Here is a 72,089-nt window from a genome sequence, read left to right as displayed (position 1 = left end):
GTCAGCAGAGTACCAAGCCAGAAATAATCAGACACCCATTTTTCAAGCTAGCATATAATGTCACATAAACCCAAACCACAGCTAAATGCAGCACTAACCTTTGATGATCTTCATCAGATGACAACCATATGACATTATGTTATACAATACATGCATGTTTTGTTCAATCAAGTTCATATTTATATCAAAAAACAGCTTTTTACATTAGCATGTGATGTTCAGAACTAGCATACCCCCCGCAAACTTCCGGGAATTTAATAACAATTTACTAAATTACTCACGTAAACGTTCACAAAAAGCATAACAATTATTTTAAGAATTATAGATACAGAACTCCTCTATGCACTCTATATGTCCGATTTTAAAATAGCTTTTTGGTGAAAGCACATTTTGAAATATTCTAAGTACATAGCCCATCCATCACGGGCTAGCTATTTAGACACCCAGCAAGTTTAGCATTCACCAAAATCAGATTTACTATAACAAAAATGTTATTACCTTTGCTGTTCTTCATCAGAATGCACTCCCAGGACTTCTACTTCAATAACAAATGTTGGTTTGGTCCCAAATAATCCATCGTTATATCCAAACAGCGGCGTTTTGTTCGTGCGTTCCAGACACTATCCGAAAGGGTAAATAAGGGTGACAAGCACGGCGCATTTCGTGACAAAAAAATTCTAAATATTCCATTACCGTACTTCGAAGCATGTCAACCGCTGTTTAAAATAAATTTTTATGCAATTTATCTCGTAAAAAAGCGATAATATTCCAACCGGGAATCTGCAATTAGGTAAACAGAGGGAAAAAAAGAAAGACGGGGGCGACCAGTGCACGCGCCTAAGCCCACTGTCCCTTGATCGGCCACTTGACAAAGGCGATAATGTGTTTCAGCCTGGGGCTGGAATGATGACATTCAGCTTTTTCCCGGGCTCTGAGAGCCTATGGGAGCCGTGGGAAGTGTCACGTTACCGCAGAGATCCTTTGTTTTGGAAAGAGATGTCAAAGAAAGCCAATAAATGGTCAGACAGGCCACTTCCTGTAAAGGAATCTCTCAGGTTTTTGCCTGCCATATGAGTTCTGTTATACTCACAGAAACCATTCAAACAGTTTTAGAAACTTTAGGGTGTTTTCTATCCATATCTAATAAGTATATGCATATTCTAGTTACTGGGTAGGAGTAGTAACCAGATTAAATCGGGTACGTTTTTTATCCGGTGGTGTAAATACTGCCCCCTAGCCCTAAGAGGTTAAGTATTTTGGCTAGGACGTGGCAGAGGGATGTTTGTTTTGTATGGTGGTGGTTTTTGTGTGTGTTTGATTTATGTGTTCCTGGGTTTTGGGTGTATGTTCTAGGTTGTATTTCTGCATTTTATCTAGCCTGTTATGGCTAGGGGGCAGTATTTTCACGGCTGGATAAAAAACGTACCCGATTTAATCTGGTTACTACTCCTGCCCAGTAACTAGAATATGCATATAATTATTGGCTTTGGATAGAAAACACCCTAACGTTTCTAAAACTGTTTGAATGGTGTCTGTGAGTATAACAGAACTCATATGGCAGTCAAAAACCTGAGAACATTTCATGCAGGAAGTGGCCTGTCTGACAAGGTGTCGTTCTTCTTGTCTCTGTTTATTGAAGAGTGAGGATCTTAGCTGTCCCGTGACACTTCCTACGGCTGCCATAGGTTCTCAGAAGGCGGCAAAAAGCGGAATCGTGGCTTTGCAGGCTCTGGCTGAAACAAAGTAGCGCGTTTGGGTAGTGGCTGGTTACAGTACTGTGAGACTCAGGCTCGTGCCCGCGTCGACCGAAAGCTTTGTTTTCATTCCTCTGTTTAGCTAAATGGACATTCCCGGTCGGAATATTATCGCTTTTTTACGAGAAAAATGGCATAAAAATGGATTTTAAACAGCGGTTGACATGCTTCGAAGTACGGTAATGGAATATTTAGATTTTTTTGTCACAAGTTGCGCCATGCGCGCGACCCTTCTTTACCATTCGGATAGTGTCTGGGACGCACGAACAAAACGCCGCTATTCGGATATAACGATGGATTATTTTGGACCAAACCAACATTTGTTATTGAAGTAGCAGTCCTGGGAGTGCATTCTGACGAAGACAACAAAAGGTAATCAAACTTTTATAATAGTAAATCTGATATTGGTGAGTGCTAAACTTGCCGGGTGTCAAAATAGCTAGCCCGTGATGCCTGGGCTATGTACTTAGAATATTGCAAAATGTGCTTTCACCAAAAAGCTATTTTAAAATCGGACATATCGAGTGAATAGAGGAGTTCTGTATCTATAATTCTTAAAATAATTGTTATGCTTTTTGTGAACGTTTATCGTGAGTAATTTAGTAAATTGTTAGCAAATTCCCCGGAAGTTTGCGGGGGGTATGCTAGTTCTGAACGTCACATGCTAATGTAAAAAGCTGTTTTTTGATATAAATATGAACTTGATTGAACAAAACATGCATGTATTGTATAACATAATGTCCTAGGTGTGTCATCTGATGAAGATCATCAAAGGTTAGTGCTGCATTTAGCTGTCTTCTGGGTTTTTGTGACATTATATGCTAGCTTGAAAAATGGGTGTCTGATTATTTCTGGCTTGGTACTCTGCTGACATAATCTAATGTTTTGCTTTCGCTGTAAAGCCGTTTTGAAATCGGACAGTGTGGTTAGATAAAGGAGAGTCTTATCTTTAAAATGCTGTGAAATAGTCATATGTTTGAAAAATTGAAGTTTTTGTATTTTTGAGGAATTTGTAAATCTTCGCCACGCCTATCATTGGATATTGGAGCAGGTGTTCCGCTAGCGGAACGTCTAGATGTAAGAGGCTAGTTTAGGTTTTCTATGTTTAGGTTTAGGTGCTGGACTCTCAATTAGAGGCAGGTGTTTCTAGTTGCCTCTGAGAGTCCTATATAGGGGTGTGTGTTTGTTTAGTAGGTTGCGGGTAGTTGTATTTTGCATTGCTGTCTTTCAGCCTGTGAGACTGTCATTCGTCGTTCTTGTTTTCTTGTTTTTGTGTGTACGCTTCATTCTGTATAATTAAAAGATGAGCATCCATAGTCCTGCTGTGTATTGGTCCTCCCTTCAACACGGCAAAACTTGTGACACAGGGGTTCATCTGCCTATGTGTCACGTCTTTCGTAGATATTGGACCAAAGCGCAGCAGGTTGAGTGCTCATATTTACTTTTATTGAACACTAAAACAACAAAACGTACGAATGAACAGGATGCAGGCTAAACACAAAGCTATGCAACTACAACTACCCACAAATACCCCATACAAAACAACACCTATACATAGGACCTTCAATCAGAGGCAACGAGGAACAGCTGCCTCCAATTGAAGGTCAAATCAACGAACTTAACATAGACGTAAACAACCTAGAACTAACATAGAATACACTAACCTAGAACCTAAACCCCCGGTACACTCTAAACCAACACCCCTCTACTTAAACACATAGCCCAATAAACCCCGAAACACTCTAAACCAACACCCCTCTACATAAACACATAGCCCAATAAACCCCGAAACACTCTAAACCAACATCCCCTGCCATGTCCTGACCAAACTACAATAACAAATAACCCCTATTACTGGTCAGGACGTGACACTATATTTGTATCTACCATGATTTTCAAGGGTGAAAGGTGGTTGGCAAAGAGCCTCAATTGTGCCCTACTCTTTCTAAAACATTCCTTGATACAATAAGGTGTTGCACCCAGGGTCATAGCCCAAGGTAGTAAAATCTGGTGTTTTGTAGACCCAGCCTTCAACCAGAGATACATTGACAGTTTAAGTTTCCTACCCATGAAATTGGTTCAAATGCCAGAGGCCTTGGGGGTTTGAAAACTCGTTGAAGGTTGGTTTCCTAATTTCTTCACATCTGAGGAGAATCTACAACATATTGGATCTTATCCTGGTCCCGTAATGTACCAGAGTGATCAAATGTCTTCCAAAGATCGAGAGAGATTCATGACTTGGTATGAGACAGTACGTCATAACACCTTTGATTTCCATAAAGAGATGGAATTATACTGTGACAGAGGTACTTTTAGGACTAAAAACAATCACGTGATGTTGAAAGCCAAAGGTGTGACCCAAAACAATGAAAATACCCCGCGTGTAAACTTGGAGTCAATCACACGCTTGGTCGAGGGGTTCATAAACCACCTGGAATAGTGAATTGGAAATGTCGAGCTCCTACAAAGAGATTGTTGGGGATGAAATCTACGTAATTCCCCACTTACTAAAAGATTCCAGCTAGTCTATGATGAGTGATTACTTTTACCTGACGGGACCACCTTACCCTTTGGTTACTGACTTTATGGTACAAGCCCCCGTGTGTCTTAACCCTTAAGATATACTGGATGCTGTAGAAGGTTTTGATCACAGGTTACAACTACCATTTTCAGCCTAAATCACAGGAACATCCAATAGCTGTAAAACTTGTTTTGTACAAAGTATTTTAGACAATTCTGAACATGTATTATCTCAAAAATCTGACAATATTGTGTGGTGTTATTCATGTTATCAACCTTTGTATGATGAGTTGTTGAAGAAAATAAAAATCAAGTTTGTTGAAGGATTCCTGTCTGATGATGAACTTTAACCTCCTCATAAAAACAATCTGCTGGTTTTGGATGATGTGCTATTTGCCGGTAGTGAACATCCTGAAACAGATCGAGCATTTACCCAATATACTCATCATAGAAACCTGTCCGTGCTTTACTTGGTGCAAAATGTGTTTCACCAAGGTAAAAACAGCCGTACCATTAGTTTGAACGCCAATTACATGGTTTTGTTCAAAAACCCTAGAGACAAACTACAAATTAACACTCTAGCTCAGCAGATGTACCCGGGAAGGAAATCCTACTTCATGGAGTTATGAGGACGCTACCAAAGAACCATTTTCTTATTTAATTGCGGATTTTGAAATCAAATACTCCAGAACACCTGAGGCTCAGAACAGGATTGTTTCCGTGGGAGTGGCCGACATTTTACATTCCTAAAAAGTAAACAATATGTCTCTGCGTTTAAAAAGACACCTACCGCTCTTGAGATCCCTAGTTGGGGCTGCCCCTAAAGAATGTCAGGCCATCTTGGGTCATTGTTTTTCAGATCTCATATTATCACTATATGAGATTGCTTTGAATCTTCTCAAAAGCCGCATTCCACTCACCCCGACCCAATTAAAACAATTGAAGAGACATAAGACCGCGATCAAACTCTTTGCCAATAAAAGGTCAAGTCTTCAAAAGAAAAGACATGCCATAAAACAGTCTGGGGTTACCTTCTACCTTTACTCAGTATAGCCGTGTCCTTCATCACCAGCCTTATTGCTGCCAGACGTGGGGGTTATCTTCTACCTTTACTCAGTATAGCCGTGTCCTTCATCACCAGCCTTATTGCTGCCAGACGTGGGGGTTATCTACCTTTACTCAGTATAGCCGTGTCCTTCATCACCAGCCGTATTGCTGCCAGACGTGGGGGTTATCTTCTACCTTTACTCAGTATAGCCGTGTCCTTCATCACCAGCCTTATTGCTGCCAGACGTGGGGGTTATCTTCTACCTTTACTCAGTATAGCCGTGTCCTTCATCACCAGCCTTATTGCTGCCAGGCGTGGGGGTTATCTTCTACCTTTACTCAGTATAGCCGTGTCCATCACCAGCCTTATTGCTGCCAGGCGTGGGGGTTATCTTCTACCTTTACTCAGTATAGCCGTGTCCTTCATCACCAGCCTTATTGCTACCAGGCATGGGGGTTATCTTCCTTTACTCAGTATAGCCGTGTCCTTCATCACCAGCCTTATTGCTGCCAGACGTGGGGGTTATCTACCTTTACTCAGTATAGCCGTGTCCTTCATCACCAGCCTTATTGCTACCAGGCGTGGGGGTTATCTACCTTTACTCAGTATAGCCGTGTCCTTCATCACCAGCCTTATTGCTACCAGGCGTGGGGGTTATCTTCTACCTTTACTCAGTATAGCCGTGTCCTTCATCACCAGCCTTATTGCTACCAGGCGTGGGGGTTATCTTCTACCTTTACTCAGTATAGCCGTGTCCTTCATCACCAGCCTTATTGCTACCAGGCGTGGGGGTTATCTTCTACCTTTACTCAGTATAGCCGTGTCCTTCATCACCAGCCTTATTGCTGCCAGGCGTGGGGGTTATCTTCTACCTTTACTCAGTATAGCCGTGTCCTTCATCACCAGCCTTATTGCTGCCAGACGTGGGGGTTATCTACCTTTACTCAGTATAGCCGTGTCCATCACCAGCCTTATTGCTGCCAGGCGTGGGGGTTATCTTCTACCTTTACTCAGTATAGCCGTGTCCATCACCAGCCTTATTGCTACCAGGCGTGGGGGTTATCTACCTTTACTCAGTATAGCCGTGTCCATCACCAGCCTTATTGCTGCCAGGCGTGGGGGTTATCTTCTACCTTTACTCAGTATAGCCGTGTCCTTCATCACCAGCCTTATTGCTGCCAGGCGTGGGGGTTATCTTCTACCTTTACTCAGTATAGCCGTGTCCTTCATCACCAGCCTTATTGCTGCCAGACGTGGGGGTTATCTTCTACCTTTACTCAGTATAGCCGTGTCCATCACCAGCCTTATTGCTGCCAGACGTGGGGGTTATCTTCTACCTTTACTCAGTATAGCCGTGTCCTTCATCACCAGCCTTATTGCTGCCAGGCGTGGGGGTTATCTACCTTTACTCAGTATAGCCGTGTCCTTCATCACCAGCCTTATTGCTACCAGGCGTGGGGGTTATCTTCTACCTTTACTCAGTATAGCCGTGTCCTTCATCACCAGCCTTATTGCTGCCAGGCGTGGGGGTTATCTTCTACCTTTACTCAGTATAGCCGTGTCCTTCATCACCAGCCTTATTGCTGCCAGGCGTGGGGGTTATCTACCTTTACTCAGTATAGCCGTGTCCTTCATCACCAGCCTTATTGCTGCCAGGCGTGGGGGTTATCTACCTTTACTCAGTATAGCCGTGTCCTTCATCACCAGCCTTATTGCTACCAGGCGTGGGGGTTATCTACCTTTACTCAGTATAGCCGTGTCCATCACCAGCCTTATTGCTGCCAGGCGTGGGGGTTATCTTCCTTTACTCAGTATAGCCGTGTCCTTCATCACCAGCCTTATTGCTGCCAGACGTGGGGGTTATCTTCCTTTACTCAGTATAGCCGTGTCCTTCATCACCAGCCTTATTGCTGCCAGGCGTGGGGGTTATCTTCCTTTACTCAGTATAGCCGTGTCCTTCATCACCAGCCTTATTGCTGCCAGGCGTGGGGGTTATCTTCTACCTTTACTCAGTATAGCCGTGTCCTTCATCACCAGCCTTATTGCTGCCAGGCGTGGGGGTTATCTACCTTTACTCAGTATAGCCGTGTCCTTCATCACCAGCCTTATTGCTGCCAGGCGTGGGGGTTATCTACCTTTACTCAGTATAGCCGTGTCCATCACCAGCCTTATTGCTGCCAGGCGTGGGGGTTATCTTCTACCTTTACTCAGTATAGCCGTGTCCATCACCAGCCTTATTGCTGCCAGGCGTGGGGGTTATCTTCTACCTTTACTCAGTATAGCCGTGTCCTTCATCACCAGCCTTATTGCTGCCAGGCGTGGGGGTTATCTTCTACCTTTACTCAGTATAGCCGTGCCCTTCATCACCAGCCTTATTGCTGCCAGGCGTGGGGGTTATCTACCTTTACTCAGTATAGCCGTGTCCTTCATCACCAGCCTTATTGCTGCCAGGCGTGGGGGTTATCTTCTACCTTTACTCAGTATAGCCGTGTCCTTCATCACCAGCCTTATTGCTGCTAGACGTGGGGGTTATCTTCTACCTTTACTCAGTATAGCCGTGTCCTTCATCACCAGCCTTATTGCTGCTAGACGTGGGGGTTATCTTCTACCTTTACTCAGTATAGCCGTGTCCTTCATCACCAGCCTTATTGCTGCCAGGCGTGGGGGTTATCTTCTACCTTTACTCAGTATAGCCGTGTCCTTCATCACCAGCCTTATTGCTGCCAGGCGTGGGGGTTATCTTCTACCTTTACTCAGTATAGCCGTGTCCTTCATCACCAGCCTTATTGCTGCCAGGCGTGGGGGTTATCTACCTTTACTCAGTATAGCCGTGTCCATCACCAGCCTTATTGCTGCCAGGCGTGGGGGTTATCTTCTACCTTTACTCAGTATAGCCGTGTCCTTCATCACCAGCCTTATTGCTACCAGGCGTGGGGGTTATCTTCTACCTTTACTCAGTATAGCCGTGTCCATCACCAGCCTTATTGCTGCCAGACGTGGGGGTTATCTTCTACCTTTACTCAGTATAGCCGTGTCCATCACCAGCCTTATTGCTGCCAGGCGTGGGGGTTATCTTCTACCTTTACTCAGTATCGCCGTGTCCTTCATCACCAGCCTTATTGCTGCCAGGCGTGGGGGTTATCTTCTACCTTTACTCAGTATAGCCGTGTCCATCACCAGCCTTATTGCTGCCAGGCGTGGGGGTTATCTTCTACCTTTACTCAGTATAGCCGTGCCCTTCATCACCAGCCTTATTGCTGCCAGGCGTGGGGGTTATCTACCTTTACTCAGTATAGCCGTGTCCTTCATCACCAGCCTTATTGCTGCCAGGCGTGGGGGTTATCTTCCTTTACTCAGTATAGCCGTGTCCTTCATCACCAGCCTTATTGCTGCCAGACGTGGGGGTTATCTTCCTTTACTCAGTATAGCCGTGTCCTTCATCACCAGCCTTATTGCTGCCAGGCGTGGGGGTTATCTACCTTTACTCAGTATAGCCGTGTCCTTCATCACCAGCCTTATTGCTACCAGGCGTGGGGGTTATCTTCTACCTTTACTCAGTATAGCCGTGTCCATCACCAGCCTTATTGCTGCCAGGCGTGGGGGTTATCTTCTACCTTTACTCAGTATAGCCGTGTCCTTCATCACCAGCCTTATTGCTGCCAGGCGTGGGGGTTATCTTCTACCTTTACTCAGTATAGCCGTGTCCTTCATCACCAGCCTTATTGCTGCCAGGCGTGGGGGTTATCCTCTACCTTTACTCAGTATCGCCGTGTCCTTCATCACCAGCCTTATTGCTGCCAGGCGTGGGGGTTATCTTCTACCTTTACTCAGTATAGCCGTGTCCTTCATCACCAGCCTTATTGCTGCCAGGCGTGGGGGTTATCTACCTTTACTCAGTATAGCCGTGTCCATCACCAGCCTTATTGCTGCCAGGCGTGGGGGTTATCTTCTACCTTTACTCAGTATAGCCGTGTCCATCACCAGCCTTATTGCTGCCAGACGTGGGGGTTATCTTCTACCTTTACTCAGTATAGCCGTGTCCATCACCAGCCTTATTGCTGCCAGGCGTGGGGGTTATCTACCTTTACTCAGTATAGCCGTGTCCTTCATCACCAGCCTTATTGCTGCTAGACGTGGGGGTTGAACACAGAGTGTGATGGCCAATAAAATGTACTTAGTGCCTCATCAAAAGTTGGATAGACTTAAACAACAATTACAGGGTCCTGAAAATATCAGACAAACAGCGGAAAATGATTTGGATATGGCCATGAAGGATATTTTGAACAGAAAAGGATGAATCCCTATGTTAAGGTCCAAAAATACACAAACCTCTTTGCAAAGGTATTTGGCCTTGGTAAAACAAGGTGAGAGAGAGACCAACCATTTATCGCTTTCCCTATGGGAAACCTTAAAGGATGACGCGCATAGAGAGAGCCATGCCCCTGTAATGCCTGGACTGGTGATCTTACCAGTTGAAGATCAAATACATGTTGAAGATAATGTCTGCATGACTTGTTGACACATGTTCCAGCATGTAACAGGAAAAATGTTAGATACATTATGAACAAGATAAAAGATTCAAAGGCGGCCGCTACTTGGAATGACAAAGGAGAGTTTATCTTTCAGGGGGATGTTGTCAGGGGTTCACATATGATGGACTTGCTTAAAAGTATCTCTGCATCCCACCAGACTGCTGATGATAGAAGACCTCCTGGGTGGCTTCAGTTTCTTAAAGCCCTGTCAGTCCTCAACATTCCCCTCTCAGGTCTACCAAACTATAAGCATCACCAACAGATTCAAACTTTAAAACAAAACCCTTCAAAGAGCTACAGCACTCCTAAAGATGTTCTTGCAACCCCTCCCCCTTTTGAAAGGGTTAGTAATAACTCATTTATGGACGAGTCCTCACCCTTGACCTTTTCCTAATCCTGATCTCTCAGGGTGGTTAGACTTTTGAATGACTTCTGAATGACTTTTGATTCAATTCAATGAATTGTATTTAAAAAAAATGATACAATTTAACATTTGTGAAATTCTTTAAACATTTCACGTGAGCATACGCCTTGATTACAGGGTCTTAACCCTCAGCTCCATCTGTCTTCCTTTAACCCTCGTCTCCATCTGTAGTCCTTTAACCCTCGTCTCCATCTGTCATCCTTTAACCCTCGCCTCCATCTATCATCCTTTAACCCCCGTCCTTTAACCCTCGTCTCCATCTGTAGTCCTTTAACCCTCGTCTCCATCTGTCATCCTTTAACCCTCGCCTCCATCTATCATCCTTTAACCCCCGTCCTTTAACCCTTGTCTCCATCTGTCGTCCTTTAACCCTCGTCTCCATCTGTCATCCTTTAACCCTCGTCTCCATCTGTCATCCTTTAACCCTCGTCTCCATCTGTCGTCCTTTAACCCTCGTCTCCATCTGTCGTCCTTTAACCCTCGTCTCCATCTGTCGTCCTTTAACCTCGTCTCCATCTGTCGTCCTTTAACCCTCGTCTCCATCTGTCATCCTTTAACCCTCGTCTCCATCTGTCGTCCTTTAACCCTCGTCTCCATCTGTCGTCCTTTAAAACCCTCGTCTCCATCTGTCTTCCTTTAACCCTCGTCTCCATCTGTCGTCCTTTAACCCTCGTCTCCATCTGTCGTCCTTTAAAACCCTCGTCTCCATCTGTCTTCCTTTAACCCTCGTCTCCATCTGTCGTCCTTTAACCCCCGTCTCCATCTGTCGTCCTTTAACCCTCGTCTCCATCTGTGGTCCTTTAACCCCCGTCTCCATCTGTGGTCCTTTAACCCTCGTCTCCATCTGTGGTCCTTTAACCCCCGTCTCCATCTGTCGTCCTTTAACCCTCGTCTCCATCTGTCGTCCTTTAACCCTCGTCTCCATCTGTCGTCCTTTAACCTCGTCTCCATCTGTCGTCCTTTAACCCTCGTCTCCATCTGTCATCCTTTAACCCTCGTCTCCATCTGTCGTCCTTTAACCCTCGTCTCCATCTGTCGTCCTTTAAAACCCTCGTCTCCATCTGTCTTCCTTTAACCCTCGTCTCCATCTGTCGTCCTTTAACCCTCGTCTCCATCTGTGGTCCTTTAACCCCCGTCTCCATCTGTCGTCCTTTAAGCCTCGTCTCCATCTGTCGTCCTTTAACCCTCGTCTCCATCTGTCGTCCTTTAACCCCCGTCTCCATCTGTCGTCCTTTAACCCTCGTCTCCATCTGTCGTCCTTTAACCCTCGTCTCCATCTGTCGTCCTTTAACCTCGTCTCCATCTGTCGTCCTTTAACCCTCGTCTCCATCTGTCATCCTTTAACCCTCGTCTCCATCTGTCGTCCTTTAACCCTCGTCTCCATCTGTCGTCCTTTAAAACCCTCGTCTCCATCTGTCTTCCTTTAACCCTCGTCTCCATCTGTCGTCCTTTAACCCCCGTCTCCATCTGTCGTCCTTTAACCCTCGTCTCCATCTGTGGTCCTTTAACCCCCGTCTCCATCTGTCGTCCTTTAACCCTCGTCTCCATCTGTGGTCCTTTAACCCCCGTCTCCATCTGTCGTCCTTTAAGCCTCGTCTCCATCTGTCGTCCTTTAACCCTCGTCTCCATCTGTCGTCCTTTAACCCCCGTCTCCATCTGTCGTCCTTTAACCCTCGTCTCCATCTGTCGTCCTTTAACCCCCGTCTCCATCTGTCGTCCTTTAACCCTCGTCTCCATCTGTGGTCCTTTAACCCCCGTCTCCATCTGTCGTCCTTTAACCCTCGTCTCCATCTGTGGTCCTTTAACCCCCGTCTCCATCTGTCGTCCTTTAAGCCTCGTCTCCATCTGTCGTCCTTTAACCCTCGTCTCCATCTGTCGTCCTTTAACCCCCGTCTCCATCTGTCGTCCTTTAACCCTCGTCTCCATCTGTCGTCCTTTAACCCTCGTCTCCATCTGTCGTCCTTTAACCCTCGTCTCCATCTGTCGTCCTTTAACCCCCGTCTCCATCTGTGGTCCTTTAACCCTCGTCTCCATCTGTCGTCCTTTAACCCCCGTCTCCATCTGTCATCCTTTAAGCCTATCCTATGACACCTACAGTATTCACCTCTAACACAGACCTTGTTTTTTTCCTAGTGCTCTTTAGAAACCTGAATAGCAACTACATCCAAGCAATAATGTGTTCTGCTGGACAAAACCTTTTGTTATCTGTTTATTTCATTACATCATCAACATTCCTAGTGGTCTAGGGAAAGTAATAATACTTTTATTCAGTTCTAACTGCAAATTCTAATAGACAGTGGTCTGATGTTCGAGGCTCACAAACAAAGTGAGAGAGGACCCACTCAAGGCTGACTTCACTATCAATCTGAAGCATGACGTAAGCTTCATATCCAAACGCCTTATAGCTATGAGTTTGATGCTTCTAATGGAATTGTGTATAAAGAGTCATTTAAATTATTTGTTTTTAACGTTTTGAAATATCTGCTACTGTCATGACGGTATGGAGAAAAGCAGATGTTTTTATTTCATTTGTGTCTCTGACACTGCACTTTCTTCAACTTGTACTTCTCTGCTGTCCCCTGTCCTTTCCTGCTCTTGTTGACCAGTGAGCCTACAGTATACGCTAACCTCGCCTTAAGCGTAGTAGGTGCAAATAAAGTGAAGTATAATTTTAATATAACCTGGTGTCACAAATGAATTTCCTCCGACAATTGCCCAATAGAAGCAGCTTCCTCCTCATATCTCCCTCCTCCTAAAGCCCTACTGGCTGTCACATTGTTGTGTGAGGGACTCTCCGTCCCTGTGACTCCGCCTTTTCATTCTTTTCTGCCTTTTAATCTCAGAGCTTCTTCAGTCCTTCATTCAGGGGAGAAATAGAATAACACTCTCTCTCTCCCTCTCTCTCTCTCTCTGTGGACACATTCCCTGTCACATTTCTTAGCCTCATGGATTTAGCCTCAGATATGAAAGACAGGGAATGGTAACACTTTACAATAAGGTTACATTAGTTAACCTGAATAAATAAATCATTCATTTAATATCTACTAAGTATTTATTCATTGTGTGTGTTTACTAAGCCATAAATGCATTAATACATTATTTGAAAAAGCTGATAATTCATGTTAGTTAATAGTTATATAACTTTAATTTCCTGCATCTAAACCATTCAGAAACAAATGGTCTGTTAGGAAGAGAGTTACTCATTCATAATTAACAGCATGATAAGGTTTTATCATGTATCATGTATTATTTTTAGTGATGCAGGTTCATGTCATTGAGAGATTGTCTTTATCTAGTTTAAAAACAACTTACCATTGACTAACTGATGCCATGACAACTTGTTAAGCAATAGCAAATGAAGAAAACACTGAATAGTTTGTCATTTATCTTTAATTTGAAAAGCAGGATCATCAACATCACACAGTTTCATCACAAGTTTACCTAATGTTAGTTAACCTGAAAGGTTAGCCTACCTAAACAGTAGCTAGCTAACAGCAGATCATGACTTAGTATAAAAGTCTGCACTGAACTTCAAAGGCAGTTTTTTCAGTAGCTACATGTTTGCTGTTTGCTGTCTCTTGTAAATTCCTCTGTCATTATTTCTAACTGTTAGATATGGCTCGTTGGCTAATCATTAGATAGGTGGATAGCTTTTTTGTGAATACATGTTTTATTTGTCATGTTGGTGAGCTGCAGTGAGTGACAGATCTTGGTTTGAGTATTGAAGTGTAGACTGTTGACCCCTGGAGGTGGGAGGTAGAGTAGCTGTGTCATTTCCTAGCCTACAATCTTCTGCAACAGAGCGATGCAAACTTCCACTCACAGGGCATGTCGTACCAGAGCTTCTCACTTGCAGCGTTCATCTGCAGACAGTCCTCTCCTTCTCCAGCGTTATTGGGCTCACCAGTGTTCCAGTTAGTGTAGTCAAATCTGGACCCATCTGACCACATCCATAAGCCCTCCTTGACTGCATCAAAACCTCCAACCCAGGTGTCAGGTATGCCATTGGTATCCTTTGTCAGTGCTTGCATGAACTGGTACTCTAAAAGGTTATGCACGGATGCTAGGTTTCCACCAAGTGCCAAACAGTTTTGCTCCGAATCTGCCCATGACTGCTGAATGCTGACAAACTTGAAACAGCGTGATCCATATGTGTGCCAGTCTGAAGGACATGAACTTTCCTTTGTCCCCTCCTGCACTGCTGCTACCTGAGCCTCAACAGGAGCAGTCTGTTCCACCTCAGTCTTCAGTAAGGGTTCTAAACCAAGGAGCTGGGTCAGGTTTGTGTCGCCCAGTGCAATGGCAGCACTCAGAAGCAGAAGGATGGCCAACTTCTCCATGGTAATATTTTCCTGTCAGAGAAGGAATCACAGGTGGTAGTCTGTAGGTTCTGTTCAGCTTGAGAAAGAGGAACGCTTTTATACGTGTAGCTCATCAAGCCACAAGGACGAAGTACCAAAAAACATGTTTACTCTGAATCTAGATCCTATTGGGAAATGTAGCCTCATCCTTCTGCCAAATATAGAGTACATTACAGAAACCTTCTGACATCTTTAGTCAGGTGATGCACCTAGTTCCACTACTTACACACACAGCCCTATACCAGCCCACAAACTATAACCATGCATGTGGTGTGATCCTATTTGAAACCATTCAAAAGCCAAGAACACACAAACACAAATAAATAAATACTTGTGGCTCACCAAGCCACAAGGACAATGTACAAAAAACATGCTGACACTGATTCCAAAATTACCCCCCAAAAAAACATGTTGACACCGATTCCACATCCTAATGGGAAATGTTTCGTAATCCTTGTGGCAAATATACACTGAGTGTACAAAACATTAAGGTCACCTGCTCTTTCCATGGCCTAGACTGACCAGGTGAATCCAGGTGAAAGCTGTGATCCCTTATTAATGTCACTTGTTAAATCCACTTCAATCAGTGTAGATTAATGTGAGGAGACAGGTTCAATGATTTTGGAGCCTTGAGACAACTGAGAGATGGATTGTGTGTGTTGCCATTCAGAGGGGAAGACAATAGATTTAAGGGCCTTGAGACAACTGAGAGATGGATTGTGTGTGTTGCCATTCAGAGGGGAGACAATAGATTTAAGGCCTTTGAACGGGGTATGATAGTAGGTGCCAGATGTACCTGTTCCTGTCAAGAACTTGTGGCCATGCACGCCTCCAACTCAATCATCAAGTTTGCAGACGACACTACAGTGGTAGGCTTGATTACCAACAATGACGAGACAGCCTACAGGGAGGAGGTGAGGGCCCTCGGAGTGTGGTGTCAGGAAAATAACCTTACACTCAATGTCAACAAAACAAAGGAGATGATCGTGGACTTCAGGAAACAGCAGAGGGAACACCCCCCTATCCACATCGACGGGACAGTAGTGGAGAGGGTAGTAAGTTTTATGTTCCTCGGCGTACACATCACGGACAAACTGAATTGGTCCACCCAAACAGACAGCGTGGTGAAGAAGGCGCAGCAGCGCCTCTTCAACCTCAGGAGGCTGAAGAAATTTGGCTTGTCACCAAAAGCACTCACAAACTTTTACAGATGCACAATTGAGAGCGTCCTGTCTGGCTGTATCACCGCCTGGTACAGCAACTGCTCCGCCCACAACCGTAAGGCGCTCCAGAGGGTAGTGAGGTCTGCACAACGCATCACCGGGGACAAACTACCTGCCCTCCAGGACACCTACACCACCCGATGTCACAGGAAGGCCAAAAAGATCATCAAGGACAACAACCACCCGAGCCACTGCCTGTTCACCCCGCTATCATCCAGAAGGCGAGGTCAGTACAGGTGCATCAAAGCGGGGACCGAGACTGAAAAACAGCTTCTATCTCAAGGCCATCAGACTGTTAAACAGCCATCACTAACATTGAGTGTTTGCTGCCAACATAATGACTCAACTCCAGCCGATTTAAAAAAAAAATCCACTTTATATAATGTTTTCATACCCTACATTACTCATCTCATATGTATATACTGTACTCGATACCATCTACTACATCTTACCTATGCTGTTCTGTACCATCACTCATTCATATATTTTTATGTACATATTCTTCATCCCTTTACACTTGTGTGTATAAGGTAGTTGTGTATATAAGGTAGTTGTGTATATAAGGTAGTTGTTGTGAATTGTTAGGTTAGATTACTCGTTGGTTATTACTGCATTGTTGGAACTAGAAGCACAAGCATTTCGCTACACTCGCATTAACATCTGCTAACCATGTGTATGTGACAAATAAAATTTGATTTGATTTGAACTGCAATGCTGTTGGGTTTTCACACTCAACACTGTACAAAACATTAAGAACACCTTCCTAATATTGAGTTGCAGCTCCCCCCACCGAATACGAAGAATCAACATGATAATAAGGTTGTCCTGGCAATAACAATAACCTTTTAGCAGCAAAAACTACAATTAATGAATACAGATGTATAAATACAAATGAATGAAACTGAAAAAGCATTTAAACCCGGTCGGGCCCCCAAGAAAGAATTCAAATGTGAAAGATATACAAGCCTATGCACAATCCATACGTACGTGGACTTGATATACACTTAGAACTAAATGTAACAGTATAGCATCCGTCTGTCTCCTCGCCTCGAACCAAGGACCCTCTGCACACATCAATAACTGACACCCCCAAAGCATCGTTACCCATCGCTCCACAAAAGCCGCAACCCTTGCAGAACAAGGGGAACAACTACTTCAAGGTCTCAGAGCGAGTGACGCCACCTATTGAAACGCTATTAGCGCGCACCCCGCTAACTAGCTAGCCATTTCACACCGGTTACATAAATATGTAATTTAATTAAAGGTTGGCCTTTTTTGCTAATTCCAGGATTTATCAAACAAATTAGCAAACATGAATATAGAATGGACAAAAAAAACTTTCAGGTTTTCTTTTTCGATCAGCCAAATAACACCAGGGTTCTCCCAGGCCCTACCACCTAGTGGCTTTCTGGAATAGAAACACCTGTATATCGTCTTTTAAAGGCCAATAAAGTATTGAGTGAATTTCATTCTCTACCTCTTCGAGGTCACAATAGTTACAAAGTCTCTCCTCTACAATTATAATACCGGCCTGTTGACACACGGAGGGGCAATATCCCTGTTCTTACCTGTGTACATAGTGATCTTGTAACGGCTGTCTACGGAAGAAGTGGACCAAAATGCGGCGGAGTTAGGGTTCGTCATTTTTAATGTTACGAACACTATGCAATTCACAAAACCACAAAACAACAAAACTGACAGCCAACACAGTCCTGTCAGGTGCAACAACAGTGACAAGCACAATTACCCACGAAACACAACGGAAACGTAGGCAACTTATGTGTGACTCCCAATCAACCACAACCCTCTACAGCTGTGCTTGATTGGAAGTCACACGGCCAAAATTAAATGAAACAATAAAATACTCACTCCCTTCTGCCACGTCCTGACCCAACTACACCCTCTACTGGTCAGGACGTGACAGATCTCTAATACCGGCCTGTTGACACATGGAGGGGCAATATCCCTGTTCTTACCTGTGTACATAGTGATCTCTAATACCGGCCTGCTGACACATGGAGGGGCAATATCCCTGTTCTTACCTGAGTACATAGTGATCTCTGGCTGTAGGGTGGACATAACCTTTCTGTCACACAAGTTTCTCAATTTAGGTTTATGGTTTATCTCCTCCACCAATTTATTTTCATATAGCATCATCAGTTGTTTTTTAAATCTTTAATTTGGTTTTCATACAGATGTTCTTAGTCAGACAGTTGTGAAAGTTTTAGATGAGTTTAGTACACTTGGGATGGAGATGTAATTGCAGGGTACAGTGAAAATCTTATACACCGGGATCAACAGTGCAGGTAAACATGTAATAAATAAAAAGAGAAGTGAATGAGACATAATAATAATAATAGTAATAATAATATACACACATTTACAACTGTAGCAATTATAAATTACCATTGGGTGGTGGGGGCAGGGTAACAGTCTGTAATGTCCATTGGGTGGTGGGGGCAGGGTAACAGGGTAACAGTCTGTAATGTCCATTGGGTGGTGGGGGCAGGGTAACAGTCTAATTTCCATTGGGTGGTGGGGGCAGGGTAACAGTCTAATTTCCATTGGGTGGTGGGGGCAGGGTAACAGTCTAATTTCCATTGCGTGGTGGGGTTGGGTAACAGTCTGTAATGTCCATTGGGTGGTGGGGGCAGGGTAACAGTCTAATTTCCATTGGGTGGTGGGGGCAGGGTAACAGTCTAATTTCCATTGCGTGGTGGGGTTGGGTAACAGTCTGTAATGTCCATTGGGTGGTGGGGGCAGGGTAACAGTCTAATTTCCATTGGGTGGTGGGGGCAGGGTAACAGTCTAATTTCCATTGGGTGGTGGGGGCAGGGTAACAGTCTAATTTCCATTGGGTGGTGGGGGCAGGGTAACAGTCTAATTTCCATTGGGTGGTGGGGGCAGGGTAACAGTCTAATTTCCATTGGGTGGTGGGGGCAGGGTAACAGTCTAATTTCCATTGGGTGGTGGGGGCAGGGTGGCGGCTGAAGTGAGAAGTGAATGAAACAGTAATAAAACATAATAATACATATTTACCTTTTAACAATTATAAATGTCCATTGGGAGGTGGGTTGCAGGGTAAATGTTCGTGTGGGGGAGGTTGGGTGCAGGGTAAATGTTCCTGTATGGGAGGTTGGGTGCAGGGTAAATGTTCCTGTGTGGGAGGTTGGGTGCAGGGTAAATGTTCCTGTATGGGAGGTTGGGTGCAGGGTAAATGTTCCTGTGTGGAAGGTGGGTTGCAGGGTAAATGTTCCTGTGTGGGAGATTGGGTGCAGGGTAAATGTTCCTGTATGGGAGGTTGGGTGCAGGGTAAATGTTCCTGTATGGGAGGTTGGGTGCAGGGTAAATGTTCCTGTGTGGGGGAGGTGGGGTGCAGGGTAAATGTTCCTGTGTGGGAGGTGGGGTGCAGGGTAAATGTTCCTGTGGGGGAGGTGGGGTGCAGGGTAAATGTTCCTGTGGGGGAGGTGGGGTGCCGGGTAAATGTTCCTGTGTGTGGGAGGTGGGGTGCAGGGTAAATGTTCCTGTGTGGGGGTGGTGGGGTGCAGGGTAAATGTTCCTGTGTGGGAGGTGGGGTGCAGGGTAAATGTTCCTGTGGGGGAGGTGGGGTGCAGGGTAAATGTTCCTGTGGGGGAGGTGGGGTGCCGGGTAAATGTTCCTGTGTGTGGGAGGTGGGGTGCAGGGTAAATGTTCCTGTGTGGGGGTGGTGGGGTGCAGGGTAAATGTTCCTGTGTGGGGGAGGTGGGGTGCAGGGTAAATGTTCCTGTGTGGGAGGTCGGGTGCAGGGTAAATGTTCCTGTGTGGGGGAGGTGGGGTGCAGGGTAAATGTTCCTGTGTGGGAGGTGGGTTGCAGGGTAAATGTTCCTGTGTGGGAGGTGGGGTGCAGGGTAAATGTTCCTGTGTGGGAGGTGAGGGTGCTTTGTAAATGTTCCTGTGTGGGGGAGGTGGGGTGCAGGGTAAATGTTCCTGTGTGGGAGGTGGGGTGCAGGGTAAATGTTCCTGTGTGGGAGGTGGGGTGCAGGGTAAATGTTCCTGTGTGGGAGAGGTGGGGTGCAGGGTAAATGTTCCTGTGTGGGAGGTGGGGTGCAGGGTAAATGTTCCTGTGTGGGGGAGGTGGGGTGCAGGGTAAATGTTCCTGTGTGGGGGAGGTGGGGTGCAGGGTAAATGTTCCTGTGTGGGAGGTAGGGTGCAGGGTAAATGTTCCTGTGTGGGGGAGGTGGGGTGCAGGGTAAATGTTCCTGTGTGTGGGAGGTGGGGTGCAGGGTAAATGTTCCTGTGTGGGAGGTGGGGTGCAGGGTAAATGTTCCTGTGTGGGTGGTGGGGTGCAGGGTAAATGTTCCTGTGTGTGTGTGTGTGTGTGTGTGTGTGTGTGTGTGTGTGTGTAGAGGGGGGGGGGGGGGGGTCTTGCAGTCACTCTGAGTGTGGATTGCAGTCACTCCGCATCCTTATCCATAGTCTGCTTTCAAGGTAAGGAAACAAATATCTAAAATATTTCAAATCGCTGAACTATCACTGTAATGTCATGGTATAAATTGTAGCCTTACTGTTGTACTTTTGAATGTTCTAATAAAAAAAAAAGTCAAATAAAATAAAATATTTTGGAAGTTTGAAAGACGTGCCCCAACCCTCCCTGTGAGTTCCTCTGAATCTTTTCAACGGCCAATAAGGTTTGAGTATTAAGTTAATCAGTTAGACCAGGAAGTCTGATAAGACAGACTGAGTGGGAGCGAAGCTCACCTTGACTAAAGGTTCTTTGAAAACGTCTGTGTCATGCAACATGGACGCAGTGTTGCAGTGAGACTAGGTCAATGTGCTGATACACAAACAAGTCAAACAACATTGACATTGCATGCATAGGGTGGCAGGTAGCCTAGCGGTTAAGAGCGGTTCGAATCCCCGAGCCGACTAGGTGAAAAACCATGCCGGTGTGCCCTTAAGCAAGGCACTTAACCGTAATTTCTCCTGCAAGTCACTCTGAATAAGAGCGTCTGCTAAATGACTAAAATCATTTAATAAAATAAACATCCAATCCTGTCAGACACTGAGTGTACAAAACATTATGACAGACTGACCAGGTGAAAGCTTTGATCCCTTATTGCTGTCACTTTCTAAATCCACTTCAATCAGTGTAGATGAAGGAGAAGAGACGGGTTAAAGAAGGATTTTTAAGCCTTGAGACAATTGAGACATGGATTGTGTATGTGTGCCATTCAGACGGTGAATGGGCAAGACAAAAGATTTAAGTGATTTGAATGAGGTATGGTAGTCTACCAGGCACATCGGTTTGTGTCAAGAACTGCAATGCTACTGGGTTTTTCACACTCAACGGTTTCCTGTGTGTATCAAGAATGGTCCACCACCCAAAGGACATCCAGCCAACTTGACACAACTATGGGAAGCATTGTAGTCAACAAGGGCAAGCATTCCCATGGAACACTTTCAACAATTGTTCAACACCTCCATGCCCCAACGAACTGAAGCTGTTCTGAGGGCAAAAAGAGGTGCAACTCAATATTAGGAAGGTGTTCTTAATGTTTTGTACACTCAGTTTACATCACAAATATTTGTTTTATCCAACTGCTTGGTAATTATAACAGCATAACTGAGTGTACAACACATTAAGAACACCTGCTCTTTCCATGACATAGACTGACCTGGTGAATCCAGGTTAAAGCTATGATCCCTTATTGATGTTACTTTTTAAATCCACTTCAATCAGTGTAGATAAATGAGAGGAGACAGGTTAAAAAATGGTTTTTGGAGTCTTGAGACAATTGAGACATGGATTGTGTGTGTGTCATTCGGACTGTGAATGGGCAAGATAAAATACACTACAAAAGTATGTGGACACATGCTCATAGAACATCTCAATCCAAAATCATGGGCTTTGACATGGAGTTGGTTCCCTCATTTGCTGCTAGATGTTGGAACATTGCTGCGGAGACTTTCTTCCATTCAGCCACAAACATTATTGATGTTGGGCACTGATGTTGGGCAATTAGGCCTGGCTCGCAGTCAGTGTTCCAATTCATCCCAAATGTGTTCAATGGGGTTGAGGTGGGTTGAGGTTTGCAGGCCAGTCAAGTTCTTCCACGTCGATCTTGACAAACCATTTCTGTATTGACCTTGCTTTATGCACAGGGGCATTATCATGCTGAAACAGGAAAGGGCCTTCCCCAAACTGTTGCCACAAAGCACAGAATCGTCTAGAATGCCATTGAATACTGTAGCTTTAAGATTTCCCTTCATTGAAACTAAGGGGCCTAGCCCGAAACTGAAAAACAGCCCAAGATCCTTATTCCTCCTTCACCAAACTTTACATTTGGCACTATGCATTGGGGTAGCGTTCTCCTGGCATCCACCAAACCCAGATTCGTCCGTCGGACTGCCAGATTGTGAAACGTGATTAATCACTCCAGAATACATGTTTCACTGCTCCAGAGTCCAATGGCGGCAAGATTTACACCACTCCAGCCGACACTTTGATTTGCAGTGATTTTTGGCTTGTGTGTGGGTTCTCTACCATGGAAACCAATTTCATGAAGCTCCCGACTAACAGTTCTTCTGCTGACGTTGTTTCCAGAGACCGTTTGAAACTCAGCAGTGAGTGTTGCAACTGAGAATGCTTTTTTATGTGCTACGCGCTTCAGCACTCAGTGGTCCCGTTCTCTGAGCTTGTGTGGCCTACCACTTCGCGGCTGAGCCGTTGTTGCTCCTAGACGTTTCCACTTCACTATAACAGCACTTACAGTTGACCAGGGCAGCTCTAGCAGGGCAGACATTTGACAAACTGACTTGTTGGAAAGGTGGCATCCTATGACGGTGCCAAGTTGAAAATCACTGAGCTCTTCAGTACTGCCATTCTGCTGCCAATGTTTGTCTATGGAGATTGCATGGCTGTGTGCTCAATTTTATAGACCTGTCAGCAACGTGTGTCTGAAATTGCTGAATCCACTACTTTGAAGGGGTTTTCACATACTTTTGTATATATCGTGTATTTAAGTTCCTTTGAACGGGGTATGGTAGTAGGTGCCAGGCACACTGGTTTGTGTCAAGAACTGCAACGCTGCTGGGTTTTTGACGCTCAACCGTTACCCGTGTGTATCAATAATGGTCCACCACCCAAAGGACATCCAGCCAACTTGACAACTGTGGGAAGCATTGGAGTCAACATGGGCCAGCATCCCTGTGGAACGCTTTCGACACCTTGTAGAGTCCAATGCCCCAACGAATTGAGACTGTTCTGAGTGCAAAAGGGTGGGTGGGGGCAACTCAATATTAGGAAGGTGTTGTTAATTTTTCGTACACTCAGTAGAAACAGAATTAGTATAATACAGTCAGGAAGACAGAGAGGTGATCTAGTTACTCAGTAGAAACAGAATTAGTATAATTCAGTCAGGAAGACAGGGATGTGATCTAGTAACTCAGTAGAAACAGAATTAGTATAATACCGTCAGGAAGACAGGGATGTAAATGATCTAGCTACTGCCTGTCTTATTTATCGGTGGACCGTGTCTTCTTCTCTCAGTTGTGGTGTGCCGTGCGAACCCTGGAGAGCGCCCACGAGGGACTCGTGACCCCACAACCCCCCCAAAATACAGCCTCATCGGCACCCTCTCCAACTCGCCAGACTTTGTAGAGCACTTCCAGTGCCCCACTGGCTCCCTTGTGAACTGGGGTCACCGCTGCGTGTCGTGGTAGGGCCTGGCAGAACCACTGGCTCCCTTATGAACTGGGGTCACCGCTGCATGTCGTGGTAGGGCCTGGCAGACCCACAGGCTCCCTTATGAACTGGGGTCACCGCTGCGTGTCATGGTAGGGCCTGGCAGACCCACTGGCTCCCTTATGAACTGGGGTCACCGCTGCGTGTCGTGGTAGGGCCTGGCAGACCCACTGGCTCCCTTGTGAACTGGGGTCACCGCTGCGTGTCGTGGTAGGGCCTGGCAGACCCACTGGCTCCCTTATGAACTGGGGTCACCGCTGCATGTCGTGGTAGGGCCTGGCAGACCCACTGGAGGGCGCTGCCTGCCTGTGGAGGCTACATGGAGAACCAAGAGGAGGAGGAGGAGGAAGAGAACCTCCAACTAATCATCTGTTTTTTTCATCTAGTAATCTTTTCTTTGTACATGACGCTGGATTACTTGTGGTTTGTGGGTAGAGCAGGACAGATCCCAGGTGAGCAAGAGGGAAGCGTGCGGAGAGAAACGTTGCTGTCAGCTGATGTGTGTGTAATTCCAGTGTTAGGGGATGGTATATTTCCTCTTCGTCCAAACACCGTCACATCCCCCCACCCTACTCACCCGTGGGGTACAAAGGCACGTTTTATTTATTGTTTGCTGGACTTGGTAAGGGGCCGTCGCAGTCCTCACAGTGTACCCTGTTTACAATTCAAACCAGAGCCTCTAATGACTGAGAGCTCTCACTGAAAGCACTGTAACCTCACAGGAAGTGCTCATCTGCCTCTGTGACCTCGCAGGAAGTGCAAAAATTTTGGCTGTGACCTCACAAGAAGTGCAGAAACTTCACTGTGATTGAACATTGCAGGGTTTTTTTCTGGATCAAAACGGGGCTTAGGGTGGTGGGTGTGACAGGGGGCGTGGTAGGGGTGTGACAGGGGGCGTGGTAGGGGGTGTGACAGGGGGCGTGGTAGGGCGCGGCAATTGGCGCAGTCGGCACAGCTGAATTTTTAAAGGCTGCCATCTTTGTGTTTTTTTTATCGCCATTTTTAAGACAATTTCCATGCAAATTTGCATGGAGCAAAGATGCATTTTTGCAGTTTTAAAGTTAATTTCCTGCAATTCTATGCATTTTGCCATGGCAAGTGCTGTGTTATTTTGCTCAAACTTAAAAACAATATCAATATTGTTAAATTCATTCTTTTTGGAATTTCACAAATATTATATTATTAAAACATACATGCTTGTAGGTCCATTGTCTTTTTTACATACTTTATTATAAATAAAATTACAGTTTGGACTTAAGCGTCCCAAAAATAATTTTAGGCGGCCCCCCCCCAAGGGTTTCTGTGGCAGAAAAATCCCTGCGTTGTATAAGGCTTCATCTCAAATGTATATTTAGTTAAAATTCTATTTCCTAAATGACTTACAGAGCCACATAAGTCATCCACAAGAGAGCACCACTGCTTCTGGTCTGCATTCCCTATATAGTAAACACATAGTACTATGTGGCTCTGGTAAATAGTAGTGACCTATGGGGTGTCAAAGGGTATCATTTGAGATGGAGCCATATAGACTAATCTCTCCTTTTCTTTCTCCGTTGCTTCACAGGAAGTTGTCGTGGAAATTCTAACCAGAAAGGAAGATAGAGACAGTAGATTCCTCCAAACAACTATTTAAAATAAAATAAGATTTGCATGAAAGGGAGCTGGTTAATAATAATCGCACAACAGGTGCAACAGTCAAAAGCCCAACAAACAAGAGTTGGGTCTCAGCCTTTATAGGAAAATACAACCTCTTTTGTCTCTATGGGAGTTTAGCAGGTGTGTGAGATCATGGTGGGGGCAGAGCGTACAAACAAGTGATAATGCCAGTTTTCTTACTTCTTTCTGCTGATAGAATTGTCGCTGCTGCTCAAGCGAGCCTCTGTTCTCTTCATATCTCCACACAGCTGTACCCTTGAAAGATAGGGAAAGAACAGGATGGACCAAAAAACTGGTCACTCTCAGACGGCCCTTTTGTCTTTGGCCACGTGACTAAGTTACTGAGAAACAAGAGAGGGAAAACACTGGCTTCTTCTTACATGAGAGAAACAGACAGTGGAAAAGTTTAGATTTAAGGTTTATATAAATGATGTGCATAATAGAGTTTGTAATTTTACCACTATATTCCACAGTTTTGAGACTAATCTCAACCTAATACAAAATTACAAGTAAGCATGTGAGTAATAATTCATAATATAAGTCAATTATGCCATAATCTAAGCAAAACTTAAAGCATTGGGGGGGATTTTTCTTACACTTGTACATTATCTGTGTAAATGGCTTCTGTTGAGCCACTGAGTGTTTTACCTTCACATGGTGCAAAACAGGGAATCATTAAACAATGAAAACAGTTCTACAGAAGTACACTCTTCATCTGTACAAAGAGGACAATCGTCACGCCGATGCATCAATCTCCGTCTTCTTAAACAATGAAACAGTTCTACAGAAGTACACTCTTCATCTGTACAAAGAGGACAATCATCAAGCCGCTGCATCCATCTCTGTCTTCTTAAACAACGGGCAGCTATTATTAGCTGGACTCCCATCCTGAGCCATTGGCTTGAGCTGGAGCGGCTGTTATTTAAGTCCCACCGTGGGACTATGCTGGTGTTGTATACTTCAGTTGTATTGTTGTCACTTCTCCAAGGGCCCAGACAACAGCTAACAATGAAAAGACTGACCACGAAAGCAAAAGAAATGATGGATAGAGTCCGGTCCTGGTCTTTCTATGGCCACTGGGGTCACATATGACGATTCATCGGCTGGTACATCTTCGTCTGGGTTGTGGGGCACTTTCCTGCAGTGGCTTGCGTGAACCCACGTCAACCGATCTGCAACCATCAGGAGCACCTGGAATGGACCAGTCCAGCGCTGTTGGTGCCAAGTCTTTCTGCGGAGGTCTTTGTTGATCACTCAATCTCCTGGCTGCAATTTGTGGAGCTGTCCTCCTTTTGGTTCAGGCAAAGCCACTTTTATCCTGGGGAAAATAGATTTCAGAACATTGTTGAGTGCAGCACAGTAGCTTACCATTTGATCCTCGCAACCCGTCAGTGTCAACCTGTTCTGTGGGAACGGGGTGTTTAGGATTCTCATGGGTCTTCCTGTGAGTATTTCATGAGGTGCTAAACCAGGGGGTACGATGCACACGTCCATGCATGTACATCCGAGCCAGAGGCATTACTGTTACCTATGACAATCCGGTCTCAACCTTCCTCTGCCTACATTGTTAGTCATACAAACCACAACTCCTCCCCTTTTACACAATGGTCTTGGCCATTCTCATTCCCCCAGGCCATTGGCAGATCAGAAACATCCTGTAGAGAAAACAGGTTTTAAACATAGATGGGTATTGCAACAAAATAGCCTCCAACAAGTTCTCAACCAATTTATCAAATCAAATGTATTTATATAGCCCTTCTTACATCAGCTGATATCTCAAAGTGCTGTACAGAAACCCAGCCTAAAACCCGAAACCGCAAGCAATGCAGGTGTAGAAGCACGGTGGCTAGGAAAAACTCCCTAGAAAGGCCGAAACCTAGGAAGAAACCTAGAGAGGAACCAGGCTATGAGGGGTGGCCAGTCCTCTTCTGGCTGTGCCAGGTGGAGATTATAACAGAACATGGCCAAGATGTTCAAATGTTCATAAATGACCAGCATGGTCAAATAATAATAATCACAGTAGTTGTCGAGGGTGTAACAAGTCAGCACCACAAGAGTAAATGTCAGTTGGCTTTTCATAGCCGATCATTGAGAGTATCTCTACTGCTCCTGCTGTCTCTAGAGAGTTGAAAACAGCAGGTCTGGGACAGGTAGCACATCCGGTGAACAGGTCAGGGTTCCAGCAGGTCTGGGACAGCAGGTCTGGGACAGGTAGCATGTCTGGTGAACAGGTCAGGGTTCCATAGCCGCAGGCACAACAGTTGAAACTGGAGCAGCAGCACGGCCAGGTTGGACTGGGGACAGCAAGGAGTCATCGTGCCAGGTAGTCCTGAAGCATGGTCCTAGGGCTCAGGTCCTCCGAGAGAGAGAAAGAAAGAGAGAGAGAATTAGAGAGAGCGAATTAGAGAGAGCATACTTAAATTCACACAGGACACCGGATAAGACAGGAGAAAAACTCTATATATAACAGACTGACCCTAGCCCCCCGACACATAAACTACTGCAGCATAAATACTGGAGGCTGAGACAGGAGGTGTCAGAAGACACTGTGGCCCCATCCGACGATACCCCCGGACAGGGTCAAACAGAAAAGATATAACCCCACCCACTTTGCCAAAGCACAGCCCCCACACCACTAGAGGGATAACTTCAACCACCAACTTACCATCCTGAGACAAGGCCGAGTATAGCCCACAAAGATCTCCGCCACGGCACAACCCAAGGGGGGGCGCCAACCCAGACAGGAAGACCACGTCAGTGACTCAACCCACTCAAGTGACGCACCCCTCCTAGGGACGGCATGGAAGAACACCAATAAGCCAGTGACTCAGCCCCTGTAATAGGGTTAGAGGCAGAGAATTCCAGTGGAGAGAGGGGAACCGGCCAGGCAGAGACAGCAAGGGCGGTTCGTTGCTCCAGCCTTTCCGTTCACCTTCACACTCCTGGGCCAGACTACACTAAATCATAGGACCTACAGAAGAGATGAGTCTTCAGTAAAGACTTAAAGGTTGAGACCGAGTCTGCGTCTCTCACATGGGTAGGCAGACCATTCCATTAAAATGGAGCTCTATAGGAGAAAGCCCTGCCTCCAGCTGTTTGCTTAGAAACTCTAGGGACAATTAGGAGGCCTGCGTCTTGTGACCGTAGCGTACGTGTAGGTATGTACGGCAGGACCAAATCGGAAAGATAGGTAGGAGCAAGCCCATGTAATGCTTTGTAGGTTAGCAGTAAAACCTTGAAATTAGCCCTTGCCTAAACAGGAAGCCAGTGTAGGGAGGCTAGCACTGGAGTAATATGACAATTTTTTGGTTCTAGTCAGGATTCTAGCAGCCGTATTTAGCACTAACTGAAGTTTATTTAGTGCTTTATCCGGGTAGCCGGAAAGTAGAGCATTGCAGTAGTCCAACCAAGAAGTAACAAAAGCATGGATACATTTTTCTGCATAATTTTTGGACAGAAAGTTTCTGATTTTCGCAATGTTACGTAGATGGAAAAAAGCTGTCCTTGAAACAGTCTTGATATGTTCTTCAAAAGAGAGATCAGGGTCCAGAGTAACGCCGAGGTCCTTCACAGTTTTATTTGAGATGACTGTACAACCATCAAGATTAATTGTCAGATTCAACAGAAGATCTCTTTGTTTCTTGGGACCTAGAACAAGCATCTCTGTTTTGTCCGAGTTTAAAAGTAGAAAGTTTGCAGCCATCCACTTCCTTATGTCTGAAACGCAGGCTTCCAGCGAGGACAATTTTGGGGCTTCACCATGTTTCATCGAAATGTACAGCTGTGTGTCGTCCGCATAGTAGTGAAAGTTAACATTATGTTTTCGAATGACATCCCCAAGAGGTAAAATATACAGTGAAAACAATAGTGGTCCTTAAACAGAACCTTGAGGAACACCGAAATTTACAGTTGATTTGTCAGAGGACAAACCATTCACAGAGACAAACTGATATCTTTCCGACAGATAAGATCTAAACCAGGCCAGAACTTGTCCATGTAGACCAATTTGGGTTTCCAATCTCTCCAAAAGAATGTGGTGATCGATGGTATCAAAAGCAGCACTAAGATCTAGGAGCACGGGGACTGATGCAGAGCCTCGGTCTGACGTCATTAAAAGGTCATTTACCACCTTCACAAGTGCAGTCTCAGTGCTATGATGGGGTCTAAAACCAGACTGAAGCGTTTCATATACATTGTTTGTCTTCAGGAAGGCAGTGAGTTGCTGCGCAACAGCTTTTTCAAAAAGTTTTGAGAGGAATGGAAGATTCGATATAGGCTGATAGTTTTTTATATTTTCTAGGTCAAAGTTTGGCTTTTTCAAGAGAGGCTTTATTACTGCCTGTCTTGAACTAGTGGTTTGCTCATTACCAGATATACTACATCCATAACTAGTGGTTTCCTCATTACCAGATATACTACATCCATAACTAGTGGTTTCCTCATTACCAGATATACTACATCCATAACTAGTGGTTTCCTCATTACCAGATATACTACATCCATAACTAGTGGTTTCCTCATTACCAGATATACTACATCCATAACTAGTGGTTTCCTCATTAGCAGTTATACTACATCCATAACTAGTGGTTTCCTCATTACCAGATATACTACATCCATAACTAGTGGTTTCCTCATTAGAATGGAGGAGTTTCTACTACCAAATTGCATGTGCATCACTGCAATTTTAGCAAACACAGAAAGGGGCCTATATTGGAGGCCAAAAGTCGTCTGGCACACTGCTTAGGTCTTGACTGTCTTGTCAAATGTTGTACAACTTCATGGGTACTCTCTGGTCATCCCTTTTTACCTCAAATAAACAATGGATTTCTGCTGTTGTGTGCATTTAACCATCTGTCTGACTTTGTTGTTCACACAGGAGAGAGACGGGACTATCGTGGATCCTCTGGGGAGCCTCAACAACCTCATGATGCTGACGAGGCAGAGAAGAGTCTCTCCAGATCAGAACTCCTCAAGAAACACCTGCAGAGACCCACAGGGAAGAAATCTTACTTCTGCTCTGACTGTGGGAAAAGATTAAACTCCTCAGTAAAACTTAAAATACATCAAAGAATTCACACTGAAGAGAAACCTTTTGGCTGTACTCAATGTGGAAAGAGTTATGCCCTGTCAGGTAGCCTGATATCACATCAGAGAACACACACAGGAGAGAAACCTTTTAGCTGTAATCAATGTGGAAGGAGTTATGCCCTGTCAGGTAGCCTGATATCACATCAGAGAACACACACAAGAGAGACACCTTTTAGCTGTACTCAGTGTGGGAAGAGTTTTGTTCATTCTAGCTTTCTGAAGAGACACCAGATAACACACACAGGAGAGAAAGCTTTTAGCTGTAATCAATGTGGAAGGAGTTATAGAAAGTCAGCTACCCTGAAATCACATCAGAGAACACACACAGGAGAGAAACCTTTTAGCTGTACTCAATGTGGGAAGAGTTTTTTTCGTTCTAGCCATCTGAATAGACATCAGAAAACACACACAGGAGAGAAACCTTTTGGCTGTAATCAATGTGGAAAGAGTTTTACCCAGTCAAGAAGCCTGATATCACATCAGAGAACACACACAAGAGAGAAATGAGAGAAACCATATAGCTGTACTCAATGTTGGAAGAGTTTTATTTCATCTAGACAGCTGAAGATACACCATAGAACACACACAGGAGAGAATACTTTTAGCTGTGATCAATGTGGGAAGGGGTTTGTTAGTTCTAGTGGTCTGAAGGTACACCATAGAACACACAGGAGAGAAACCTCATAGCTGTGATCAATGTGGGAAGAGATACTCTGATAAACAATCTCTGATCAAACATCAGAAAATACATGGAGTTGTTTCATGATATCAATGAATATAATGTCACAATGTAGAATGTTTAAACATTGTAGAAGGAGTATTTTAATGATGTCACAATGTAGAATGTTTAAACATTGTAGTAGGAGTATTTTAATGATGTCACAATGTAGAACCCTAAACGTTTGTCCCCTGTTCTATTGATTTCAGCATGATATGGATATTAGCCTCAGGGGGAAAATCCAGGCTCTGAAATGGAAGAGTTACTATTTATGTGATTTAACAAAAAGTGACTAACACAAAAAGAGTTGTGTTACACTTACCACGTTGGTGACCCACTGGAATCAAAATGCAACACCTCAAAATGTAGCTAGCTGTTTTCTACAAGTTGTCCTCTAACCAGGGATGTACACATTATTCCCAGATTCCGTGTGGTTTTTTAGCTGTTTTAACAGGACGTGCAACTTCATCTCCCTCCTGTCACACAATTGATTTTAGCGATGAGTTATGACAAATAAGTGTTGTGTTCCTTTGTTTAGCGACCCCTAAATTTAAATGCATCACTCCAAAATGTGGCTGACTGTCTTCTGCAGGTTGTCCTCTAACCTGTGAGGTAAAATATATCTCCCATTTCCATGTGTTTTTTTGTTGTGTTAGTTTCAACATCACGTACAACCTGATTTCCCCCCTTAATCGATATCAATGATTTATTGCTACTTGTCAAAACAACAGCGTTTCTGGTGCTTGTGCAGTTTATAAGGTGCTTGTTTAAGTAATATGATTATTGTGGCAGATGTTTGTGTATATAGCACATGTTATGTTTAGGTTTTCAATTTATCACAAACTGTTTATGCATATTGGTTATTGATTTAGACACGTTAAAACTGTGTTTTGACATTGGGGATATCCCACCTAGCAACATGTCATTGAAAAGCTGTTGAAAATAACACTATGCAACCAAATATTTCATATTTACATTTCATGTAACATTTAGTAATGATATTTATTTATGCAACCAACTGACAATTTTTTGGTACAATTATATTGACATTGTTGCCCTGCTTTTAGAATATCAGGGTTCATTCTAACATGGGTAGGCAGTCAAAAAGTGTTGTGTTTTGCGTTTAGCCAGTGCGTTGCCATGGATCACAATTTATTTTGACGGCTTTTCCGTATTGGAGATGAGTTTTGTTTGGGCTCGTTCCAAGGAGACGAGAGTTCTAGAAGCTAGTGGGTTTTAGGAAGACGAGAGTTCTAGAAGCTAGTGGGTTTTAGGAAGACGAGAGTTCTAGAAGCTAGTGGGTTTTAGGAAGACGAGAGTTCTAGAAGCTAGTGGGGGAAAAATATAAGGTTCTAGAAATATGTTTCTTCGTGTTTTTAATTGTTGACAGCCAGTAGACACCATGTTTATATTGGTGAAGGTGAAGCATTGTTGTTGATTATAATGTGAAATGGAAGTTGTTTTCTGTTGATGGTGAGCAAACTTCTAAAGTGTTATTCTTTGGTTTTTCCTTTTTATGTTTTGAGGTTGGACTTTAGCACGTATAGCGCGTTAGCACGTCTAGCGCGTTAGCACGTCTAGCGCGTTAGCACGTCTAGCTCGTTAGCACGTAGGACGCACTGATTGGTGTCACCTCGTTAGTCAGTATGTGTTACACCTGTGCTGGCTTGTCCATCTCGTTAGTGGGAAGGTGTTTCACCTGAGCTGGTCCAGGTTCTATTTAAGAGTGTCTGGCCCAGTGCTCCAGTTGTCTTGATACATGTGGAGAGTCAACACCTTTAGTTGCTCCACCTTTTTGGTTTGCTTCCTGTCTTTAAGTTTGGTGTGGGTTTTTCTTTTGTTTTCCTCTTCTTGGGCAGATTTAGTGGGTCTCATGGTGGGTGTCTTTTATGTCCCAGTTGTTGTTACTAGTCAACTTCCAGTGGACACTGTGAGAGCAAAATTGCAAGATTATGTTATTATACTTTTATTGCATCAAATGGTTGTTTTATGCAACAGAATGGAGGGTTCTTAGAACTATTGTGTCTGTGTGTTCTACTGAGGATGGGCCTCTGGGAGAAAACACTGACAGGAGATTTACAATGTCTTTTGGGTGATAAAACCTAAAGAGACTGCATTCCAGAACATGAGTTAATGTTTCTGTTCTATATGGTACCAGGGAGAGATGACCTCAGGGCCAGACCCTGGTCTCTACACAAAGAGTACTGTTTCTACAGCAGATACTGTCTGCTGAGAATTATAAGTATCTTTCATACAAATCTTAACCTTGTGACCCGTTCTATACATCTGTTGTTGGTCATGTAGGTTGAAAGGGGTGCATCTTGGCTTTAAAAGACCTTTGTACTTTTGTCTCATGGCTCTCAACGAATCATCTGGGGGTGATTCATCTCTCAACGAATCATCTGGGGGTGATTCATCTCTCAACGAATCATCTGGGGGTGATTCATCTCTCAATGAATCATCTGGGGGTGATTCGTCTACCAGCCATCATTATCGTAGAACACTCAATCGATTCTCTTTGTATGTGTGTGTTGTATTGACCTGCTGCCTTATAAGTGAATAAAGATTTCATTTTAGAGTAACTCTGACTTGTGTGATAAGTTTGTCTCCTCATTTGATATTAAAGAAATTAACCACCACATTTGGCGATGGGGATGTGAATCTTCACTTGGTGACCACTCCTGATGACCTGGGTAAATGGTGCACCAGGGACCCCTCTAACTTGGGATCTCAGGGAAACCACACTACAGGAACAGAACAAATGGACCCACCTTTGATCTGAGCGGCAGCGAGCCGAGTGGATACCACATCTCAAAGGTAGTTTAAAAAAAAAAGAGAGGTGAGCGAAACACGCAAAGTGGAGTTTTTAGAAAATCCTCGTAAGCTCTGAGTGTGTATTCCTGTGTGGAGGTGTAAACAGGGCCCAGTCAGGAGGCTCTGAGTGTGTATTCCTGTGTGGAGGTGTAAACAGGGCCCAGTCAGGAGGCTCTGAGTGTGTATTCCTGTGTGAGGGGGCACCTTGGAGGCGTAAACAGGGCCGAGTCAGTGGAGGATGATCTGAGAGTCAGTCGACTCAGACACCTATCATTGGTCGGTTGCGGGCGACCTAGAGCTGTCCTGACACTGAATTGATCACAGTGGGGATTGGTCTGTAGGGGTGAGGGGCCAGGGTGACTGTGGGTTCTGTGTGAAACACGGTACCTGGTTAAACTCTATTGGAAGAAGGACCTCATTCTGAAAAGTGTCTGTGTGACTCTCAGAAGTGGTGAATTCCAATGATTTTAAACGTGCTGCCAGGTATGCCCTGGGTTCGGTCATTTAGCGTTAAATATCTAGAATCTGTGTGAACGAGATGACAACTAGAATCTGTGTGAACGAGATGACAACTAGAATCTGTGTGAACGAGATGACAACTAGAATCTGTGTGAACGAGATGACAACTAGAATCTGTGTGAACGAGATGACAACTAGAATCTGTGTGAACGAGATGACAACTAGAATCTGTGTGAACGAGATGACAACTACAATCTGTGTGAACTAGATGACAACTAGAATCTGTGTGAACGAGATGACAACTACAATCTGTGTGAACTAGATGACAACTAGAATCTGTGTTTACTAGTTAAGACCATTTATAATATAGTACAAGATAGTAAGGTGCACCTGTAATTGTTTTAAACATGTAATTATTTTAAACCTGGACCCCATTTCATATTTTCTGATATGAGAGTTGTGTGACTGTGATATGAGAGTTGTGTGACTGTGGTATGAGAGTTGTGTGACTGTGGTATGAGAGTTGTGTGACTGAGTCATAATCTGATGTTTGGATAGTAACAGAGATCTATAGTTCCTCCTAGAGATCTATAGTTCCTCATAGAGGTCTATAGTTCCTCCTAGAGATCTATAGTTCCTCCTAGAGGTCTATAGTTCCTCATAGAGGTCTATAGTTCCTCATAGAGGTCTATAGTTCCTCCTAGAGGTCTATAGTTCCTCCTAGAGATCTATAGTTCCTCCTAGAGATCTATAGTTCCTCCTAGAGATCTATAGTTCCACCTAGAGGTCTATAGTTCCTCCTAGAGGTCTATAGTTCCTCCTAGAGGTCTATAGTTCCTCCTAGAGGTCTATAGTTCCTCCTAGAGGTCTATAGTTCCTCCTAGAGGTCTATAGTTCCTCCTAGAGGTCTATAGTTCCTCCTAGAGATCTATAGTTCCCCCTAGAGATCTATAGTTCCTCATATAGAAATATGCTTAATCAGATGATTGACATGTGGATAATAAGCTTTATTATAACGTTATCTTGGGGTTCCGTTCCTTCACTGCCCATCATAGAAGATCACGGGGTGGTATTGAGAGGGGGATGATATTTTAGAAAGCAGAGGAAGGTCTATAGTTCCTGGGAGGCTTGATTTTGCCGTGGTCTCTGGGAGGTTAGAGAACCGTTGAGGATCCCATGGTCATTGTCTGGGAAACTAAAGTTTATTTTTGGTTCTGCTGGGAGGATGTTTGGAGAGCTGCTTCGTTGCTATGGAGAGTCCCTGAAAAAGCAAATGGAATGGTTGTCGTGACTACCTGAGAATTTCTTACGTTTTATATGGATTCTGTGATGAATTGTATGTGTGTATAATGATTACTAGAGATTTGATGAAGTAATACTGGGAATATAATTAGATACAATTTAAACAACCCATATGTAGACGAACGTAGGTTTTGAGTTGGTATCTTTAATGGATCATTTGATAAAGATGAGGTTTAAGCATTATTAAACTGTCTACAAAGTCTGAGCAGTTGTCTCAGAAACTGATGGGAGTGTGTCCACTTTAGGGTAAGTTACCCTAACGATGTAACTATAAAACGCTTATTGGATTTTCTCCGTCCGGGTACTACATTTCAAATACACGTAAATCTACATTTGAAATGGGGGGGGGGGGGGTTCTTCCTGGTATGAGAGGAGTTGGGGGGGGAGTTTAGTTAGTTAGTTAACGAAGCTAACATTAGCTAGTTCATTATCACAAAAGTGAGAACTGCTCTAGATTGGAAACTTACGTTAATGAGTGTAAAGCCATGTTGGCTTTATGGAAACGATATACAATATATGGGAAAGAATATAGTTGAGGAAATAATCCAAACCTAGTTGTGCCTAGTTAGGACATAACGTTAGCTAGCTAGCTAACGGTACTGTACTGTAGCTCATACAACGCCGACGGTCAAACCCGGCTTTCTAATATTTACGTTCATTAACTATAGTAACGTTATGGAAGATATTCACAGAAAACCATCATTGTCTTCGTTATTCATTATTAGTATGTTATATTATTATAATACATTATTTCGAGACATATTCAGAGCCAAACATCAACCCAACTTAACCTTTTTAACTGTTGTCGCATCCAAACGTGTCACCATCGTTTTCAGTTGTAATTGCGAAGTTCCCGGAAGAAGTCCAGCAACAACGGAGGTTCCTCGATGAACCCACCTTCTAACAAGTTCTTTGAAGAACCTTTTGGGTCTGTTTTTCATTGACCAAGAACCCTACGGTTCTTAGTGGATCTGAGAACAACTCCAGTTGAACCCTTCATTTTTAGAGTGTAGTCGGCTCTATTTACTCTCAGATTCAAACATGATGATTAGCATCAACGATCAAGTCAGCTGCTGCTGCTCCAATACAGTATGAGGTGAGACGGTGAACTGGGCAGTCAGCTGCTGCTGCTCCAATACAGTATGAGGTGAGACGGTGAACTGATGTTGAACTGGGCAGTCAGCTGCTGCTGCTCCAATACAGTACGAGGTGAGACGGTGAACTGATGTTGAACTGGGCAGTCAGCTGCTGCTGCTCCAATACAGTACGAGGTGAGACGGTGAGCTGGGCAGTCAGCTGCTGCTGCTCCAATACAGTATGAGGTGAGACGGTGAACTGATGTTGAACTGGGCAGTCAGCTGCTGCTGCTCCAATACAGTATGAGGTGAGACGGTGAACTGATGTTGAACTGGGCAGTCAGCTGCTGCTGCTCCAATACAGTATGAGGTGAGACGGTGAACTGATGTTGAACTGGGCAGTCAGCTGTTGCTGCTCCAATACAGTATGAGGTGAGACGGTGAACTGATGTTGAACTGGGCAGTCAGCTGCTGCTGCTCCAACACAGTATGAGGTGAGACGGTGAACTGATGTTGAATCATAATGATTAAGTTAATTAAAATGAATTAGTGAAACTATTAAAAAATAGTATTTGTCATATTAAATATATTACTCTATTGTTATCATATAGAAACATGATGGAATATTGTACATCATATTAAATATATTACGCTATTGTTATCATATAGAAACATCATGGAATATTATACATCATATTAAATATATTACTCTATTGTTATCATATAGAAACATCATGGAATATTATACATCATATTAAATATATTACTCTATTGTTATCATATAGAAACATCATGGAATATTATACATCATATTAAATATATTACTCTATTGTTATCATATAGAAACATCATGGAATATTGTACATCATATTAAATATATTACTCTATTGTTATCATATAGAAACATCATGGAATATTGTACATTATATGACCATCAACATACATTATTGTTTCATTCAATTTCACATAATAAAGATATTTAATATTTTCAAGTTCAGAAGTCAGAACCCATCACCTGCTATGTAAAAGAGACAGAAGAATGCACAATGGTCAATGCTATCTGGGATCCTTGGTACATCCCTACCCTAAACCCTAACCTTAACCCCTACCTTAACCATTTTAAATGTCAACTTCAACGGGCTAGGGACGTCCCAAGGATGTATCTCTACCTGAAAATACATGATCTAAGTGATTGATAGTTGGTATTCAGCAGTCATAAAGCCTTATTTACTTTAATGAACTACTAAAATAGTGATTTAGTCAGACAGCATAGACAGCAGCTCTACACATTATTGACTGACTGATCCATTCATCCTTCCATCCCTCCTCAGCCTTCCTCTCCTCTGAAGACCCAGTGAGGGTGGAGCTCAGTCAGAGAGCTGTTGAGGGACTGGTTAGGAAGAACACTTCTACAGCCAGAGAGGTGAGAGGTCACACTTGGTTTAGATGGTAAATATTTATGTCCCCTTAGTGGTTCATCACGTCAGCAAAAGAGAATATGTTCCATCATCTATGTTTATTTACATTAGTGCAAATTGTCCACTGATATTGGTGTAATTTCTCACCCCTTTCGGCTGTATGAAAGGTAATTTCCCCTCAGACACACACATTTGTTCTTTGATATTACGAAGGTCATTTGTGTATAATGTACTTTTCCCCAACATCTCTTTACATTGCTTATGCATATTCAGTGGCCTGACTGTATCCATACTATATCAAAAGCCCATCCTGGTAGATCTGAACCTAATGCAGCTTGGAGTGATCAGATGACAGAAGTCACATTTAGGTGCCAGGTGTAACTGAGGCCATAGATGCTCCATATCCATTACTTTGAGTGTTTTATATAATATGACTAAATGTGTTTCTGTGTTGCAGGTGCAGTCAAGAAATGGAACAGCAAGGCCACAGAACATGACATAAGCAGAGCTGTGGGAGACCACTTCAAGCCCCTGGTAGAGCCGGGGGTGGTGTTTACCTCTTCAGCAGTCTGTTGATTGGTCAGTCACTGGGTTCATTTGTTTTATTATATGGTCAAATCAAATCAAGCTTGATTCATACAGCACATTTCAGACATGGATGCAACAAAATGGCTTCACAGGAAAAATATTTTTAAAAACATTGAAAATAAACAGAAATATTTAGTACACAACAAACATAAGAGGATAAAAAACAGAAGACTAAACTGAAAAACTATTGATTAAAATGTTAATTGGATGCAATATCCAACCCAAAATATAAGCTTGGGACACTGAAAGTTGACTAGTAACAACAACTGGGACCTAAAAGACACCCACCATGAGACCCACTAAATCTGCCCAAGAAGAGGAAAACAAAAGAAAAACCCACACCAAACTTAAAGACAGGAAGTAAACCAAAAAGGTGGAGCAACTAAAGGTGTTGACTCTCCACATGTATCAAGACAACTGGAGCACTGGGCCAGACACTCTTAAATAGAACCTGGACCAGCTCAGGTGAAACACCTTCCCAATAACGAGATGGACAAGCCAGCACAGGTGTAACACATACTGACTAACGAGGTGACACCAATCAGTGCGTCCTACGTGCTAACGAGCTAGACGTGCTAACGAGCTAGACGGGCTAACGAGCTAGACGTGCTAACGAGCTAAAGTCCAACCTCAAAACATAAATGGAAAAACCAAAGCCTGTAACACCTTCCCCCTTAAGACAACAAATATATCCTATATTTATGTTGGACAAGTTTGCTCACCACCAACAGAAAACAACTTCCATTTCTCATGATAATCAACTACAATGATTCACCTTCACCAATATAAACATGATGTCTACTGGATGTCAACAATTAAAAACAAGAAAAAAACACGTATTTCTAAAAAATAATATACAATAGGATTATTTGTTTCTCCTTTTTCTTTCTATAGAATCCTAAATCCCACTAGCTTCTAGAACACTCATCTTCCTAAAACTCACTAGCTTCTAGAACTCTCCTCTTTCTAAATCCCACTAGCTTCTAGAACTCTCGTCTTCCTAAAACTCACTAGATTCTAGAACTCTCCTCTTCCTAAATCCCACTAGCTTCTAGAACTCACTTCTTCCTAAATCCCACTAGCTTCTAGAACTCTCGTCCCCTTGGAACCCAAACAAAACTCATCTCCAATACGGAAAAAACGTGCAGTCAAAATACATTGTGATCCATGGCAACGCACTGTCTAAACACAAAACTTTTTAACTGCCCACCCTTGAGACAATCAGCAACCAAGTTGTCCTCACCACAGACATGTCTGATTTCAAGAGGAAACTCCTGCAATATCCATAGTAACTTTCCACCTCACTGCAGAGCTTCTCTCTCTTTTCAGGGTTCACTAGATAGGCATGTTGTTGGATCGGGGCCCAGTCCCCAATGTCATGTTCTAGTACATTTGGGTTGGCACATCTGAGAATGAACCCTGATATTTTAAAAGCAGGGCAACAATGTCAATATAATTGTACCAAAAATTGTCAGTTGGTTGCATGAATAAATATCATCAATAAATCGATTACTAAATCTGATCATGAAATGTAAATATGAAATATTTGGTTGCATAGTCATATTTTCAATGTCTTTTCAATGACATGTTGCTAGATGGGATATCCCCAATGTCAAAACACAGTTTTAACGTGTCCTAATCAATAACCAATATGCAGAAACAGTTTGGGATATATTGAAAACCTAAACATAAAATGTGCTATATACACAAACATCTGCCACAATAAACACAACACATGGAAATGGGAGATATCTGTTACCTCACTGGTTAGAGGACAACCTGCAGAAGACAGTCAGCTACATTTTGGAGTGATGCATTTAAATGTAGGGGTCGCTAAACAAAGGAACACAACACTTATTTGTCATAACTCATCGATATCATGTTAAAATCATTTGTGTGACAGGAGGGAGATGAAGTTGCACGTCCTGTTAAAACGAACAGCTCAAAAAGCACACGGAATCTGGGAATAATGTGTACATCCCTGGTCAGAGGACAATTTGTAGAAAACAGCTAGCTACATTTTGAAGTGTTGCATTTTGATTCAAGTGCGTCACCAACATGGTAAGTGTAACACAGCTCTTTTTTTGTTAGTCACTTTTTGTTAAATCACATAAATAGTACTCTTCCATTTCTGAGCCTGGATTTTCCCCCTGAAACTAAAATCAATAGAACAGGGGGCAAATATTTAGGGTTCTACATTGTGACATCATTAAAATACTCCTACTACAATGTTTAAACATTCTACATTGTGACATTATTTCATTGATATCATGAAACAACTCCTTCATGTTTTTTCTGATGTTTAATCAGAGATCTGTTATCAGAGTATCTCTTCCCACATTGATCACAGCTAGGAGATTTCTCTCCTGTGTGTGTTCTCTGATGTGATACTAGGCTGGTTAGCCAAGAAAATCTTGTCCCACATTGACTACAGCTATATTGTTTCTCTCCTGTGTGTGTTCTCTGGTGTATAGTGAGATAGCTAGACGTAGAAAAACTCTTCCCACATCGAGTACAGCTATATAGTTTCTCTCCTGTGTGTGTTCTCTGGTGTATAGTGAGATAGCTAGACGTAGAAAAACTCTTCCCACATTGAGTACAGCTATATGGTTTTTCTCCTGTATGAGTTCTCTGGTGTTTAGTGAGATAGCTAGATGTAGAAAAACTATTCCCACATTGGTTACAGCTATATGGTTTCTCTCCTGTGTGTGTTCTCTGGTGTATAGTGAGATAGCTAGATGTAGAAAAACTATTCCCACATTGGTTACAGCTATAAGGTTTCTCTCCTGTGTGTGTTCTCTGGTGTAATATCAGGCCGTCTGACTGAGTAAAACTCTTCCCACATTGATTACAGCTATAAGGTTTCTCTCCTGTGTGTGTTTTCTGGTGCTTCTTCATATTCTGTGAAGTTAAGAATATTTTTCCACAATCTGAACAGTGGAAAGATTTCTCTCCTGTGTGTGTTTTCTGGTGTAGAGTCAGAGAGCCAGATGCAGCAAAACTCTTCCCACATTGATCACAGCTATATTATTTCTCTCCTGTGTGTGTTTTCTGGTGTAATATCAGGCTGTCTGGCCGAGTAAAACTCTTCCCACATTGATTACAGCTATAAGATTTCTCTCCTGTGTGTACTCGCTGGTGTTTAGTCAGATGGCAAGATGAAATATAAGTCTTCCCACATTGATCACAGCTATAAGGTTTCTCTCCTGTGTGTGTTCTCTGGTGTATTATCAGGCTGTCTGGCCGAGTAAAACTCTTCCCACATTGATTACAGCTATAAGGTTTCTCTGCTGTGTGTACTCGCTGGTGTCTACTCAGATGGCAAGATGAAATATAAGTCTTCCCACATTGATCACAGCTATAAGGTTTCTCTCCTGTGTGTGTTCTCTGGTGTGATAACAGGTTGCTTGACTGAGTAAAACTCTTCCCACATTGAGTACAGCTGTACGGTTTCTCTCAGGTGTACTTTTAGTGCTTTTAAACTTGAGTAACTCTTCCCACAATCAAAACAGTGGTGAGATTTCTCTCCTGCGTGTGTTCGCTGGTGTATTTTAAGTTCTGATGAAGATTTGCAATGTTTTCCACAGTCAGAGCAGCAGATAGATTTCTTCCCTGTGGGTCTCTGCTGGTGTTTCTTGAGGTGATAGAATCTGGACAGACTCTTCTCTGACTCGTTAGCATCATGATGTTGAGGCTCCCCAGAGGATCCATGATAGTCACGTCTCTCTCCTGTGTGAACAAGTCAGACAGATAGTTAAAGGCTCACAACAGCAGAAATCCACTGAAAAAGGTGATGCCAACAGCGTAGCCATGATAGTGTACAACAATTGACGTCTGTAATGAATGTTAAAATGACTTGACAATTGTCTTAAGACAGTCAAGTGAGCAACAATAGTCATATTTAGTCTTGTTTTCACATTAGTAGTAACTAGAAATAAGTAAAAGGTGTTGAACTCCTAAGCAGTGTGCCAGGCGACTTTTGTTCTCAAATATAGGCACCTTTCTGTGTTTGCTAAAATTGCGACAAGGGCGATGCGCACACAATTTGATTGCAGAAACACCTCCCTGCTAATGCAGAAACCGCTAGTTATGGATGTAGTATATCTGCCTGGAGCAAAAATGGTGAGCAAGTGGCCTAAGCTGTGCCATTAGAGATCTGGGTTCGAGTCCAAGCTCTGTTGCAGCCGGCCGCGACCGGGAGGCCCATGGGGCGACGCACAATTGGCCCAGCGTCGTCCGGGTTAGGGGAGGGTTTGGCCGGCAGGGATATCCTTGTTTCATCGCGCACTGGCGACTCCTGTGGCGGGCCGGGCGCAGTGCACGCTGACCAGGTTGCCAGGTGTACAGTGTTTCCTCCGACACATTGGTGCTGCTGGCTTCCGGGTTGGATAGGCATTGTGTCAAGAAGCATCGCGGCTAGGTTGGGTTGTGTTGTGTTTCGGAGGACGCATGGCTCTCGACCTTCGCCTCTCCAGAGTCCGTATGGGAGTTGCAGCAATGAGACAAGACTATGTACCAATTGGGGAGAAAAAAGGGGTGAAAAAAATATATATATTTAACAAATGGTGAGCAAAGATTAGTTTTCACAATGTATTCTGAATATTACAGCACTAGATCAGGAGTGTTACTCAAGGAAACTCACATTAAGCTCTGTGTCTATTCACTAATTCACCACCGTGGGGGAAACTCAGGGGAGTTCTCATAGGCTGACAGCAAAAATAGCCTCCATTTACAGGTTGATTATGATTATTATTATCATTTGACACTACTTTGGATTATAATTGTAAGGCTCGTTTGAATGTCCTGATTTAATATAATATTTGTGTTATTGTCAAATGTACTACTTTATATTTAAAAACGACTTCAACCAGTAAAATGCTCATTGGCTAGTTTTCCATCAGCATGACATCAGCCTGACAATGAGGTTTTGTCCACTAAGTGTATGCCAAAATGGTCTATAATCTCACCTAACAATAACATAGACCTACTGTAGGACCCATAACTTCACCTAACAACAACATAGACCTAGGACTATAAATCATTTAATATTTTAGGTGAAACAAGGAGACTAAAATGTCTTTGTCATGACAATTCATAACCTGATCACCAGATAATTTTGTGAATAATCCCACTAGGCTACTCTGTAATGTGTTGTCATTCTAAATGTCCTGAATAAAGGAAAATAGCTCTGTGTGTTGTACAATAGCCTATCCATCAAGGAACAGTTCTCTACACATTATGAGCTAAGTATCTCCGTTTCCAAACGGACTAACGAGACCCTACTGTAAATCAAGTAGACAATAACACATTATAAATATCGATTTGTTTGGGATGTTGGATCCAACGTGGAGCACGGCATAACTGTCTTTACCGGTGTAATGAATGAAGAACTACGTTTGACTGGCATGCAGAAAATGATTTCCTGGATCAGCTGATGATAGTTGAACATGTGACTGTAACTAAACAGCTACAGTATTAAGTATTATGTGTAATTATTGAAGAACCGCATTAATGACAGTATCCATTTGGGAGTTGTCAATAAAGTTAAGGTGACTCTCGGTTAGAACCATTGGATTTAGTAAACTGAAATGATTTAGGATTTCTGTGCCCATGAAAACTGTTTTCCCAGCGTAACATAAGGAGACACTAAATGTTACGTAGTTAGAGAGCATTTCGGAGGTCTGAATATACAAAACAACTGTCCGACAGCAAGATCCAGTATTTAAGTTAAAGTTCATCATATGACAAGCATAACGTTATGACTATAACTACTGTTCCCTGAAGGAGGGAAACTAGGTACAACATACTATTAAATCCACACGTTATGACTATAACTACTGTTCCCTGAAGGAGGGAAACTAGGTACAACATACTATTAAATCCACTGGCTTACTGGTGTTCTTCCATGCCGTCCATGGGAGGGGTGCGTCACTTGAGTGGGTTGAGTCACTGACGTTGTCTTCCTGTCTGGGTTGGCGCCCCCCCTTGGGCTGTGCCGTGGCGGAGATCTTTGTGGGCTGTACTCGGCCTTGTCCCGGGATGGTATGTTGGTGGTTGGAGATATCCCTCCAGTGGTGTGGAGGCTGCGCTTTGGCAAAGTGGGAGGGGTAATATCCTACCTGTTTGGCCCTGTCCGGGGGTTTCATCAGATGGGGCCACAGTGTCTCCTGACCCCTCCTGTCTCAGCCTCCAGTATTTATGCTGCAGTAGTTTATGTGTCGGGGGGCTAGGGTCAGTCTGTCACATCTGGAGTATTTCTCTTGTCTTTTCTGGTGTCCTGTGTGAATTTAAATATGCTCTCTCTAATTCTCAGAGGACCTGAGCCCTAGGACCATGCCTCAGGACTACCTGGCTTGATGACTCCTTGCTGTCCCCAGTTCACCTGGCCGTGCTGCTGCTCCAGTTCAAACTATTCTGCCTGCAGCTATGGAACCCTGACCTGTTCACCGGAGGTGCTACCTGTCAAAGACCTGTTGTTTTCAACACTCTAGAGAGCAGGAGCGGTAGAGATACTCTCAAAGATCGGCTATGAAAAAGCCAACTGACACTTACTCTTGTGTTACTGACTTGTTGCACCCTCGACAACTACTATGATTATTATTATTTGACCATGCTGGTCATTTATGAACATTTGAACATCTTGGCCATGTGCTGTTATAATCTCCACCCGGCACAGCCAGAAGAGGACTGGCCACCCCTCATAGCCTGGTTCCTCTCTAGGTTTCTTCCTAGGTTTTGGCCTTTCTCTGGAGTTTTTGCTAGCCACCGTGCTTCTACACCTGCATTGCTTGCTGTTTGAGGTTTTAGGCTGGGTTTCTGTACAGCACTTTGTGATATCAGCTGATGTAAGAAATACATTTGATTTGATTTGTGACTATAATTACTGTTCCCTGAAGGAGGGAAACTAGGTACAACATACTATTAAATCCACACCTCGCTGGAAGCCCCGCATTCCACAGGTGATGAGCGTGAGACTCGGATATATTCCTTAACCTGTTAGGGCTAGGGGGCAGTATTGACACGGCTGGATAAAAAACATACCCGATTTAATCTGGTTACCACTCCTACCCAGTAACTAGAATATGCATATACTTATTACATATGGATAGAAAACACCCTAAATTTTCTAAAACTGTTTGAATGGTGTCTGTGAGTATAACAGAACTCAAAACCTGAGAGATTCCTTTACAGGAAGTGGCCTGTCTGACCATTTCTTGAACTTCTTTTCCATCTCTATCATTTACTAAGGATCTCTGCTCTAACGTGACACTTCCCACGTCGTCCATAGGCGCTCAGAGCCCGGGAAAAAACAGAATGTCGTCATTCCAGCCCCAGGCTGAAACACATTATCGCCTTTCTCAAGTGGCCGATCAAGGGACACTGGGCTTATGCGCGTGACCCGACCGCCCCCGCCTTTGGGATTTTTTCCTCTGTTTGCCGAAAAGGAGATTCCCTGTCAGAATATTATCGCTTTTCTACGAGAAAAATGGCGTAAAAATTGATTTTAAACAGCGGTTGACATGCTTCGAAGTACGGTAATGGAATATTTAGAATTTTATTGTTACGAATTGCGCCATGCGCGCGACACTTCTTTACTATTTCGGATAGTGTCTGGAACGCACGAACAAAACGCCGCTATTCGGATATAACGATGGATTATTTTGGACCAAACCAACATTTGTTATTGAAGTAGCAGTCCTGGGTGTGCATTCTGACGAAGACAACAAAAGGTAATCAAACTTTTATAATAGTAAATATGATTATGGTGAGTGCTAAACTTGCCGGGTGTCTAAATAGCGAGCCCGTGATGCCTGGGCTATGTACTTAGAATATTGCAAAATGTGCTTTCACCAAAAAGCTATTTTAAAATCGGACATATCGAGTGCATAGAGGAGGTCTGTATCTATAATTATTAAAATAATTGTTATGCTTTTTGTGAACGTTTATCGTGAGTAATTTAGTAAAATGTTAGCGAATTCCCCGGAAGTTTGCGGGGGGTATGCTAGTTCTGAACGTCACATGCTAATGTAAAAAGCTGGTTTTTGATATAAATATGAACTTGATTGAACAAAACATGCATGTATTGTATAACATAATGTCCTAGGGTTGTCATCTGATGACGATCATCAAAGGTGAGTGCTGCATTTAGCTGTCTTCTGGGTTTTGGTGACATTATATGCTGGCTTGAAAAATGGGTGTCTGATTATTTCTGGCTTGGTACTCTGCTGACATAATCTAATGTTTTGCTTTCGTTGTAAAGCCTTTTTGAAATCGGACAGTGTGGTTAGATTAACGAGAGTCTTGTCTTTAAATAGCTGTAAAATAGTCATATGTTTGAGAAATTGAAGTAATAGGATTTTTAAGGTTTTGAAAATCGCGCCACAGGCTGCCAGTGGCTGTTACGTAGCGTCCCACCTAGCCCATAGAGGTTAAATGATTTAATCCTTAAATGTAATACCTCACTTCACCGACCCAGGAAGTGGAGGAGCCAAACAGGTGTTGTAACTCGTTCATAACTGGCACGCAGATCGGTAGAAATGGTAAGATAAATTGGCACTTCAAACGGAAATGGAAAAAGTTTGCCTATTTTACCGGAAACTTCAGGAGCATAACGTCAGAATTAACGAAGGCCAGCAGCAGGTGGGGAATTGGTTATTTTCTTCTGGTTATATTGACCTCTGGCTTCCTCAAGTAATTTGTTTGTGTTAATTATTTAATCAAATGCTTGAAGCATCAGTTCAATTCAAGTTCTGCACATACAGTTGATTTTATTAAACACATGGGGTGTGTCTATATGAACAAATACACGTCATAAAATTTCAACCAATCAATTGGTAGAAAGAATACAGTAGGTTGTATCTCTCTAGGTCATGCCAGTAGGTTACAGTAGGTTGTATCTCTCTAGGTCATGCCAGTAGGTTACAGTAGGTTGTAACGCTCTAGGTCATGCCAGTAGGTTACAGTAGGTTGTAACTCTCTAGGTCATGCCAGTAGGCTACAGTAGGTTGTATCTCTCTAGGTCATGCCAGTAGGTTACAGTAGGTTGTAACTCTCTAGGTCATGCCAGTAGGCTACAGTAGGTTGTATCTCTCTAGGTCATGCCAGTAGGTTACAGTAGGTTGAACCTCTCTAGGTCATGCCAGTAGGTTACAGTAGGTTGTATCTCTCTAGGTCATGCCAGTAGGTTACAGTAGGTTGTAACTCTCAAGGTCATGCCAGTAGGTTGAACCTCTCTAGGTCATGCCAGTAGGTTACAGTAGGTTGTATCTCTCTAGGTCATGCCAGTAGGTTACAGTAGGTTGTATCTCTCTAGGTCATGCCAGTAGACTACAGTAGGTTGTATCTCTCTAGGTCATGCCAGTAGGTTACAGTAGGTTGTATCTCTCTAGATCATGCCAGTAGGTTACAGTAGCTTGTAACTCTCTAGGTCATGCCAGTAGGTTACAGTAGGTTGTACCTCTCTAGGTCATGCCAGTAGGTTACAGTAGGTTGTAACTCTCTAGGTCATGCCAGTAGGTTACAGTAGGTTGTATCTCTCTAGGTCATGCCAGTAGACTACAGTAGGTTGTATCTCTCTAGGTCATGCCAGTAGGTTACAGTAGGTTGAACCTCTCTAGGTCATGCCAGTAGGTTACAGTAGGTTGTATCTCTCTAGGTCATGCCAGTAGGTTACAGTAGGTTGTATCTCTCTAGGTCATGCCAGTAGGTTACAGTAGGTTGTACCTCTCTAGGTCATGCCAGTAGGTTGTAACTCTCTAGGTCATGCCAGTAGGCTCCAGTAGGTTGGGTCTCTCTAGGTCATGCCAGTAGGCTACAGTATGTTGTAACTCTCTAGGTCATGCCAGTAGGTTACAGTAGGTTGTACCTCTCTAGGTCATGCCAGTAGGTTGTAACTCTCTAGGTCATGCCAGTAGGCTCCAGTAGGTTGGGTCTCTCTAGGTCATGCCAGTAGGCTACAGTATGTTGTAACTCTCTAGGTCATGCCAGTAGGTTACAGTAGGTTGTACCTCTCTAGGTCATGCCAGTAGGCTACAGTAGGTTGTATCCAAGTGGGCACAATTATCGACCCAATGTGGAAAGTGTTGAATTTGGTCAACAACAAAATGAATGGCTTATTTGCTACGTGAGGTTTACTTGATCTAACAGAAGTTTCGTAATGATTAAGTTGTTACGTGGACACGTGACATATCGACAACTTTGATAAAAACACTATTGGAGTTGTCTCCAGATTGCTATGCATATTCATGCTAGTAGCTTAGCATCTCTCTCCATTGAATACAGGTGGTTGACGTCAACAACCCTCATAGAATATAAACAATAGATTACAATAATAAGATGTATCCACCAATCCAAAGACAGGATAGGCGGGAGATAGACAACCCACAGTGCAGCTTTGTGGACAACGACTCCCCTTGTCAGGACGGAGTGACATCTTGTCAGTATATCCATAATGTTTGGTGTAGCCAACCCAACTCTCACATGGCTCTATTGGGGGTCACGGTGTGTAGTAAAACATCACTACATTAAAAACACTACATGCCGTGGCCCCCCAGTCTGCGGTCAGCAGATAGACCCTCCTCAAATATATATGTTAAGTCACTTTTTGGAAACGGAACGGAGAAAACAAGGGGTAGCTTGTCTCTACGCCGTCTGATTCTAGACATATCAGTCATCATCCCAGGGCCCTCCGTTGAAGAGGTATTGACGAGCCAACTCCGAATATCCAAAGTTAAAAACTAATTGAAGGTGGTACTTACTGGTGTTAATCAGATCTCCTATCTCCTCCTCTTCATCTTTCAATGTGACAGTAATCTCTCCTTCCTTCTTCACTCCAAAAACTGCATCTTCCTCCTCCTTCACTCTGAACACGTCTTCCTCTTCTTTCACTGTAATGTCTTTCTCTTCTTCTTTCACGGTAACAGCCTCACCCTCTACTTGGTTTTGTATTGAAACAGCCTCCTCTTCCTCCTCCTCTTTGACGAGAGCTTCTTTCTCCGTCCAGCAGACCTCATCTTCTTTAGCAGGAGGAGAGTAGCTTAGTGAACGCATGGTCGGAGATGTTAGCTAGCTAGGCTAATGCTAACTTAACCAGCCCGCTAGCTGACTAATAACAACAACACCGTAAATATGAAATTAAATCGGATAACTAACTAGACGACAGAAGTGGGTTTAAAACACAGTGGCTAATATACACTAAAGCATCTAAAGAGCTTTATTGTTCGGCTATTTTGTCTAGCAAGCTACCGTGGTGTCTGACTAACTGTTGTTGCTGTTGAAAGAAGCGTTCCGTCCACTACATTATACGTCACACCAACAGCATTACCTTAAATTCCCACACCGCCATCTGCTGACTGGAGTGGGTAACGCAGTTGAGTAAAATGATTATTTTATTGTCAGACAAAAAGTTAAAGTGTAGGAAGCATGAGTTTTTACTCGCCAGTGTAACAACACAGTGTGGTTAAAGACTTAGTAGCCTAGTTGTAGTCACGATATGGTTACCTATAAGTACAAACAGCTATGTTTTTGCATTATTACAAATTGATTAACTTATTTCGGGAAATCTTCTAAACTACCCACAATGCACTATTTCCCAACGTCATATGTATTATCAACTCTATGCTACCGAGTTTGTATGCCAGTGTAACGGTGTAATGAAGTTACATTTAAAAAAAAATGTATTTAACCTTTATTTAAACAGGCAAGCCAGCTAAGGACAAATTCTTATTTACAATGACGGCCAAACCCTAACCCATGTTTCCTGAAGCACCTCCCACAAATTGGATTGGAATGATGGGCACTTCTTACGTATCATACGGTCAAGCTGCCCCCACAACAGCTCAATAGGGTTGAGATCCGGTGACTGTGCTGACCACTCCATTATAGACAGAATACCAGCTGAATGCTTCTTCCCTAAATGGAGCTGTGCTTTGGGTCATTGTCCTGGTGTAGGAGGAAGTTGGCTCCAATTAAGCGCCGTCCACAGGGTATGGCACGGCTTTGCAAAATGGAGTGATAGCCTTCCTTCTTCAAGATCCCTTTTACCCTGTACAAATCTCCCACTTTACCACCACCAAAGCACCCCCAGACCATCACATTGCCTCCACCATGCTTGACAGAAGGCGTCAAGCACTCCTCCAGCATCTTTTCATTTTTTCTGGAACTCACGAATGTTCTTGTTTGTGATCCGAACACATCAAACTTAGATTCGTCTGTCCATAACACTTTTTTCCAATCTTCCTCTGCCCAATGTCTGTGTTAGTTTGCCCATCTTAATCTTTTCCTTTTTTTAAACGGTCTGAGATATGGATTTTTCTTTGCAACTCTGCCTAGAAGGCCAACATCCTGGAGTCACCTCTTCACTGTTGATGTTTAGACTGGTGTTTTGCAGGTACAATTTGAATAAGCACCTAGTTGAAAACTTGTGAGGTGTCTGTTTCTAAAATTAGACACTAATGTACTTGTCCTCTTGCTCAGTTGTGCACTGGGGCCTCCTTCCATTCTGGTTAGAGCCAGTTTGCGCTGTTCTGTGTAGGGAGTAGTACACAGCATTGTACGAGATCTTCAGTTTCTTGGCAATTTTTCGCATGGAATAGCCTTCATTTCTCAGAAATAGAATAGACTAACAATTTTCAGAAGAAAATGATTTGTTTCTGGCCATTTTGAGCCTGTAATCGAACTCACAAATGCTGATGCTCCAGATACTCAACTAGCTTAAATAAGGACAGTTTTATTGCTTCTTTAATCAGCACAACAGTTTTCAGCTGTGCTAACATAATTGCAAAAGGGTTTTCTAATGATCAATTAGTCTTTTAAAATGATAAACTTGGATTAGCTAACACAACGTGCCATTGGAACACAGGAGTGATGGTCGCTGATAATGGGCCTCTGTACGCCTATGTAGATATTCCATAAACAATCAGCTGTTTCCAGCTACAATAGTCATTTACAACATTAACAATGTCTACACTGTATTTCAGATCAATTTGATGTTATTTTAATGGACAAAAAAAGTGTTTTTCTTTCAAAAACAAGAACATTTCTAAGTGACCCCAAACTTTTGTTACACCATGTAGGAGCAGTATAGACCTAGTCTGTTCATTATATACATCTACATGATGTATTGTTACACCATGTAGGAGCAGTATAGACCTAGTCTGTTCATTATATACATCTACATGATGTATTGTTACACCATGTAGGAGCAGTATAGACCTAGTCTGTTCATTATATACATCTACATGATGTATTGTTACACCATGTAGGAGCAGTATAGACCTTGTCTGTTCATTATATACATCTACATGATCTATTGTTACACCATGTAGGAGCAGTATAGACCTAGTCTGTTCATTATATACATGTACATGATGTATTGTTACACCATGTAGGAGCAGTATAGACCTAGTCTGTTCATTATATACATCTACATGATGTATTGTTACACCATGTAGGAGCAGTATAGACCTAGTCTGTTCATTATATACATCTACATGATGTATTGTTACACCATGTAGGAGCAGTATAGACCTAGTCTGTTCATTATATACATCTACATGATGTATTGTTACACCGTGTAGGAGCAGTATAGACCTAGTCTGTTCATTATATACATCTACATGATGTATTGTTACACCGTGTAGGAGCAGTATAGACCTAGTCTGTTCATTATATACATCTACATGATGTATTGTTACACCGTGTAGGAGCAGTATAGACCTAGTCTGTTCATTATATACATCTACATGATGTATTGTTACACCGTGTAGGAGCAGTATAGACCTAGTCTGTTCATTATATACATCTACATGATGTATTGTTACACCGTGTAGGAGCAGTATAGACCTAGTCTGTTCATTATATACATCTACACGATGTATTGTTACACCGTGTAGGAGCAGTATAGACCTAGTCTGTTCATTATATACATCTACACGATGTATTGTTACACCGTGTAGGAGCAGTATAGACCTAGTCTGTTCATTATATACATCTACACGATGTATTGTTACACCATGTAGGAGCAGTATAGACCTAGTCTGTTCATTATATACATCTACGCGATGTATTGTTACACCATGTAGGAGCAGTATAGACCTAGTCTGTTCATTATATACATCTACGTGATGTATTGTTACACCATGTAGGAGCAGTATAGACCTAGTCTGTTCATTATATACATCTACATGATGTATTGTTACACCGTGTAGGAGCAGTATAGACCTAGTCTGTTCATTATATACATCTACATGATGTATTGTTACACCGTGTAGGAGCAGTATAGACCTAGTCTGTTCATTATATACATCTACATGATGTATTGTTACACCGTGTAGGAGCAGTATAGACCTAGTCTGTTCATTATATACATCTACATGATGTATTGTTACACCGTGTAGGAGCAGTATAGACCTAGTCTGTTCATTATATACATCTACATGATGTATTGTTACACCGTGTAGGAGCAGTATAGACCTAGTCTGTTCATTATATACATCTACACGATGTATTGTTACACCGTGTAGGAGCAGTATAGACCTAGTCTGTTCATTATATACATCTACACGATGTATTGTTACACCGTGTAGGAGCAGTATAGACCTAGTCTGTTCATTATATACATCTACACGATGTATTGTTACACCATGTAGGAGCAGTATAGACCTAGTCTGTTCATTATATACATCTACGTGATGTATTGTTACACCATGTAGGAGCAGTATAGACCTAGTCTGTTCATTATATACATCTACATGATGTATTGTTACACCATGTAGGAGCAGTATAGACCTAGTCTGTTCATTATATACATCTACATGATGTTTTGCTACACCATTTAGGAGCAGTATAGACCTAGTCTGTTCATTATATACATCTACATGATGTATTGTTACACCATGTAGGAGCAGTATAGACCTAGTCTGTTCATTATATACATCTACATGATGTTTTGTTACACCATTTAGGAGCAGTATAGACCTAGTCTGTTCATTATATACATCTACATGATGTATTGTTACACCATGTAGGAGCAGTATAGACCTAGTCTGTTCATTATATACATCTACATGATGTATTGTTACACCATGTAGGAGCAGTATAGACCTAGTCTGTTCATTATATACATCTACATTATGTATTGTTACACCATGTAGGAGCAGTATAGACCTAGTCTGTTCATTATATACATCCACATGATATATTGTTACACCATGTAGGAGCAGTATAGACCTAGTCTGTTCATTATATACATCTACATGATGTATTGTTACACCATGTAGGACCAGTATAGACCTAGTCTGTTCATTATATACATCTACATGATGTATTGTTACATCATGTAGCAGCAGTATGGAGGTCAGTGGGGGACAAAATTGTTGACACCCTTGATAAAGATGAGATAAACGACTCTATTAAATAAATAATTAAAATACTGAGCTATATTGTATGTAAAAAATAAAGAAATTATATTATTTTATACTAATAGAATTGCTCAGAGAAAGAGATTTAGTTTAACATGTAATTCTCAAAAGGCTGGGGTCTGAATTATTGCCACCCATGTTTTCAATACTCCAGCACCCTCCCCTTGGGAGGATAACGACACTGAAATGTTTAATGAGATTAGAGAACACATTGGGTGGGATCTTAGACCCTTCCTCCAAACAGAATCTCTCCAGGTCTTTGATTTATTTAGTCTGTCTTATGGACTGCCCTGTTCAATTCAAACCACAGGTTTTCAATGGAGTTCAAGTCCGAAGACTGAGATGGCCATTGAAAATGTTGATTTTGTGCCCAATTAACCATTTCTTTGTGGATGTTGATGTGTCTTGCTGGAAGATCCACTTATGGCCAAGTTTCAGCCTCCTAGCAGAGAGGTAACCAGGTTTTGGGCTAAAATATCCTGGTAGTGGGTAAAGTTAATTTATTTATTTCATACAGTAATTTTTGCTCATCATTATCAAGGGTATCAATAACTAGGTGCTTATTTTGATATCTAGTTATTTGACTGAATCAGAAATACAGATGTGGAGTAGATGTAGAGTTTGTTTAAAATTCTCATAAAAAAATCTGAACTAATCAAACAACACTTGTTGCTCTTTATACGTGTTGATATAATATTCATATTTAATGGAGAGGAAAAAAACGTTTCCCTAAACTGCTTTATAATATTATAATTCAATGAAGAATAAAAATAGTTTTCCCTCCTCAACTGCGTTTCCTCCCTCCAGACAGCAGATGGCGATATGTGTCTTTCAGGCGATGTTTCTACTGTGACGTATAATCTAGTGGACGGAACGCTTCTTCAACAACTGCAGCCACCTCGGTAGCTCGCTAGCCAACAAAGTCTGAACATTCAAGTTCTTTAGACACTTTCCAGGTTTAATTGCAACTGTGATTTAAACATACTTATGTGTAAACAACTAGCTACCCCATTTAATTTAATATTTACGTTGCAACTATCTGGCTGGTTAAGTTAGCACTAGCCTAGCTAGCTAACATCCCCGACCATGCGCTCACTAAGCTACTCTCCTCCTGCTAAAGAGGAGGTCTGCTGGACGGAGAAAGAAGCTCTGGGGCTGAACATTGTCGTGAAAGAGGAGAAGGAAGAGGAGGATGTCACAATACAACAAGAAGTAGAGGGTGAGGCTGTTACCGTGAAAGAAGAAGAGAAAGACGTTTCAGTGAAAGAAGAGGAAGACGCGTTCAGAGTGAAAGAGGAGGAGGATGTTATTGTGAAAGAAGAGGAGGAAGTGAAAGAAAATGAAGACGTTTTTGGAATGAAGGATGAAGAGGGGGAGATTACTGTCACATTAGAGGAGGACGAAGAAGAGAAGACTGGAGAACTGATTAACACCAGTAAATACAGTGAGTACTATCTAATAAAACAGGGACATTGATCTGATTAACACCAGTAAAAACAGTGAGAACTCTCTTATAAAACAGAGACATTGATCTGATTAACACCAGTAAATACAGTGACTACTATCTTATAAAACAGGGACATTGATCTGATTAACACCAGTAAATACAGTGAGTACTATCTAATAAAACAGGGACATTGATCTGATTAACACCAGTAAATACAGTGAGTACTATCTAATAAAACAGGGACATTGATCTGATTAACACCAGTAAATACAGTGAGTACTATCTAATAAAACAGGGACATTGATATTTTATTTTATTTTTTTTACCTTTATTTAACCAGGTAGGCAAGTTGAGAACAAGTTCTCATTTACAATTGCGACCTGGCCAAGATAAAGCAAAGCAGTTCGACAACATACAACAACACAGAGTTACACATGGAGTAAAACAAACATACAGTCAATAATACAGTAGAAAAATAAGTCTATATACAATGTGAGCAAATGAGGTGAGATAAGGAAGGTAATGACAAAAAGGCCGTGGTGGCAAAGTAAATACAATATAGCAAGTAAAACACTGGAATGGTAGATTTGTAGTAGAAGAAAGTGCAAAGTAGAAATAGAAATAATGGGGAGAAAAGGAGCAAAATAAATAAATACATACAGTAGGGGAAGAGGCAGTTGTTTGGGCTAAATTATAGATGGGCTATGTACAGGTGCAGTAATCTGTGAGCTGCTCTGACAGCTGGTGCTTAAAGCTAGTGAGGGAGATAAGTGTTTCCAGTTTCAGAGATTTTTGTAGTTCGTTCCCGTCATTGGCAGCAGAGAACTGGAAGGAGAGGCGGCCGAAGGGGGAATTGGCTTTGGGGGTGACCAGAGATATACCTGCTGGAGCGCGTGCTACAGGTGGGTGCTGCTATGGTGACCAGTGAGCTGAGATAAGGGGGGACTTTACCTAGCAGGGTCTTGTAGATGACCTGGAGCCAGTGGGTTTGGCGACGAGTATGAAGCGAGGGCCAGCCAACGAGAGCGTACAGGTCGCAGTGGTGGGTAGTATATGGGGCTTTGGTGACAAATCGGATGGCACTGTGACAGACTGCATCCAATGTATTGAGTAGGGTATTGGAGGCTATTTTGTAAATGACATCGCCGAAGTCGAGGATCGGTAGGATGGCCAGTTTTATGAGGGTATGTTTGGCAGCATGAGTGAAGGATGCTATGTTGCGAAATAGGAAGCCAATTCTAGATTTAACTTTGGATTGGAGATGCTTAATATGAGTCTGGAAGGAGAGTTTACAGTCTAACCAGACACCTAGGTATTTGTAGTTGTCCACATATTCTAAGTCAGAACCGTCCAGAGTAGTGATGCTTGATGGGCGGGCAGGTGCAGGCAGCGATCGGTTGAAGAGCATGCATTTAGTTTTACTTGTATTTAAGAGCAGTTGGTGGCCACGGAAGGAGAGTTGTATGGCATTGAAGCTTGTCTGGAGGGTTGTTAACAAAGTGTACAAAGAAGGGCCAGAAATATACAGAATGGTGTCGTCTGCGTAGAGGTGGATCAGAGACTCACCAGCAGCAAGAGCAACATCATTGATGTATACAGAGAAGAGAGTCGGCCCAAGAATTGAAACCTGTGGCACCCCCATAGAGACTACCAGAGGTCCGGACAACAGGCCCTGCGATTTGACACACTGAACTCTATCAGAGAAGTAGTTGTTGAACCAGGCGAGGCAATCATTTGAGAAACCAATGCTGTTCAGTCTGCCAATAAGAATGTGGTAACTGACAGAGTCGAAAGCCTTGGCCAGGTCAATGAATACGGCTGCACAGTAATGTTTCTTATCGATGGCGGTTAAGATATCGTTTAGGACCTTGAGCGTGGCTGAGGTGCAGTTGCTGTTTGAGGTGAAGAAACATTTGTTTTGAGAAGCTCCACAACTCATTAGTGGTGGTGCATTAAGACAATCAGAAATACTATCAGACATCCACAAATGGGCACATTTATAGGCCTACATTTGCACACAGGCCAGGTAGACTAGTCCTACTTCTATATGTGTAACCAGGTAGACTAGTCCTACTTCTATATGGGTAACCAGGTAGACTAGTCCTACTTCTATATGTGTAATTAGGTAGACTAGTCCTACTTCTATATGGGTAACCAGGTAGACTAGTCCTACTTCTATATGTGTAACCAGGTAGACTAGTCCTACTTCTATATGTGTAACCAGGTAGACTAGTCCTACTTCTATATGGGTAACCAGGTAGACTAGTCCTACTTCTATATGTGTAACCAGGTAGACTAGTCCTACTTCTATATGTGTAACCAGGTAGACTAGTCCTACTTCTATATGGGTAACCAGGTAGACTAGTCCTACTTCTATATGGGTAACCAGGTAGACTAGTCCTACTTCTATATGTGTAACCAGGTAGACTAGTCCTACTTCTATATGTGTAACCAGGTAGACTAGTCCTACTTCTATATGGGTAACCAGGTAGACTAGTCCTACTTCTATATGTGTAACCAGGTAGACTAATCCTACTTCTATATGGGTAACCAGGTAGACTAGTCCTACTTCTATATGTGTAACCAGGTAGACTAGTCCTACTTCTATATGTGTAACCAGGTAGACTAGTCCTACTTCTATATGGGTAACCAGGTAGACTAGTCCTACTTCTATATGTGTAACCAGGTAGACTAGTCCTACTTCTATATGTGTAACCAGGTAGACTAGTCCTACTTCTATATGGGTAACCAGGTGTGCGTCCTTACTCAACATTGACAGGAGTGTTTCAAACAAAAGCCAATTAATAAATTGACAGAACTGACGTATCTTGCGGGGTCAGGTCTGGGTGGTCTGCCAGGGGCCGTTTCATTTAGTGTCCGTTTGGGTCGGCATGAGGAATGATTGTATTTCCCCATAGTATGTTGTACCGAAGTTGAAAGGGAGTGTAACTTTATGACTATTGTTGGATTCGGGCTAAACTTTGAACATTGAGATATTAACCTGTTACATCTAGACGTTCCGCTAGCGGAACACCGCTCCAATATCCAATGATAGGGCGTGGCACGAATTACAAATTCCTCAAAAATCCGAAAACTTCCATTTTTCAAACATATGACTATTTTACACCATTTTAAAGACAAGACTCTCCTTTATCTAACCACACTGTCCGATTTCAAAAAGGCTTTACAACGAAAGCAAAACATTAGATTGTCAGGAGAGTACCCAGCCAGAAATAATCAGACACCCATTTTTCACCTGACCCCGCAAGATGCGTCAGTTTTGGCAATTTTAGCAAACATAGAAAGGGGCCTATATTGGAGACCAAAAGTCGTCTGGCACACTGCTTAGAGTTTCAACAACATGAATAACTTATTTCTAGCCTACAATCATCGATGTTACTACTAATGTGAAAACAAGACAAAATATGACTATTCTTGCTCATTTTAAGACAAATGTCAAGTAATCATTACATTCATTACAGATGTCAATTGTTGTACAACATCATGGCTACGCTGTTGGCATCACCTTTTACAGTGGATTTTCGCTGTTGTGGGCCATTAACCATCTGTATGACTTTGTTGTTCACACAGGAGAGAGACGGGACTATCGTGGATCCTCTGGGGAGCCTCAACAACCTCATGATGCTGACAAGGCAGAGAAGAGTCTCTCCACATCAGAACACCTCAAGAAACGCCAGCGGAGAACCACAGGGATAAGATCTCACCGCTGCTTTGACTGTGGCAAAAGATGCACCTCATCAGGCATTAAACTACACCGGAGAATTCACACAAGGGATAATTCTCACTGCTGCTCTGATTGTGGGACATTTTTTAAATCTTCATCAGAACTCAAAATACACCTGAGAAATCACACAAAAGAGAAACCTTACTTCTGCTCTGACTGTGGGAAGAGTTTTCCTCTGTCAACCAGCCTGATATCACACCAGAGAACACACACAAGAGAGAGAACTTACAGTTGTGATCAATGTGGGAGGAGTTTTCCTATTTTAATCGCCCTGATATCACACCAGAGAACACACACAGGAAAGAAACCATGTAGCTGTGATGAATGTGGGAAGAGTTTTGCTTCACCTGGCGGCCTGACAGCACACCAGAGAACACACACAGGAGAGAAACCTTTTGGCTGTAATCATTGTGGGAAGAGTTTTACTCTGCTAAGCAGCCTGATATACCACCAGAAAACACACACGGTAGAGAAACCTTATAGCTGTGCTCAATGTGGGAAGAGTTTTACTTGTTCTAGCATGCTGACTAGACACCATAGAACACACACAGGAGAGAAACCTTATAGCTGTAATCAATGTGGGAAGAGATACTCTCAAAAACGTTCTCTGATTAAACATCAGAAAATACATGAAGGAATTGTTTCATGATATCAATGAATTAATGTCACAATGTAGAATGTTTTAACATTGTAGTAGGAGTATTTTAATGATGTCACAATGTAGAATGTTTAACATTGTAGAAGGAGTATTTTAATGATGTCACAATGTAGAACCCTAAACGTTTGTCCCCTGTTCTATTGATTTCAACATGATATGGATATTAACCTCAGGGGGGAAATCCAGGCTCCGAATTGAAAGAGTTACTATTTATGTGATTTAACAAAAAGTGACTAACACAAAAAGAGTTGTGTTACACTTACCACGTTGGTGACCCACTTGAATCAAAATGCAACACTTCAAAATGTAGCTAGCAGCTTTCTACAAGTTGTCCTCTGACCAGGGATGTACACATTACTCCCAGATTCCATGTGGTTTTTCAGCTGTTCGTTTTAACAGGATGTGCAACCTCATGTCCCTCCTCTTGCATAATTGATTTCAACATGATATCGATGAGTGATGACAAATAAGTTCCTTTGTTTAGCGACCCCTACATTTAAATGCATCACTCCAAAATGTAGCTGACTTTCTTCTGCAGGTTGTCCTCTAACCAGTGAGGTAAAATATATCTCCCATTTCCATGTGTTTATTTTAGTTGTGTTAGTTTCAACAGCACGTACAACCTGATTTCCCCCCTAATCGATATCAGTGATTTATTGCTACTTGTCAAAACAACAGCGTTTCTGGTGCAGTTTATAAGGTGCTTGTTTTAAAAATTACAAGTAATATGATTATTGTGGCAGATGTTTTGTGTATATAGCACATGTTATCGTTAGCGCGTCTAGCTCGTTAGCACGTCTAGCTCGTTAGCACGTCTAGCTCATTAGCCCGTCTAGCTCGTTAGCACGTCTAGCTCGTTAGCCCGTCTAGCTCGTTAGCCCGTCTAGCTCGTTAGCCCGTCTAGCTCGTTAGCCCGTCTAGCTCGTTAGCAGGTATAGCCCGTTAGCACGTCTAGCTCGTTAGCACGTAGGACGCACTGATTGGTGTCACCTCGTTAGTCAGTATGTGTTACACCTGTGCTGGCTTGTCCATCTCGTTAGTGGGAAGGTGTTTCACCTGAGCTGGTCCAGGTTCTATTTAAGAGTGTCTGGCCCAGTGCTCCAGTTGTCTTGATACATGTGGAGAGTCAACACCTTTAGTTGCTCCACCTTTTTGGTTTGCTTCCTGTCTTTAAGTTTGGTGTGGGTTTTTCTTTTGTTTTCCTCTTCTTGGGCAGATTTAGTGGGTCTCATGGTGGGTGTCTTTTAGGTCCCAGTTGTTGTTACTAGTCAACTTTCAGTGGACACCCCCATAGTGTCTTTCAGAGCCCCTCCTAAAAAACAAGTTATATTTTGGGTTGGATATTGCATCAAGCTTGATTTGATTTCAACAAATTAACCCAATGACTGACCAATCAACAGACTCTTGGTCCATCTTAGTATGAAAAACCGTATCAATCCCACTTTTCCAGCCTGCTGAAGGTGTGGTGGAGTGGTAAACACCACCCCCGGCTCTACCAGGGGCTTGAGGTGGTCTCCCACAGCTCTGATTATGTCATGTTCTGTGGCCTTGCTGTTCCATTTCTTGACTGCCCCTGCAACACAGAAACACATTTAGTCATATTATATAAAACACTCAAAGTAATGGATATGGAGCATCTATGGCCTCAGTTACACCTGGCACCTAAATGTGACTTCTGTCATCCGATCACTCCAAGCTGCATTAGGTTCAGATCTACCAGGATGGGCCTTTGACATAGTCTGGACGCAGTTAGGCCACTGAATATACATAAGCAATGTAAAGAGATGGGGTGAATGAGGGGAAAAGTACATTTGACACAAATGACCTTCATAATATCAAAGAACAAATGTGTGTGTCTGAGGGGAAATTAACTTTCATACAGCCAAAAGGGGTGAGAAATTACACCCATATCAGTGGACAATTTGCACTAATGTAAATAAATATAGATGATGGAACATATTCCCTTTTGCTGACGTGATGAATCGCTAAGGGGACATAAATATTTACCATCTAAACCATGTGTGACCTCTCACCTCTCTGGCTGTAGAAGTGTTCTGCCTAACCAGTCCCTCAACAGCTCTCTGACTGAGCTCCACCCTCACTGGGTCTTCAGAGGAGAGGAAGGCTGAGGAGGGATGGAAGGATGAATGGATCAGTCAGTCAATAAAGTGTAGAGCTGCTGTCTATGCTGTCTGACAAAGTCACTATTTTAGTAGTTCATTAAAGTAAATAAAGCTTTATGACGGCTGAATACCAAATATCAATCACTTAGATCATGTATTTTCAGGTAGAGATACATCCTTGGGACGTCCCTAGCCCGTTGAAGTTGACATTTAAAATGGTTAAGGTAGGGGTTAAGGTTAGGGTTTAGGGTAGGGATGTCCCAAGGATCCCAGATAGCATTGACCATTGTGCATTCTTCTCTCTTTTACATAGCAGGTGATGGGTTCTGAACTTGAAAATATGAAATATCCTTATTCATGTCAATGTTTGAGGGGAATGTAGAACGTTTACATTCTGTCAGAATGTGTTATTGTTAGACGTCAGGGATCCTATGGAAGGAGAAGGACCACAGTCTGGAACAAGTCAACAGGACAGCCGTGAGGTGGGGAGGAGAAGGACCACAGTCTGGAACAAGTCAACAGGACAGCCGTGAGGTGGGGAGGAGAAGGACCACAGTCTGGAACAAGTCAACAGGACAGCCGTGAGGTGGGGAGGAGAAGGACCACAGTCTGGAACAAGTCAACAGGACAGCCGTGAGGTGGGGAGGAGAAGGGCCACAGTCTGGAACAAGTCAACAGGACAGCCGTGAGGTGGGGAGGAGAAGGACCACAGTCTGGAACAAGTCAACAGGACAGCCGTGAGGTGGTGGGGAGGAGAAGGACCACAGTCTGGAACAAGTCAACAGGACAGCCGTGAGGTGGGGAGGAGAAGGGCCACAGTCTGGAACAAGTCAACAGGACAGCCGTGAGGTGGGGAGGAGAAGGACCACAGTCTGGAACAAGTCAACAGGACAGCCGTGAGGTGGGGAGGAGAAGGACCACAGTCTGGAACAAGTCAACAGGACAGCCGTGAGGTGGTGGGGAGGAGAAGGACCACAGTCTGGAACAAGTCAACAGGACAGCCGTGAGGTGGGGAGGAGAAGGGCCACAGTCTGGAACAAGTCAACAGGACAGCCGTGAGGTGGGGAGGAGAAGGACCACAGTCTGGAACAAGTCAACAGGACAGCCGTGAGGTGGGGAGGAGAAGGACCACAGTCTGGAACAAGTCAACAGGACAGCCGTGAGGTGGGGAGGAGAAGGACCACAGTCTGGAACAAGTCAACAGGACAGCCGTGAGGTGGGGAGGAGAAGGGCCACAGTCTGGAACAAGTCAACAGGACAGCCGTGAGGTGGGGAGGAGAAGGACCACAGTCTGGAACAAGTCAACAGGACAGCCGTGAGGTGGGGAGGAGAAGGACCACAGTCTGGAACAAGTCAACAGGACAGCCGTGAGGTGGGGAGGAGAAGGACCACAGTCTGGAACAAGTCAACAGGACAGCCGTGAGGTGGTGGGGAGGAGAAGGGCCACAGTCTGGAACAAGTCAACAGGACAGCCGTGAGGTGGGGAGGAGAAGGACCACAGTCTGGAACAAGTCAACAGGACAGCCGTGAGGTGGGGAGGAGAAGGACCACAGTCTGGAACAAGTCAACAGGACAGCCGTGAGGTGGTGGGGAGGAGAAGGACCACAGTCTGGAACAAGTCAACAGGACAGCCGTGAGGTGGGGAGGAGAAGGGCCACAGTCTGGAACAAGTCAACAGGACAGCCGTGAGGTGGGGAGGAGAAGGACCACAGTCTGGAACAAGTCAACAGGACAGCCGTGAGGTGGGGAGGAGAAGGACCACAGTCTGGAACAAGTCAACAGGACAGCCGTGAGGTGGGGAGGAGAAGGACCACAGTCTGGAACAAGTCAACAGGACAGCCGTGAGGTGGGGAGGAGAAGGGCCACAGACTGGAACAAGTCAACAGGACAGCCGTGAGGTGGGGAGGAGAAGGGCCACAGTCTGGAACAAGTCAACAGGACAGCCGTGAGGTGGGGAGGAGGGAGGAATTTAGGCTGAGGTCAGGTCAGGTCAAGTGAGGAAGAACTCATGTGACTAAAGTTCTGCCTAGCAACAGAGGTGTAATTCAACATCAGTTCACCGTCTCACCTCATACTGTATTGGAGCTGCAGCAGCTTCTACTAACGTTAGCTTCGTTAACTAACTAACTAAGGACGGTGACCTGTCCAGACCAGATGTTACAACGAACTGAATCGTCAATGGAGGTCTTCCTCTTTATATAGGCTGCTACAGCATGCAATACTATTAACTCACAAGGGGGCATAACGTTACATGTACAATACTATCCCATTTTGGAAACGTTACATGGATAATACTATCCCATTTTGGAAACGTTACATGTACAATACTATACCATTTTGGAAACGTTACATGTACAATACTATCCCATTTTGGAAATGTTACATGTACAATAATATCCCATTTTGGAAACATTACATGTACAATACTATCCCATTTTGGAAACGTTACATGTACAATACTATACCATTTTGGAAACGTTACATGGACAATACTATCCCATTTTGGAAACGTTACATGTACAATACTATCCTATTTTGGAAACGTTACATGTACAATACTATCCCATTTTGAAAACGTTACATGTCCAATACTACCCCATTTTGGAAACGTTACATGTACAATACTATCCCATTTTGGAAACGTTACATGTCCGCCCCCTTGTGGAGGGAAATTAATATCTTAGATGGTAGCTGTAGATGGGATTCAAATGCATAATGGTATTAATACAGTGTCTAGACTACCTCTTTTGTATAAATGCCCTTCAGAATCCAAACACAGTATTGCCACGCAGCAAAATGTTGTGTATAATCTTTCAAGTCAGCCTGATAAAATATTGAACAATTTGTGTACAAAGATATCTTGAAATGTGATATTAGGCCTGTATGGCAGTACTGTTACTGTATGGCAGTACTGTATTGGCTAGTGCTTTCTCCAATATGTTCTTCTATTTTACATTACATTGTATGTCGATGTCATTTATCTTTCAATATTTACTTAATATATATATTTGTTTTTTTTAAAGACTATTCTTTGACACATTTTCTCTTCCTTTGAAACTCTTATAGGACAGAACATGGACACAATGCAATTGGGATCAAGAAGAAGGTACAGATATGTTGTAGGACAGCTGCATTTGAAGTGTACATTTAACCTGCATAGCAGTCAATACAAACTGACATCTATTAGCATACAAATGTGTGCAAATGATCTTTTCAGATCTTCTCAGAAATTAATCAAGTCCATGGAATGGATATAGACAAAAAGATAATTCAAGGACTATCAGAGGTAGAGAGTCGAGGCAGGGGTGAGGACATCATCCTGCTATTTTGACAGTCCCTGAAGGACAATACAGAAGAGGGATTTGCTCTTATTCCTTCCCTTTCTCTAATGTATTTTGTAATAAAATTATTAAGTGTAGTAATATCATTGCTTTACTTTACTAGGACTGGAGACCACAGCAGCGATTCTGCTCTTGCCCTACCTCTTCAATGAGGACCCGAGTGGCCTTTATGTCCGTGACAAGGTATGCCTATGCACCAATCATCTGTTTCTTCATAAACATAGGTGTGCATGCTTATATAAAACTACAGCTGAACATTTGTTATGTTCTTTGTTAATTGTTTGTGTATTAATCTTTTCTTACTTTTGTTGACACAGATATCACCGCTCTTCACTCCTTTACTGCACATCGGTGGAAATCCATTTCACCATGAGAGTGAAATCCCGCTGGCCTTTGATGGGGAGAACATCCAGGCCCTCGAGGACGTCCCCCATGGGACTTGGGGCTCTGCTACGGCTGGATTTTTATTTTCCCTTAAATTTCCCAAAAATTTCAGAAAAACACTTATGTTCTTTAGTTAATGTGTTCTGGGGATAAGAGAAGTTGGGGTGAAGTTACCAGGGCATATATATATTATACACACATACAATTCATCATATTTTAATATATTCACAGAATCCATATAAAACGTAAGAAATTCTCAGGTAGTCACGACAACCATTCCATTTGCTTTTTCAGGGACTCTCCATAGCAACGAAGCAGCTCTCCAAACATCCTCCCAGCAGAACCAAAAATAAACTTTAGTTTCCCAGACAATGACCATGGGATCCTCAACGGTTCTCTAACCTCCCAGAGACCACGGCAAAATCAAGCCTCCCAGGAACTATAGACCTTCCGCTGCTTTCTAAAATATCATCCCGCTCTCAATACCACCCCAGTTTGTATATGTTACCATCTAGACGTCAGATTAAGACTCATTTCCACATTCACACAACTCTCATATCACAGTCACACAATGCTATTCCCAAACAAACCTAATCAATTAGTTGTTTTCCAACAATATTTTAACCTGCAGGAATATTTTCACATTTCTATGTCATGGTCAGTTCCTAGGATAATGTAACTCATACATTTACATCTTTCAATACTTCTAAAATGGTGTCCAGGTTTAAAATAATTACAGGTTTAAAATAATTACAGGTGCACCTTACCATCTTATACTATATCATAAATGGTCTTAACTAGTAAACACAGATTCTAGTTTTCATCCAGTTCACACAGATAGCTGACTCAGCCTCAGAGCCTTCTGACTGGGCCCTGTTTACACCTCCACACAGGAATACACACTCAGAGCCTCCTGACTGGGCCCTGTTTACACCTCCACACAGGAATACACACTCAGAGCCTCCTGACTGGGCCCTGTTTACACCTCCACACAGGAATACACACTCAGAGCCTACTGACTGGGCCCTGTTTACACCTCCACACAGGAATACACACTCAGAGCCTACGAGGCTTTTCTAAAAACTCCACTTTGCGTGTTTCGCTCACTTTTTTTTAAAACTACGTTCGAGATGTGGTATCCACTCGGCTCGCTGCCTCTCAGATCAAAGATGGGTCCATCTGCTCCGTTCCTGCAGTGTGGTCTCCCTGAGATCCCAAGTTAGAGGGATCCCTGGTGCACCATTTACCCAGGTCACCAGGAGCGGTCACCAAGTCAAGATTCACATCCCCATCGCCAAATGTGGTGGTTAATATCAAATGAGAAACTTATCACACAAGTCAGAGTTATTCCTAAACTAAATCTTTATTCACTTATAAGGGAGCAGGTCAATACAACACACATATAAAGTCAATCAATTGGGTGCCCTATGATAATGATGGCTGGTCGAACAATCACCCCCAGATGATTCGTTGAGAGATGAATCACCCCCAGATGATTCATTGAGAGATGAATCACCCCCAGATGATTCGTTGAGAGATGAATCACCCCCAGATGATTCATTGAGAGATGAATCACCCCCAGATGATTCATTGAGAGATGAATCACCCCCAGATGATTCGTTGAGAGATGAATCACCCCCAGATGATTCGTTGAGAGATGAACCACCCCCAGATGATTCGTTGAGAGATGAATCACCCCCAGATGATTCGTTGAGAGCCCCGAGACAAAAGTACAAAGGTCTTTTACAGCCAAGACACACCCCTTTCAACCTACATGACGAACAACAGATGTATAGAACGGGTCACAAGGTTAAGATTTGTATGAAAGATACTTATAATTCTCAGCAGACAGTATCTGCTGTAAAAACAGTACTCTTTGTGTAGAGACCAGGGTCTGGCCCTGAGGTCATCTCTCCCTGGTACCATATAGAACAGAAACATTAACTCATGCTCTGGAATGCAGTCTCTTTAGGTTTTATCACCCAAAAGACATTGTAAATCTCCTGTCAGTGTTTTCTCCCAGAGGCCCATCCTCAGTAGAACACAGACATAATAGTTATAAGAACCCTTGCATTCTGTTGCATAAAACAACCATTTGATGCAATAAAAGTATTATAACATAATCTTGCAATTGTGCTCTCACAGTGTCCACTGAAAGTTGACTAGTAACAACAACTGGGACCTAAAAGACACCCACCATGAGACCCACTAAATCTGCCCAAGAAGAGGAAAACAAAAGAAAAACCCACACCAAACTTAAAGACAGGAAGTAAACCAAAAAGGTGGAACAACTAAAGGTGTTGACTCTCCACATGTATCAAGACAACTGGAGCACTGGGCCAGACACTCTTAAATAGAACCTGGACCAGCTCAGGTGAAACACCTTCCCACTAACGAGATGGACAAGACAGCACAGGTGTAACACATACTGACTAACGAGGTGACACCAATCAGTGCGTCCTACGTGCTAACGAGCTAGACGTGCTAACGAGCTAGACGTGCTAACGAGCTAGACGTGCTGACGGAGCTAGACGTGCTAACGAGCGAGACGGGCTAACGAGCGAGACGTGCTAACGAGCGAGACGGGCTAACGAGCTAGACGTGCTAACGAGCGAGACGGGCTAACGAGCTAGACGTGCTAACGAGCTAGACGTGCTAAAGTCCAACCTCAAAACATAAATGGAAAAACCAAAGCCTGTAACACCTTCCCCTTTAAGACAACAAATATATCCTATATTTTTGTTGGAAAAGTTTGCTCACCACCAACAGAAAACAACTTCCATTTCACATTATAATCAACTACAATGCTTCACCTTCTACAATATAAACATGGTGTCTACTGGATGTCAACAATTAAAAACAAGAAAAAAACACGTATTTCTAAATAATAATATACAATAGTATAATTTTTCACATTTTTCTTTCTATAGAATCCTAAATCCCACTAGCTTCTAGAACACTCATCTTCCTAAAACTCACTAGCTTCTAGAACTCTCCTCTTCCTAAAACTCACTAGCTTCTAGAACTCTCGTCTTCCTAAAACTCACTAGCTTCTAGAACTCTCGTCTTCCTAAAACTCACTAGCTTCTAGAACTCTCGTCTTCCTAAAACTCACTAGCTTCTAGAACTCTCCTCTTCCTAAAACTCACTTGCTTCTAGAACTCTCGTCTTCCTAAAACTCACTAGCTTCTAGAACTCTCGTCTTCCTAAAACTCACTAGCTTCTAGAACTCTTGTCCCCTTGGAACGAGCCCAAACAAAATGTATCTCCAATACGGAAAAACGTGCAGTCAAAATAAATAAAGATCCATAGCAACGCACTAGCTAAACACAAATCTAATATCCATTTGGGGGGAAATCAGGTTGAATCTGCTCTTGAAACTAACACAAAAAAAAAAAAACACTTGGAAATGGAGATATCTTTCACCTCACTGGTTAGAGGACAACCTGCAGAAGACAGTCAGCTACATTTTGAAGTGATGCAGTTAAATTTAGGGGTCGGTAAACAAAGGAACACAACACTTATTTGTCATAACTCATCGATATCATGTTGAAATCAATTGTACGACAGGAGGGAGATGAGGTTGCATGTCCTGTTAAAACGAACAGCTCAAAAACCACACAGAATCTGGGAATAATGTGTACATCACTGGTTAGAGGACAATTTGTAGAAAACAGCCAGATACATTTTGATTCCAGTGGGTCACCAACATGGTAAGTGTAACACAACTCTTTTTTTGTTAGTCACTTTTTATTAAATCTCATAAATAGTAACTCTTCGATTTCAGAGCCTGGATTTCCCCCCTGAGGCTAATATCCATATCATGTTGAAATCAATAGAACAGGGGACAAACGTTTAGGGTTCTACATTGTGACATTATTAAAATACTCCTTCTACAATGTTAAACATTCTACATTGTGAGATTTCATTGATATCATGAAACAACTCCTTCATGTATTTTCTGATGTTTGATCAGATGTCTTATCGGAGAATCTCTTGTCACACTGATCACAGCTATGATTTCTCTCCTGTGTGTGTTCTCTGGTGTAGAGTCAGAGAGCCAGATGTAGTAAAACTCTTCCCACATTGATCACAGATAAAAGGTTTCTCTCCTGTGTGTACTCGCTGGTGTTTAGTCAGATGGCAAGATGAAATATAAGTCTTCCCACATTGATCACAGCTATAAGGTTTCTCTCCTGTGTGTGTTCTCTGGTGTATTATCAGGCTGTCTGGCCGAGTAAAACTCTTCCCACATTGATCACAGCTATAAGGTTTCTCTCCTGTGTGTGTTCTCTGGTGTACAGTCAGGTAACTAGATGAAATAAAACTTTTCACACATTGATTACAACTAAAAGATTTCTCTCCTGTGTGTATCCTCTGGTGTGATAACAGGTTGCTTGACTGAGTAAAACTCTTCCCACATTCAGTACAGCTGTACGGTTTCTCTCCTGTATGTGTTCTCTGGTGTATAGTCAGATAGCTAAATGTAGTAAAACTCTTCCCACATTGATCACAGCTGTAAGGTTTCTCTCCAGTGTGAATTCTCAGGTGTACTTTTAGTGCTTTTAATCTTAAGTAACTCTTCCCACAATCAAAACAGTGGTGAGATTTCTCTCCTGTGTGTGTTCGCTGGTGTATTTTAAGTTCTGATGAAGATTTGCAATGTTTTCCACAGTCAGAGCAGCAGATAGATTTCTTCCCTGTGGGTCTCTGCTGGTGTTTCTTGAGGTGATAGAATCTGGACAGACTCTTCTCTGACTTGTTAGCATCATGATGTTGAGACTCCCCAGAGGATCCATGATAGTCACGTCTCTCTCCTGTGTGAACAAGTCAGACAGATAGTTAAAGGCTCACAACAGCAGAAATCCACTGAAAAAGGTGATGCCAACAGCGTAGCCATGATACTGTACAACAATTGACGTCTGTAATGAATGTTAAAATTACTTGACAATTGTCTTAAGACAGTCAAGTGAGCAACAATAGTCATATTTAGTCTTGTTTTCACATTAGTAGTAACTAGAAATAAGTAAAAGGTGTTGAACTCCTAAGCAGTGTGCCAGGCCACTTTTGTTCTCAAATATAAGCACCTTTTTCTGTGTTTGCTAAAATTGCGACAAGGGCGATGCACACACAATTTGATTGCAGAAACACCTCCCTGCTAATGCAGAAACCGCTAGTTATGGATGTAGTATATCTGCCTGGAGCAAAAATGGTGAGCAAGTGGCCTAAGCTGTGCCATTAGAGATTCTGGGTTCGAGTCCAAGCTCTGTTGCAGCCGGCCGAAACCGGGAGGCCCATGGGGCGACACACAATTGGCCCACCGTTGTCCGGGTTAGGGGAGGGTTTGGCCGATTTTGATCTTAAGTAACTCTTCCCACAATCAAAACAGTGGTGAGATTTCTCTCCTGTGTGTACTCGCTGGTGTATTTTAAGTTCCGATGAAGATTTGCAGTAAGATTTCCATGTGAGAGATCTTCGTCTCTGCAGGTGTTTCTTGAGGTGTTCTGATGTGGAGAGACTCTTCTCTGCCTCTTCAGCATCATGAGGTTGTTGAGGCTCCCCAGAGGATCCACGATAGTCCTGTCTCTCTCCTGTGTGAACAACAAAGTCAGACAGATGGTTAAAGGCCCACAAAAGCGGAAATCCACTGTAAAAGGTGATGCCAACAGCGTAGCCATGATGTTGTAAACAATTTAAGTCAGTAATGAATGTTACAATTATTTGACAATTGTCCTAAAATGAGCAAGAATAGTCATATTTTTTTGTCTTGTTTTCACATTAGTAGTAACATGATGTTTGTAGGCTAGAAATAAGTTATTAAAGTTGTTGAAATCCTAAGCAGTGTGCCAGACGACTTTTGGTGTCAAATTTTGGCCCCTTTCTGTGTTTGCTAAAATTGCGGCACGAGGGCGATGCACACACAATTTGGTTGCAGAAACACCTCCCTGCTAATGAGGAAACCGATAGTTATGGATGTAGTATATCTGGTAATGAGGAAACCACTAGTTATGGATGTAGTATATCTGGTAATGAGGAAACCACTAGTTATGGATGTAGTATATCTGGTAATGAGGAAACCACTAGTTATGGATGTAGTATATCTGGTAATGAGGAAACCACTAGTTATGGATGTAGTATATCTGGTAATGAGGAAACCACTAGTTATGGATGTAGTGTATCTGGTAATGAGGAAACCACTAGTTATGGATGTAGTGTATCTGGTAATGAGGAAACCACTAGTTATGGATGTAGTGTATCTGGTAAT

The 72,089-nt window shown here is 42.9% G+C and overlaps 2 pseudogenes; both read right to left on the bottom strand.

Moving 5' to 3' along the window:
* Positions 1 to 13,652: 13,652 nt before the first annotated feature.
* On the bottom strand, positions 13,653 to 15,133 carry LOC106574350 (ladderlectin pseudogene; annotated as a pseudogene).
* A 23,573-nt stretch (positions 15,134 to 38,706) lies between these two features.
* LOC145875769 (uncharacterized) lies at positions 38,707 to 59,840 on the bottom strand (annotated as a pseudogene).
* Between the last annotated feature and the right edge of the window lie 12,249 nt (positions 59,841 to 72,089).

This window comes from Salmo salar, unplaced genomic scaffold, assembly GCF_965601325.2.
Source record: "Salmo salar unplaced genomic scaffold, fSalSal1 ptg000335l, whole genome shotgun sequence".
NCBI classification, from domain to species: Eukaryota; Metazoa; Chordata; class Actinopteri; order Salmoniformes; family Salmonidae; genus Salmo; species Salmo salar.
Note: the sequence above shows the minus strand (reverse complement) of the source record. Positions and strands in the feature narration are given on the sequence as shown.